Below are 70,888 nucleotides of genomic sequence, written 5' to 3'. Positions count from 1 at the left end.
GATGGAGATGTCATTCTTCGGTCGTGGCAGGCATTGGTCGAGACGCGTCTTAGTGGTTCGGTTTGTGCGAGGCCCTTATGCGTTGTGTTTGTTGTGTGAATGGTGGCCAAGTCTTAGGATTAGCAATTTTATCTATCGGCTCGGCTACTTCATCTAGGAGTATGAAACTGATACAACCTTCCCGAAAACTCAAAACTGATCCCGGGTGGCATATGCACCTGGTATGTATAAAACATATTTCAAAAAGTTTAAAAATTTAGAAAAAAAATTCGCAGGTAGAGAGACATGTTCTATGTATGCACGTAAAGTTTCACATAAAATCAATAAAGTTTTTGCTCTATGTAAAAAAGACAAAAAAAAATCTCGAGAAATAGACTATTTTAGCACCAAAAGTTTATCGTTTTACACAGCACACAAAACATGTCGATTTTTGCTGAAACAACATTATAAGCATGTAACATGTCAATTTTTTTAAATGTGTTTCAAATAAAGGGTGCATATGGACCCAAAAGCACCCTGTCCCAACCTTAGAACATTGGTCCGGAAAATTAGAACATTGAGCAAATTGCAAATGAATCTATGACCATCAATTATAGATTCGGGGAATCTTTCTTGCTATGTCAGTCTCCGACGTCCACGTGGATTTCGAATTTTTTCCAAAAGAGACCACCTGCCCCAATTCATTGATAAAAAGGACCACCTCTGAATCAAATTGGCAAAAAAGACCACCTCCTGCGTGGCGGCAGGCCCCCCAGCCGACACGTGGAGCTTGCCGCCGGGCTGTGTGGCGGTAGGGACCCGCCGCCGAGCGGCGTGGCGGCACGTTAGCTCTGGCGCTGCACCGTGAGCCGCCATTGGGCACGGTGGGCCATGCCGCCGGAGCGTGCGGCGGCAGGTCGACGTGGCGCACGCCTCCAGGGCAGGTGGCGGCAGGGCCCGGCCCAGCACCGACCGGCACTGACTTTGAGGCAGGTCTGAGCGGGAAATCAGGCTGACAGGCCCCATCCATGACACTGATTTTGATAATTCGCACTCACTTTGATGTTGCTTAAGTGCTCGGTGGAGGCAGCAGTTCCCGCGCGAGATAATCTGTCCGGACAGACCGACATCATCGCACTGATTTTGGTGAGGCACTGATTTTTAGGCTGTACTGTTGCAAATTGGTCTGCTTTCGGTGGTGCTCACCTCAAACAGTTGCAAATTAGCCTGCTTTCGGTGCTTAAACTGTTGCTAATTGTTGATTTTGTCGAGATGAGCTGAGTCTATATAAAGGCTGTCACTGTCCGCGCATTCTCACTCTCACTCTCACTCTCCGCACTCTCACTGTCTGTGCACTCTCACAGCATCTCAGCACTGTCACTGTCTATGTACTCTCACAGCTCTTCGGGTAAGTATTTCCTCACGTAGTTGATGTCGCCTGCTCGCAGCTCAAAAATTCTCGGCTGATTAAGTGTTTGCTCAATCTGTGATATCAAGGTAAGGATTCGAAGAAGCAAGCATAATCTATTTTATTTACGTAGTTAGAACATAATTAGTTGTGTAGTGTAATTAGTTTAGTTAATGCATGTTCTGTAGTTGCATGCATGCATGCATAGCATAGGTACGATGAAAATATCAGTACGACTGTGTAGTTATTATTGAGTAATATATTAGAACTTGCAACATGTAATTAGAACGTAAATAGCTAACTGGATGTGCTGTTTAGAATTTATGTTTTATGTATGCAACATGCGTAATATATAGACTATGATTTTATCTGCGTAGAAATATATCACGTACAAATGATGAACTTGTAATTAGAAATATATGACGCTGAAATGTTAATGGTCTAACTAAATATGTTGAACGTGTTTTTTAGATCGATTTGATTATAGACTGCTCTGGAAGCAATAAGGTGGAAGTATTTTAAGATATAATTAGAAGTGGAGGGCTGAAGTTGAGGTACTAAAATCCGTTCGTACTTATTTTAATATAACTTTGTAGTTGGTAATATTAAAATTTGTTGCGTATTAAAATATGGTGTCATATTATGTTTGGTGTTAAATTTAATTATAAAATGAGTGAGCGGTAGGCGACTAATAGAACTAGATGATACCCCGCGCATTGCTGCAGAATTGATAAATATTCTTTTTAGATTTATTAAAGTGAAACTGAGACAAATGTATATATGCTAGAGATTGACTCATGAAATAACGAACTGGTTGTACATAATGGAGACCTAGGGGTTATGTACATATTCCATGTACAGCTGTTATGTTCATCCACTAAACTGCACTTTTAATTTATATAATAGATAAATAACTTATGTGAGAAAATTCTCAGTCAATGCAGTCACTTAAAGAGTAAGGGAGACAAAGCCTCTCAATTTTCTTTAAGAGAAAATTCTCACTCAATACATTGAGTTAAAGAGTAAGGGGGATCGACAAAGCATCTCAATTTGCTTTAAGAGCTTCACCAACTCTTGATCTCACCTGCAAAATAATGATTGTTGTAAATACGCTTGGAAGATAGTCGAATCATACTTGCAGCTTAGTTTATCATATTTTAGCTAATGATTGAAGGTGGGTATGGGATATGAACGAAATGACATATGAAAAATGTCACTACATATATGTATGGTACCACACCAGATTTATTGGGCAATGCAAAGCCAATAATTAATCTCACATTTAATTTCTACCATCCAAACAATATAGCAACATTGTTAGAAAAACACAAAATGGTGCTTTCTTTCAGCTCCATCTTACCAATTGGTTCATTCACGCTATATCTAACCTACTGTCAGAATTAATACAAAGAAGTAAGCATGAGAGTTACATGGTATAATATCATCTTAATCAAATATTTCTAAAATCTGTTTGAAGTCATGTATGAAATGGGTGAGTTTTTCTGATGAGCTTGAAGAGACATATGAGATTAATATTTAATAAAACAACTGGAAATCAAATTCTTTCCATGGGCGTGTTAAGATGGCTAACCGAGATTATAAAAGAGGGGCACGTACATATTGACAAGATTCCTACCTTAATTCCATGTGTAGATAGATCTAGCAGTGAAATAGCTTGCCTACGCAGACTCTTGTTTAAGTTTGGGAGTATCTACTTATCAGGCAGCTGCGTGCAAAAAGCCCTGATGAAAATTTCGAGGTCTGACAGAAAGTAAGAATCCTAAAAATTCAAAACAGAAACACATGCATTTGTAAGCAATCTATCAAATGATTATGAGAGAATGAAACACAATGAAGCGGCTGCTGCTACATCTGAAGGCAAAGACAAAGGCAAATTGAATCTGCACATGACCACTTAATTGAATTTTTTTTTAGAAATGGGGGAACTCCCCGGCCTCTGCATCCAAAGGATGCACATGACCACTTAATTGAATAGAAAGGACAGCCTTTGGTTTCTGATGAAAGAAACGCTTACCTGGAGTACTGGGGTATTCCTTCACCCCAAGTGCTTTATGAGCGAAAATTTTACCTAGTGCCATGCTTGATTTTCCTTTTATCAACATCTTCCTGCTAAAAAAAAGTGTGCATAAATGAGATCTGCTGCCTATGTACAAATCAGTAAGGATTCAGATTAGTAGGTGTATGGATTAGTAACTAAACAAAACTAATGCTCAGATTTGGCTGCACGGATTCACTCAAGCCAATAGGAATCCATACGTTTTCTAGATGCAACGTGAATAGAAAATTTATCTGGCTGATTCCATAGCAGGATGACCTGTCTCACAACAAAAATAGCCAATGTAATCAATAGCATAACTCCAGGTTAGTGGCGGTAAAGTAAAGACATTAGATCCAGGAGGATGGGGTTCGGGGAATCTTACCTAAACTAACCTGATTAACCTGATTATGAAGAGGGGATTGAAATGGCGCCGGCTGGGTGACACCCAGGGCTACAGATTAGTCCAGCAGACGCAGCTAGTGGAGCCCTTATCTTGATCTGTGGAGATTATGGCTGGAGAGCACCGACACATGATCTTCCAACACTTCTTCATCAGTTGGATCCGTGAAGTCAGGGATCTGCATGAAGCCGATGTGAGAGCAAGCGGAGTCGATATGAGTGACGAGCGGAGAGTATTATAGGCAGCCGCCTGATCACCTGCTTCGTCTAGAACATACCTGATTATGTTGTTTGCTTTACTGCGGGGAGGAGAAGCGTCTCCATGATACGAAGATGAACGGTTGAAATATTAAGACCCTGAGTTAAAGAAAGATGACTTTTTTCCGATGACATGGCTAGAATAGGACATCGGTTTTGCTGAGATGGCATCCTTGCTGAGGTGGACAGCTTGTTTAAAAGTAGAGATAATAATGCTATAAACATAATTTCTTTATGATGGGTAGAAGACATGGTGAATGATGGTGTAAGTTTTGCATGACTTGGCAAGTTAGGATTGGTCAAAGATGTTTGATGAGGTGGATAGGCTGCATGTGAAGAGAAATAAAATCACCTATTAAGAATATAAAGATTATTACGGAATGGTGTTAAAATTATTATAGATGGTGTTGCGTTACGATTATTTAAAATTGTTAATCACAAGTTAGTGTTGTAATCTAACATTATTTTAAAAATATGATTGTGCGGTAGGTACGATGGAAATTGTGTTAGTGTTTTATGGAGACGTCGTACGCGACGAATTTTCTGGTGTCGATGTGTCGCGCTGCGACTCGATGAAAGTTGTAGTGACAGACATGGTCAATAGAGAATTTTTGGATGTTAGAAGATGCATCCGAGCATAGTTTAGGCATGAGATGCGTGGAAAGAAGATGACCGTTGAGGCTCTCATCGTCATAGGAGGGAATGATGGGACACCCGTCCGTTGGGGTTTGCGGGAGGCAAAGAGTGATAGAAATTGGGGTACGTACATGAGGTTTGCAAGCATACCTGGTGCTGCTATGTACGGAGAGCCCATGGTGTATGCTCAGTTTATATCAGGTGATGATGGTGCCGGAAGCAGTACCGGTGCTGGTGAAGAGGAGATGGCTATCATCACAAGACCGAGCACCGTTCAATCGGAGCATTTGGCCCTGACTGCAGCAGGCATGATAGGCCAATCAGAGCATGCGGCACTGACTGCAGGCCATAGCACCGGCCCATCCGAGCAGATGGTCGCCCAGTTTGTTGCCGAGCTAGGATACTGGTACGCGTTCGTTGACATTAGCGAGCGTGTGGAGGGACTGCCGGAGGCGTTGGACGATGACGCTCGTTCTTCTTCCTCTGAATCCTCCTCGGACGAAGAAGGCGTCGGTCCTTCCCGGAGGGCGGTTGCGGCACCAATGGACCTTGAGTTCTTAAAAACAATGACCATCAGCAATGAATTCCGCTCTATTCCAGGCCTAGGCGAGGCGGTCTGCAGGTTGGGCAAACTTTCCTAGACAAGGACTCGGCTGACCAAGCAATCAAGAGGTATGCGTTGGCCATATCTCGGCAACACAGAGTGAAGCAGTCTGATCGAAGGCAGCTGAAAGTCATATGCGTCAAATTGAATGAGGGTTGCAGGGGGGGAGTTATCGCTCGGGTGATCCCTGGGTATGTCAGCCATGGCATATCTCAAAAGTAGAACCCCATAGCTGCGAGCAATTTGGGGCTCTTGACAAACACCGCAACGTCACTGCAAAATATGTATCACATATCATGCAAGTGGTGGTGGAAGAAGATACAACCCTTGGTATAAAGAAGTTGCAAAAAACCGCGGAAGATCTGATTGGCTTCCCGATCAGCTTTAGTAAGGCAAGGTGGACGAAGGAGGAGATTTTCCAGAGATTGTATGGCACCTATGAGGAGGCATATGACCTTGTCCCGAGACTACTCCATCAAATAGCAACAACTAACCGGGGGACTACGGTGTTCAGGAGAGTTCGTCAACACCTTCTAGAGGAAAACCAAGAAATCCTTGATCGTTTTTTCTGGGCATTCCCCCAGACTATACGGGCATTCCATCACTGCCGCCCGGTGCTGTCAATAGATGGTACCTTTCTCACAGAAAAGTACAAAGGCACACTCTTTGTGGCGATAGCAGCTGACGCAAATAATCAGCTATTGCCTTAATTTTTGTATTTGTCTCTCTCTGCTTTATCATTAGCAGCAGCCTTTTTCTAACGCTCCTCCTCATGGAACCTTGTCCATGCACGCCGTTGTTTCTCCTCCACCTCGCGGCGTGCCCAATCCGGCTGCTCCTGGTCTATCCATTGAAACCACATGCAATGGGGCGGGGGAGACTGGACACAAATAATACGGTTAGTGAACAAAAATTAATGACATACAAATAATTTTTTTAATCATGTTGTTATAACATACCGCAGGCCTCGAGGACGATGAACTTGTTTGTCTAGGTGGATCATGATCATAGCTCGCGCACATGAAATATTTCATGTCGAACTTATCTGAAAAATCAACCACCTCCTTCACCTTCGCAAGGCGGCCGCACCAACACCTCTCTGCTCTCACCCCCGGTGGCAAGCTTGCATTCTTCCCCTTCATCGGCCTACAATCCTGGTCCGAGCAAGGCACACTCATACTCACTTCAATATTTTGCGCACGGAAAGAGATGCGGTGAAGGCAAACTTGATCCTGTTGTTTCGATTTCTATGCGGGAAAGACGACTTATATAGCCCTCAATTAGTGTGAGCAGTACCAAAAAAAAAAAATTGTGCAGAATTATTGATATAGGTTGTCGGTGCTCTAATTGCTGTATCAGCACAGAATTCCTACGTAAATAGGTCGCTTTCGGTGGTTAATTTTCTGTATCGAGCGGGAATCTCCGGCATCTTCACGTCTCGTCGTCGCTTCTAAATCAGTGCAGCAGGTCTTCGAAATCAGTGCAGCAGGCTTGGTCGGCCGTCCGGATTCCCGCTCGAGGCCTGCCTCCACCACGTGTGGCGGCATGTGCCACGCAGGCATGTCACCCCGTGTAGCGGCGGCATGGCCCACGGCGGTCAACGGCGGCTTGACGGCGAAGCTACGGGCTAACGTGCCGCCACCTACAGGGACGGCGTGTCCCTGCCGCCACACCGGCCGGCTGCATCCTCCACGTGTCGCTTGGGGGCTCTGCCGCCACACACAAGATGGTCTTTTTTGTCAATTTTACTCACAGGTGGTCCTTTTTTCAATGAATTAGGGCAGGTGTCTCTTTTGACAAAAATTCTGTGGATTTCTGGTAAAAGTGATGGCTGTGACTTTCTCGCTAGGCCAACGGTATGCCCATCTTGTGCAAGTCTAGCATCCCTTTGTGACGATAGATTTTGTGAGATCTTCTTTGGTTTAGGTCGGCACATACAGGCCGGAGACCATCACGGAGGTGGAGCCCGGTTCCCGTCGATTAGCGCGCGTTTTCGCCTTTGAGGTTTGATGATGATCAAAATTTGGGTCCGCGCCACGTCGCGCTCACACCGTGTTAACTCGGACCAGGTCCTATCCTATGGGTTTGATTCTTGCTGTCAGTCTCACCGGACCAGGAAGATAGCTTCTGTTTTGGTGGCTAGCACGATCGAGGGATGCACGTCTGGATCGACAGTTCCACGCAACGCAAGAGCTTAATCAGGAAAGCCCGTGACCGCGAGTCAACACAATTATGTGCATGGCTAGATTTCATCTGGAACGCGACGGGTGGCGCGCCATGGCGGGCGACCACCTTGAGGTGTGCACTGTGCGATTTGGGACCATCGTGAGTGCCGATGCCGTTTGTTAAGACAGGGTGATGCGCTATTTGCATGGGAGCATGGCATATGAGTGGATGTCATTGTCCACGCAGGGAGGGACAATACAGTACTCCAGCTGAATTCAGTGGTATGTTATGATTACGTATGACGCCAAATGATGTTCAAGAAATTGTAAACGCGAAATGTTCCAGGGTACCGCCCTGAATATCATCGTTCCCCTTCACACTTTCATGTAGCTGAAGGTGCCCGGCTGGCGATCCGTGAGTTCCGTGTGGTGGCTTGCGTGGTAATAACAATGAACAGGTGTGATGGGGTTTGGTCGCATCAAAACCTTGTTAACCGGCTTTGTGTTTCCTGGGCCGACTCTACATTTTTCGGGCACTCGGATGAGTATATATATATATATATGCATAATTAGATATATAATTAAATAAGTGGTATATTTACTTGTAAAAACTTATAATTAATTGTTAAACACTTAAGGAATATCATATTACGATAGAATGAATAAAAAGGTAGCAAAGTAAATATTGTTAAGCTTCATGCACTAGCCACTTGAACCAAAAGTCCGAACTGATGGAAAGGGCTAGGCAATCCACATATACACTTCACAACACCCCCACTCGCGTGTGACGGGAGAAGAGAAAGTCAACACGTGAAAGAAGAAGAGCACACCGAAACAGCGGTGGCTAAAGAGGGGGGCAACAACAATTTTTAGGCTTAATTGCGAAAACCATGTGAAAGCCAGGATTTGAACTCGAGACCTGGGGCTCTGATACCATGTTAAGCTCCATGCACTGCCACTTGAACCAAAAGTCCAAACTGATGATAAGGGCTAGGCAATCCACATATACACTTCACAACAAATATAACAAGTAATTTCAAATAATTTTATTACCTCATTAAAATCCAGATTACAATGATTCCATCGACAATATGCTTCATTATTGCTTCGTTAAAAAGCTTCTTTGTGCATTCCTAGATGCAAAATCGTTGAGGACAATATCACGATCAATATTGTCTAAGATATCCTTCTCAATACAACATGCAGCCAAGCCATTCAATTTATCTTGTAACATAGTTGATCTCAAACAATTTTTCAATAGGTTCAATTTAGATAAACTTCTTTCAGCTGATGCTTCAGTCACATGTATAGCCAAGAGGATATAATATGCAACTAAGACATTTGGATATCAGTCGTAGAATCTCAACCGCTGACAGCACCTTTATTTCATAATAAAGTCATCAAGATCAACATAAGACGGCCCTTTGTGAGTAAAAGTTGGTGCAAAAGTAGTGAAATATTTTAGTAGATTAGTATCATCCAAGGACTTCAGATTTTTCGAGTTGGCTAAGAAACCGAACATCTTCTCAAATGCCTTCAACTGATCAAATTGACTTTTCAATGACGCGATTGCAGCGTCAACAACAACAAGAAATTAATTCACTCTAAAAGATTCAATAGCTAAAAGTTGTAGTTCTTCCTCCCCGTCATTGGTTTCATCAGAATGTTTGTTCCTTTTACTTTGACGTTTCGTACGAAATTTTGGCTCTATGCCCACATCTGATGCAATGGTTTTAGCATTGTGCCTAGAAAGTTACCATTATTATCTTGATACAAATTCTCATTTGATACTCGAAGGGTGATACGTCCAATTTGCATCACTATTTTATATCATAATTTGCTGTTATTCATTGATATATTTCATATTGGGACACAATACTTATGTTATTTCATCTATTTTGCATGTTTCATCATTATTGGAGGATCAAGCACCGGAGCCAGGATTCTGCTGGAAAAAGCACCGTCAGAACGCAATATTTCGGAAGATCAACTGTGGGAGGAAATTATACCAAAAATCCTATTTTTCAAGATGACGAAGGAAGCCAGAAGGAGGGGCCAGGAGGACCCAGGGTGGGCCCACACCCTAGGGCGGCGCGGCCCATGCCCTGGCCGCGCCGCCATGTGGTTTGGGGGGCCCACGACCCCTTTCGCCTCCTTTTCTTCGCGAAATCCTTCGTCCCGAAAACCTAAGCCACAGAGGGTACCTCGCGAAGAGTTACAGCCGCCTCTGCGGGGCGGAGAACACCAGAGAGAAAAGAACTCTCCGGCGGGCAGGAATCCGCCGGGGAAATTCCCTCCGAGAGGGGGAAATCGACGCCATCGTCACCGTCATCGAGCTGGACATCATCGCCATCACCATCATCATCATCTCCACCATCATCACCGCCGTCATCACCGCTGGACACCGTCACCGCCATAGCAATTTGGGTTTGATCTTGATTGTTTGATAGGGGAAACTCTCCCGGTATCGATCTCTACTTGTTGTTGATGCTATTGAGTGAAACCATTGAACCAAGTTTATGTTCAGATTGTTATTCATCATCATATCACCTCTGATCATGTTCCATATGATGTCTCGTGAGTAGTTCGTTTAGTTCTTGAGGACTTGGGTGAAGTCTAAATGTTAGTAGTGAACTATGGTTGAGTAATATTCAATGGTGTGATATTTAAGTTGTGGTGTTATTTTTCTAGTGGTGTCATGTGAACGTCGACTACATGACACTTCACCATTTATGGGCCTAGGGGAATGCATCTTGTATTCGTTTGCCAATTGCGGGGTTGCCGGAGTGACAGAAACCTAAACCCCCGCTGGTATATCGATGCAGGAGGGATCGCAGGATCTCAGAGTTTAAGGCTGTGGTTAGATTTATTCTTAATTACTTTCTTGTAGTTGCGGATGCTTGCAAGGGGTATAATCACAAGTATGTATTAGTCCTAGGAAGGGCGGTACATTAGCATAGGTTCACCCACACAACACTTATCATAACAATGAAGATTATTTAGCCGTATGTAGCGAAAGCACTAGACTAAAATCCCGTGTGTCCTCGAGAACGTTTGGTCATTATAAGTAAACAAACCGGCTTGTCCTTTGTGCTAAAAAGGATTGGGCCACTCGCTGCAATTATTACTCTCGCAATTTACTTACTCGTACTTTATTCAACTGTTACATCAAAACCCCCTGAATACTTGTCTGTGAGCATTTACAGTGAATCCTTCATCGAAACTGCTTGTCAACACCTTCTGCTCCTCGTTGGGATCGACATTCTTACTTATCGAAGATACTACGATACACCCCCTATACTTGTGGGTCATCAAAGGGCTAAATTACAATTCGCAAGAAAATTATCTGCATAAACTATTCTTTGCAATACCTATCTCCAACACTCTTTTTTCCTTTGCAATCTCCCATTGCATATCATCATCAATTGTTTGATTGTTTCTCAACCTCAAAGTTAGTTCATTCCATGTATTCATGTTTGTGAAATGCCCAATGATCCTCTCATGTTCTTTGAGTCTTGAACTAAGACACTTCCAATCTCTCAATGCATCAGATGCTAACAAAAAGTACTTGCTCTAATTTGATTTGAACAACTTGCAGCAAAAAAAAACTTTGTCTAGCTCTTTAGAGTAAACCAACCACTTTCTGTCAACAACCTCACAATTAGCTAACTTTCTGGAGTAATAGGCATAAGAAAAATGCATACCACCGACATCCTTAGGGAACTCCAGACCCAATTCTCTCATAGGTCCCTTTTCAATTAAAATATTCCTCCTGCAATTGTCTAGATTATCCCATGTTCTAGGATCATACATAGATAAAAGAGAATCATCTTGTTCATCACCATTATGAGTATCAGATGAAGGCTGCAAGTTTTCTTCCTCCGCTGTCCCCATTAACACTATCATCAAGATCCGCAAATATATTCAAAAAATTATACTTAGTTACTTAAATTACCTTTGCAAAAACTGATGCTAGTTAGTTACTTACCATTATCCTAGGATTGTTTATTTGCCTCAAAATCATCTTGTCTGGGATCAGATTCTTGGCTTTGATTATTTTTGTTGACATCAACACTAGTTGTTGCTGAAAAATACTTATTTAAAGCGCATTTTTGCGATTCAATCAACCGATTTTCTCACTTTTTTTTCGCAGCACCGAAAAAGGTTTCAGCATTATAACAATTATGATGGTGAAGAAATTCACATAGAATTATAACCTTACAAATTAGAACTCTAACTGAAACTCGATGAAAGATTATATTAACTTTTGGACTTACGGAGGGCAGGGGCCAGCCATCCAGGAGCGAGCAGTGGGCATGCGTGTTGCCGGTTGCCGGAGTCAGGCTGGTGTGGTCACACGTCAAGCCGCCGATAGAGCAAAACAATAGCGCCAATTGGGCAATCGCCCAATCGTCGGTTGCAATGTTCTTTCCAGCTGCTTTCTTCGAGTGGCGATGTTGATTTGCGAGAGGCGGTCCGGTGGTGAAGATCTTTTTTGGCTCGTGTCTTGCGCATATCGTCTTTAGAGCTTGTCATCGGAATCGAAGCATCTAGTCTCCGGAGCACTGGGGGCGGGGCCATGCCCCCCCCCCCCCCCCCCCCATCCCATGCAGACAATTTTTTAACACATGTGGTTATTTTATGCAGCTAACTAGGTATTCAGACGTATGTCAATCTCTCCAACTTTATTTTAGTGCAGTGGAACACAAAGAAGTAGCCAACCTTTTTTTTTTACTTTGCTTCACCGCCCTTCACGTACGACCGTGCAGTCCATACTTCCATCTGACTTTTCTCTCGCTTGTCATCCCTCTCTGGTCTTCCTTCGGAGGGGCCCGACCAAGCCCTAAAAAACAAACCATAAACTTCTCCCTTGTACGATTTGGAACAAAATAGGAGATTAACTTAAATTTCTTGTACAACTCTCTCTTTCTTCTTAATAAAATTTGGCCTCCGACCCTTCCAGATTAACGCAAATTTCTACCTAGGAAATGCACGGGGATCGGCAAAATTGTTCGGACTTTTCTCTAGCGCCTCTAACTAAGCGCCATGTCGATGGAGTTATGCTCATGTTTGCCCCCTCCCCCCGTGTTTATTTCCTGGCTCCGTCATTGCTCCGGAGCGATGAGTCATCTATTTGGCATGGGCTAGTGTGCGCTTCACGATGTGGCTATGACAAGGTCTTTCTTGGTAGTAGTTCTTTGGTAAAGCCGGAGTCGCTGCAGAGTGACGATGATGACACTTTGAGGAACCTTGACGACAAGACTCTGATTTCAGTGGTGTTTGCATCTTGTGAGGGTAGCCAACCTGAATGTTTGTCTTCACGACGGTCGTATTTCTTGACGATCGTCCATGATGTTTGTTCTGTTCTTCGGCCAGTTTCCCACTAATTAACTGGCCAACTCCCTTCTTCTTTCTTAAGAAAAATGGCAAATCTCGTGCCTCATCTAAAAATAAATATTCACCTTTGATGGTAGTTCCATAGTTTGTTTCAACAAAAATGTAGAGTTATTTACTTTTGATATTTGATTCCAAAGTATGTGCCTGTTAAATTTGAAACTATAATACAAAGTTATGTAAGTATTCAGGCTCATAGTGCGGGATCGATGATTAAATAAAGCCCTAAGAGTCAACGCAAAAATTAATAGTAGGAGTATAAGGCGACACAACATCTTCCAATTAGGGAACGGGTTTCCACACCGACGTCCCTAATTTTTTTGTTTTCCTTTTTCAATATTTTGAAACAATATTTCAATAACATAAATTATTTATATAATAATTTAACATAGTTTAACACAAATACAAAGGAATTTATTTGTATAATAACTCAAATTAAATCATGCGTTATTGGCGGCTCCTCTCCTTACACACAAATACGCAGCCAGATCTGCCTGAAGCTGAACATGAACACCTGCATCTCGGATTTCTTGGTGCATGTGAAGAAAAGCGGAAAATTGTTGGGGTACATGCTCTACTTCAGCAAGAGACCCCTGGTAATCAAATGGTTGATCATCATGCCCAGGTTCATCGTGCTCGCTCTCAATGATCATGTTGTGCATGATCACACAGGCGTTCATCACCTCCCACATATGAGACTCAGACCAAGTGAGAGCGGGGTACCTGACAACGGTGAAACGCTACTGAATCACCCCAAAAGCACGCTCAACATCCTTGTGAGCTGCTTCCTGGCATGCCGCAAAGTAAGCGTCCATCTCTGAAGCTGGAGTCGGGATTATCTTTACAAATGTAGCATACGTTGGATAGATACCATCAGCTAGATAATATCCCTTGTTGTATGCATGGTCGTTTACCTCAAAGTTCATGGAATGAGCTTCTCCCTCAGCCAGCCTGGAAAACACCGGAGAGCGCTGCAGCACGTTGATATCATTGTTTGTTCCTACCATGCCAATAAAAGCATGTCAAATCCAGAGGTCGTAGTCTGCCACCGCCTCAAGAATACACCGCACTCACCGGTATGCACGATGTAGATCCCTTGCCAAGCAAAAAGGAAATTCTTCCAATTCCAATGCATCTTTCTAGCATTCTAGGAAACCCTTAGGCTGCATTTTTTCCAGGATTCGTGCTGTATCATCTTCCCTTGGTGCTCTCAAATAATCCCCACCAAACACCGCTATGACTGCTTGGCAAAACCTATAGATAGTCTCTGAACATGTCGACTCCGCCATACGCAGGTAGTCATTGGTTGTATCTGGAGGAGCTTTGTATGCAAGATAGCGCAGTGCAGTAGTGTGATGACCCACAAGTATAGGGGATCGCAACAGTCTTCGAGGGAAGTAAAACCCAATTTATTGATTCGACACAAGGGGAGACAAAGAACACTTGGAAGCCTTAACAGCGGAGTTGTCAATTCAGCTGCACCTGGAAACAGACTTGCTCGCAAGAGTTTATCGAGGTAACAGTTTTATAGCAGTAGCAGTAGTGAAATAACAGCAGCAGAGTAACAAAGACAGCAGTAGTGATTTTAGTAAACAGCAGGATTAAAATACTGTAGGCACGGGGACGGATGAACGGGCGTTGCATGGATGAGAGAAACTCATGTAACAATCATAGCAGGGCATTTGCAGATAATAATAAAACGGTGTCCAAGTACAAAGCAATCAATAGGCATGTGTTCCATATATAGTCGTGCGTGCTCGCAATGAGAAACTTGCACAACATCTTTTGTCCTACCAGCCGGTGGCAGCCGGGCCTCAAGGGAAACTACTGGATATTAAGGTACTCCTTTTAATAGAGTACCGGAGCAAAGCATTAACATTCCGTGAACACATGTGATCCTCACATCACTACCATTCCCTCCGGTTGTCCCGATTTCTGTCACTTCGGGGCCATCGGTTCCGGACAGCGACATGTGTATACAACTTATAGGTAAGACCATAAACAATGAATATCATGATGAAACAATAACATGTTCAGATCTGAGATCATGGCACTCGGGCCCTAGTGACAAGCATTAAGCATAACAAGTTGCAACAATATCATCAAAGTACCAATTACGGACACTAGGCACTATGCCCTAACAATCTTATGCTATTACATGACCAATCTCATCCAATCCCTACCATCCCCTTCGGCCTACAGCGGGGGAATTACTCACACATGGATGGGGGAAACATGGCTGGTTGATGTAGAGGCGTTGGCGGTGATGGCGGCGATGATCTCCTCCAATTCCCCGTCCCGGCGGAGTGCCAGAACGGAGACTTCTGGCTCCCGCGACGGAGTTTCGCGATGTGGCGGCGTTCTGGAGGGTTTCTGGCGACTTCGACTTCTCTCTGTGTGTTTTTAGGTCGAGGCCGATAAGTAGTCCGAAGGAGGGTGTCGGAGGCCGGCCGAGGGGGCCACACCACAGGGCCGCGCGGGCCCCCCCTGGGCCGCGCCGCCCTATGGTGTGGGACCCTCGGGCCTCCACCTGACTTCTCCTTCTGACTCCGTTAGTTTCCTGAGAAAATAGGGCCTTCTGCATAAATTCCGAGGATTTTCCCGAAAGTTGGATTTCTGCACAAAAACGAGACACCAGAGCAGTTCTGCTGAAAACAGCGTTAGTCCGTGTTAGTTGTATCCAAAATACACAAATTAGAGGCAAAACAATAGCAAAAGTGTTCAGGAAAGTAGATACGTTTTGGACGTATCAACTCCCCCCCAAGCTTAGCTTATTGCTTGTCCTCAAGCAATTCAGTTAACAACTGAGCGATAAAAGAACTTTCATGAACACATTTGCTCATATGATGTATATATTCTCATGCTATGGCTAATACTTAAGCAGTTCATAATGAGATACATGCAAATAAGATCATCTAACAGCTATGTCAATCATGGAGAGGTACCAACAATTAATAATAAGCATCATGAATCATGTATATAAGCAGGATTGTGATACGTCTCCGACGTATCGATAATTTCTTATGTTCCATGCCACATTATTGATGATTTCTACATGTTATATGCACACTTTATGTCATATTCGTGCATTTTCTGGAACTAACCTATTAACAAGATGCCGAAGTGCCAGTTCCTGTTTTCTGCTGTTTTTGGTTTCAGAAATCCTAGTAACGAAATATTCTCGGAATCGGACGAAATCAACGCCCAAGTTCCTATTTTCACCGGAAGCATCCAGAACACACGAGAACCGCCAGAGAAGGGGGACAGGGCCACCAAACCACACCCCGGCGCGGCCAGGGGGGGGGGCGCCCCCCTATAGTGTGGGCCCCCCAGAAGCCCTCCTGCGCCGCCTCTTCGCCTATATAAAGCCCCTGACCTAAAAACCTCGACACGATTGGCGAAAACCACAGAAACCTTCCGAGCCGCCGCCATCGCGACGCCAAGATCCGGGGGACAGAGTCTCTGTTCGGCACGCTGCCGGAGCGGGGAAGTGCCCGGAAGGCTTCTCCATCGACACCGCTGCCATCTCCACCGCCATCTTCATCACCGCTTTGCTCCCATGAGGAGGGAGTAGTTCTCCATCGAGGCTCGGGGGCTGTACCGGTAGCTATGTGGTTCATCTCTCTACTATGTACTTCAATACAATGATCTCATGAGCTGCTTTACATGATTGAGATTCATATGAGTTTGTATCACAATTTATCTATGTGCTACTCTAGCAAAGTTATTAAAGTAGTTCTATTCCTCCTGCACGTGTGTAAAGGTGACAGTGTGTGCACCGTGTTAGTACTTGGTTTATGCTATGATCATGATCTCTTGTAGATTGCGAAGTTAACTATTGCTATGATAATATTGATGTGATCTATTCCTCCTACATATGCATGAAGGTGACAGTGTGCATGCTATGTTAGTACTTGGTTTAGTCTATTGATCTATCTTACACTATAAGGTTACTTAAACATGAGCATTATTGTGGAGCTTGTTAACTCCGGCATTGAGGGTTCGTGTAATCCTACGCAATGTGTTCATCATCCAACAAAAGTGTAGAGTATGCATTTATCTATTCTGTTATGTGATCAATGTTGAGAGTGTCCACTAGTGAAAGTGTAATCCCTAGGCCTTGTTCCTAAATACTGCTGAGTTACTACTGCTTGTTTCTTGTTTCTTGCGTTACTACTGCTGCAATACTACCACCATCAACTACACGCCAGCAAGCTATTTTCTGGTACCGTTGCTACTGCTCATACTTATTTATACCACCTGTATTTCACTATCTCTTCGCCGAACTAGTGCACCTATTAGGTGTGTTGGGGACACAAGAGACTTCTTGCTTTGTGGTTGCAGGGTTGCATGAGAGGGATATCTTTGACCTCTTCCTCCCTGAGTTCGATAAACCTTGGGTGATCCACTTAAGGGAAAACTTGCTGCTGTTCTACAAACCTCTGCTCTTGGAGGCCCAACACTGTCTACAGGAAAGGAGGGGGAACGTAGACATCAAGCTATTTTCTGGCGCCGTTGCCGGGGACCAGAAAGCTACACAACAGGGATTTCCTCCCTCGTCAACCCCGCGCCAGTCCTGGACAGCATCAGATTGCAATGTTCATAAGAGAGTATGATAAAGTGGTATCTCGCTTGCCTGTATTTGGTTGGCAAAACATAAATGCCCGGGCACCTCTGGAGTTCATAGAAAGACTAGAAGTAGTGATTGTCAAAAGATAAATGCATCAAAGTTATACCACAATCAATCATATTTTGAGACAAGCATATTGTACTAAGAATGACAGTTGTGCTCTCAAGATAGTGCTCAAAGAAATAATGGAGACACAACATAAAAGTAAAAGATTGACCCTTCGCAGAGGGAAGCAGGGATTAACATGCGCTAGAGCTTTTTATTTTTATAAAGACAGGAGTAAAATTATTTTGAGAGGTGTTTGTTGTTGTCAACGAATGGTAATGGGTACACTAACTACCTCGCCAACCGGACTTTCAAGAGCGGCTCCCATGAATTATTGCATATTTATTTGGCATTCCTTCCAACCTTTCTTGCACAAACCATGGCTAACCGAATCCTCGGGTGCCTGCCAACAATCTCATACCATGAAGGAGTGCCTTTTTAGTTTAGTTTTATTATGATGATGACACTCCCCCCAACCTTTGCTTACACAAGCCATGGCTAACCGAATCCTTCGGGTGCCGTCCAACAATCACAAACCATGGAGGAGTGTCTATTCAAGTTAATTAATTCGGGACTGGGAATCCCATTGCCAGCTCTTTTTGCAAAATTATTGGATAAGCGGATGTGCCACTAGTCCATATGAGAGTCCGTCAAAAGTAAATGACAAGGTTGAAAGCTAAACACCACATACTTACTCATGAGCTATGAAACATAAACACAAATTGAGAAGCATTTTGAAGGTTTTAAAGGTAGCGCATGAGAATTTACTTGGAATGGTTTGAAATGCCATGCATAGGTATTTATGGTGGACACTTTGGAATAACTTGGTTTTCATGTGTTTGGAAGCACGAGCAGCGTTCCCGCTCAGTACAAGTGAAGGCTAGCAATAGACTAGGGAGCGACAAATCAAGAGAGCAAGAATCGTCATAATCATGCTTGCGGCAAAATAAATTAACGGAGGCATAAAAGTGATACAAGAACTCTGAAGCAATATAGATCATCGAGGCTTAATTGACCTTTTTGTTCAGTCATATGCATGCGTGAGCATGTGCCAAGTCGATATAAATGAATTATTCAGAGGAGGATACCACAATGCCATACTTACTTATGAATAAAACAATGCAAGCAAACATCCATGACATGCTACTTATATTAATAGATTGGAGCTAAACATGAGAGATCATAAACTACTAGACTTTCTCAAATAACATATACCTCACATGAACCAACTAAGCATGCTCATATGGATGAGTATATGTACAAAAATGAAAACAAATAGAGTTCATACCAGCCTCTCACCACAATCAGATTGTCGTAGATCGTCATTATTGCCTTTTCACTTGTGTAGCCTGGATAATATGAAATGAAAACCACGCTCCAGCCACCGAAGACCATTGAACTCATAAAGAACTTTACAAACCAGAGAAGAACAGCAAATATTTTTGGTGTTTTCAAATTGCAAACAAGAACAAGAGGAAACAAACAAACAAAGCAAAATCTTTTTGGGTTTTCTTATAGCAAACTAGCAATAGCAAATAAAGCGAAACAAATGCAAGAAACCAAAGCAAACAAATGGTGAAGAGAAACAACAGAAATATTTTTGGTCTTTTTGTGTTTTGGGAAGGAAACAAAGCAAGAACAAGAAATAGCAAATTAAAAGAAACACAGAAAAGCGAGATGGCAGAAATCTGCCAAAACCTGACAGCAGTACAGAAATCGATTTTTACAAAAATCTTACGTTGCTCAGATCGAAAAGTGTTCAACTAATGAAAGTTAGATAACAACCTGGGGAACCTGCACAAAAATTGGCAGCTTAAAATGACGCTCTGGCTATTTTTAAGAATTTTTACGGTAACGCTCCAGAATCTGTTTTCAGGCAGCACTTCCCCAAATATCATCTTCCTCTCATTAGAAAACCACTCAAACGAACAAAACAAGTATGTGCAAGTATCCAGCAACCATAATATGCAAAGAATGAGTGATGCCGGTATACCTCCCCCCAAGCTTAGGCTTTTGGCCTAAGTGGAGTTCAATCCCATCGATCCCATGAGGTAGTGTCTCCGTAATATGACGAAGATGGGTCGTATTCCGGGTATGTGCTAGAAGAAGCACCCGGATATGTGACGGTGTGGTCGTAGGAGGCCCCGGCGTCCTCGGAGTCATGTTGCTGGTGGAAGTCTTTTATCTTCAAATGCTCATCCACTTCCTCCTTAGTGCACGACCATGATTGCCTGTCAATACTTAACAAACCTAGTTGGGGAAGAGGAATTTCTTTCTCATCCCCGTCAGAAAACAACATTCTATACACCATATTATCTAAAGTAGAGTCAGTGGTAACAAAATGATGACTCTTCATAGCAACAATATCAAGTTTCCTAGGGGCCAATGGCACATCATTAGGATCAATAGGAAGATTAAGATATGTTAAAACACGCAGTGCGATAGTTCCTCCAAAAATAGGCCCCTGGTAGTCAGGCGGCGAGCAATAAGAGCACCAAGGTGATAAGATGTCTGACCAGTAAGTGCAATATTCAAGAAAGCAAGATGGTAACTAGAAATGTTGCTAGTGTTCTCCCTACCAAGAATGCTAGTAGCAATGTAGTATGCAAAATACTTAATGGCGGGGAGTTGAATGTTCCTTATCTTGCCCCGCTGAATGGTGCGACAATCATCATCGGTGATCCCTCGGTAGAGCTCCAACAAGTCCCGGGGGTTGTCATCAATCCTACTTGCTGTACCTACAGGGGCAATATCCAAGGCACGACAAAAATCCTTCAATGGCATAGTAACAGGATTACCATAGATCCTGAAAGCAACCGTTGGCTCATATTGTTTGTTGTTGAACTGGAAACTCTCGACGAAGATTTTGGTGAGCAAGTAGTATTGCTCCCTTTCATCTCCCATATAGGTGGTTAACCCTGCCCTGTTGACAAGGGTTAAGAAATCCTCCAATATCCCTGCATTCCTTAGAAAATCATAGCATGGAAAAGTAGAAGCATTAGGAGGCCCGTTATCCTCTTCGGGCGCGAAGCTAGGCGCGATGATGTCTTCATTGTATGATCGCCTAATCCGGGTGGCGGCCCTAGAAGGCCTCCCGGTGCTGGTTGTCCCTTTCTTGAACAACTCTCCAAAGCTGAACTTCTTCATAGCTTCTCTGAAATTTTCAACAAATGACATAAAAATTTGATTTGGTGACATATAATTGAGGGAAACTACCATAGGAACTTGCTAGAGTACTAATCATGCATCAAAACTAGTTTCTACCACTTAGAACAAGCATGCAAGCTCACTAAACATGTTACCTACAGCAGCAAAATATTCAAGATATACTCAACCAAACGAAATTCTACTTGGATGGGTAGAGGAGTCACATACCGAAGAGCAAATGTGCCAAATTTCAGACAGAAATCTGGGCTGAGCAAAGAGATCGAGAAATCTGGAGCTCTGGAGCAAAAACGCGAGAGAGAGGAACTTGGTACGAGTTTTTTCGGGAGAGAGAAGGTGCTGGGAGGAAGAGATGACAAAGTGGGGCAAAGGGGGGCCCACACCACATGGTGGCGCGGCCACCTCCTTGGCCGCGCCGGCCTGTGGTTTGGCGCCCTCTGGTGCCCCACAGGTCATCCTTTGGTGCTCCCAGGTGCCTCGTCGAAAAATAGGACCAACGGTATAATTTTTGTGAATTTTTGAAAACTTTGAAAAACGCACATTTCTGGGTATTTAGTTTATTATTACTGGCCAGGAAAAATTTCAAAATCTTCAAATAACTAAAGAACTTTGCAAATTAAAAGTGCTACAGCAACTAGAGCAAGTGGAGGAAGAAAGAGATGTTGTTTACCCTCTCTATGCATATAAAAAGTATTTGTTAACAAGGTTGATCAAGTCTTGTCACCAAATAACTTTTTCATAGCATAAGAAGAAATAAACCTCAAATCAATCATGTTACCTTGAATTGTATTGATATGGATCCAATCACGAGAGTTTGATATTCTTCTTTAGGCTCATATATAGGACAATCAATAGTTCCCACTTTGATAGTTCTCACATTAGAAATAGTATTAACTCCACACGCTTTCTCAATCCTCTTGGGAAAATAAACGGTATGCTCCCTATCATCAACATTGAAAGTAACCTTTCCTTTGTTGCAATCAATAACAGCCCCTGCGGTGTTAAGAAAAGGTCTCCCAAGAATAATAGACATATTATCATCTTCAGGCATTTCCAACACAACAAAATCAGTTAATATCAAGCAGTTAGTAGTAACTTGAACAGGAACATTCTCACATATACCAACAGGAATAGCAGTAGATTTATCAGCCATTTGCAAAGATATATCAGTAGGTATCAACTTATCTAAGTAAAGTCTCTTATAAAGAGAAAAAGGCATAACACTAACACCGGCTCCCAAGTCACATAGAGCAGTTTTAACATAATTATTCTTAATAGAACAAGGAATAGTAGGTATACCTGGGTCGCCCAACTTCTTTGGAATTTTGCCATTGAAAGAGTAATTAGCAAGCATAGTGGAAATTTCCTCATTGGGGATTTTCCTTTTGTTAGTAACAATATCTTTCATATACTTTGAATAAGGAGGCAATTTAATAGCATCAGTCAAAGGGATTTGCAAGAATAAAGGTTTCATCCAATCGCAAAATTTATTATAGTGTTCTTCTTCCTTTGATTTTAGTTTCTTAGCAGGAAAAGGCATTTGCTTTTGCACCCAAGGTTCTCTTTTATTACCATGTTTCTCAGCAATAAAGTCTTCTTTAGTGTACTTTTTATTTTTAGCATGCTTTTCAGGTTCTTCTTCAACATCTTCTTTATCAGGAGTATCATTCTTATCATTATCATGTTCATTATCATGTTCATTACCACTTTCAGTTTCAGCATCAGAAATAGAAATACTGTTAGGATCATTGACAGATTCAGAGGATTCTACAACATTTTTATGTTTCTTCTTCTTTTTCTTCCTAGAATGAGCACTAGGTTCAATGCGTTGAGAATCTTGTTCAATTCTTTTGGGATGCCCTTCAGGATATAGAGGATCCTGGGTAGAGACACCACCTCTAGTTGTTACTTCATAAGCATGTTTCTCTTTAGAATTATTCCCTAACAAGTCATTTTGCACTTTAGTGAGTTGATCAATTTGAGTTTGAATCATATGAAAATGTTTGACAAGCATCTTAACATCATTGGAGGTTCTCTCCACAATATCATGCAATTCACTAATAGCTCGAGAATTTTCCATTAAATGATCCTCTACTCTCATATTAAATTTTTCTTGCTTAACAATATAATTATCAAACTCATCTAAGCATTGTGCAGGAGGTTTCGAATACGGAATATCTTCCCTAGTAAAGCGTTGAAGGGAGTTTACCTCAATCATGGATGAAGGGGGAATTATCTCACATATATCTTCTATAGGAGGTAGATTCTTCACATCTTCAGATTTAATACCTTTCTCCTTGAGAGACTTCTTGGCTTCCCTCATATCTTCATCATTCAATTTAATTAAACCCCTCTTCTTCAATATTGGAGTTGGAGTCGGTTCAGGCGTAGTCCAATCATCATGATTCCGGCTTATTTTAGCCAATAATTCTTCAGCGTCGTCTGGAGTTCTTTTCCTGAAAACACAACCAGCACAACTATCCAAGTATGCCCTAGACTCAATGGTTAGTCCACTATAAAATATATCAAGTAAATCATGCTTTTCCAGATCATGCTCAGGTCGAGCTCTAATAAGAGAGCAAAATCTCGCCCAAGCCTCAGGCAATTTCTCTTCATCTCCCTGGTCAAAATTATAAATTCTCTGCAAGGCAATATGTTGAGCACTAGCAGGAAAGTATTTGCGGAAGAAAACATCAAGCAATTCTTTCGGACTTTTAATAGAATTCGGTGGCAAATTATTATACCAAGTTTTAGCGTCATCCTTTAATGAGAATGGAAAGATTTTAGCAACAAAGTAAGTACGCATCTTGACATCATCAGAAAACAAGCTACTTAGAGTAGATAGCTCAGTCATGTGTTCAACAGCACTTTCTTTTTCAGTACCACAAAAGGGTGTTTTCTCAACAATAGCTATATGAGATAGATCAAGAGAAAAATCATAATCTTTATCCCTAATGTTTATAGGAGATGTGGCAAACTTAGGATCAGGAGACAGTTTATATCTAACGACATGTTCTGCAAGCAACTTTTTAATTTTTCTTGCATCGGTAGTAGCATTGCATTTTTCAATAAAATCATCATTAAGCTCCACATAATCTTCCTCAGATCATCACTAAAATAATCAAGTTCAGGTGAACTAACAGGTGTAGTAGCATTAGGAGTTTCAGTATTTTCAATTTGTCTAGACCTAGCAATTGTAGCATCTAGAAAGGATCCCAATGAACCACTATCATCAAGCAAAGCAGAAACATTATCAATATTATGAGAGTGTTCAGATTCAGCAGATGTACCCGCATGCGAAGCATGTGGCGGTGAAACAAGTTTATCAATCACAGATGGTGAATCAAGAGCGGCAGAGGTATTCAGAATTGTACCTTTTCTTGTAGTGGATGGTAATATGGCGATCTTAGTATCGCGAGGTTTACCCATGATGGAGAATTTGCAGCGAACAATATTAATCCAAGTGAACTTCCAAATAAAGCTATGCTCCCCGGCAACGGCGCCAGAAAATAGTCTTGATGACCCACAAGTATAGGGGATCGCAACGATCTTCGAGGGAAGTAAAACCCAATTTATTGATTCGACACAAGGGGAGACAAAGAACACTTGGAAGCCTTAACAGCGGAGTTGTCAATTCAGCTGCACTGAAACAGACTTGCTCGCAAGGTTTATCGATAGTAATGATTTATAGCGATGGCAGTAGTGAAATAACGCAGAGTAACAAAGACAGCGGTAGTGATTTTAGTAAACAGCAGGATTAAAATACGTAGGCACGGGGACGGATGAACGGGCGTTGCATGGATGAGAGAAACTCATGTAACAATCATAGCAGGGCATTTGCGAGATAATAATAAAACGGTGTCCAAGTACAAAGCAATCAATAGGCATGTGTTCCATATATAGTCGTGCGTGCTCGCAATGAGAAACTTGCACAACATCTTTTGTCCTACCAGCCGGTGGCAGCCGGGCCTCAAGGGAAACTCCTGGATATTAAGGTACTCCTTTTAATAGAGTACCGGAGCAAAGCATTAACATTCCGTGAACACATGTGATCCTCACATCACTACCATTCCCTCCGGTTGTCCCGATTTCTGTCACTTCGGGGCCATCGGTTCCGGACAGCGACATGTGTATACAACTTATAGGTAAGACCATAAACAATGAATATCATGATGAAACAATAACATGTTCAGATCTGAGATCATGGCACTTGGGCCCTAGTGACAAGCATTAAGCATAACAAGTTGCAACAATATCATCAAAGTACCAATTACGGACACTAGGCACTATGCCCTAACAATCTTATGCTATTACATGACCAATCTCATCCAATCCCTACCATCCCCTTCGGCCTACAGCGGGGGAATTACTCACACATGGATGGGGGAAACATGGCTGGTTGATGTAGAGGCGTTGGCGGTGATGGCGGCGATGATCTCCTCCAATTCCCCGTCCCGGCGGAGTGCCAGAACGGAGACTTCTGGCTCCCGCGACGGAGTTTCGCGATGTGGCGGCGTTCTGGAGGGTTTCTGGCGACTTCGACTTCTCTCTGTGTGTTTTTAGGTCGAGGCCGATAAGTAGTCCGAAGGAGGGTGTCGGAGGCCGGCCGAGGGGGCCACACCACAGGGCCGCGCGGGCCCCCCCTGGGCCGCGCCGCCCTATGGTGTGGGACCCTCGGGCCTCCACCTGACTTCTCCTTCTGACTCCGTTAGTTTCTGAGAAAATAGGGCCTTCTGCATAAATTCCGAGGATTTTCCCGAAAGTTGGATTTCTGCACAAAAACGAGACACCAGAGCAGTTCTGCTGAAAACAGCGTTAGTCCGTGTTAGTTGTATCCAAAATACACAAATTAGAGGCAAAACAATAGCAAAAGTGTTCAGGAAAGTAGATACGTTTTGGACGTATCAACTCCCCCCCAAGCTTAGCTTATTGCTTGTCCTCAAGCAATTCAGTTAACAACTGAGCGATAAAAGAACTTTCATGAACACATTTGCTCATATGATGTATATATTCTCATGCTATGGCTAATACTTAAGCAGTTCATAATGAGATACATGCAAATAAGATCATCTAACAGCTATGTCAATCATGGAGAGGTACCAACAATTAATAATAAGCATCATGAATCATGTATATAAGCAGGATTGTGATACGTCTCCGACGTATCGATAATTTCTTATGTTCCATGCCACATTATTGATGATTTCTACATGTTATATGCACACTTTATGTCATATTCGTGCATTTTCTGGAACTAACCTATTAACAAGATGCCGAAGTGCCAGTTCCTGTTTTCTGCTGTTTTTGGTTTCAGAAATCCTAGTAACGAAATATTCTCGGAATCGGACGAAATCAACGCCCAAGTTCCTATTTTCACCGGAAGCATCCAGAACACACGAGAACCGCCAGAGAAGGGGGACAGGGCCACCAAACCACACCCCGGCGCGGCCAGGGGGGGGGGGGCGCGCCCCCCTATAGTGTGGGCCCCCCAGAAGCCCTCCTGCGCCGCCTCTTCGCCTATATAAAGCCCCTGACCTAAAAACCTCGACACGATTGGCGAAAACCACAGAAACCTTCCAGAGCCGCCGCCATCGCGACGCCAAGATCTGGGGGACAGGAGTCTCTGTTCCGGCACGCTGCCGGAGCGGGGAAGTGCCCCCGGAAGGCTTCTCCATCGACACCGCTGCCATCTCCACCGCCATCTTCATCACCGCTGCTGCTCCCATGAGGAGGGAGTAGTTCTCCATCGAGGCTCGGGGCTGTACCGGTAGCTATGTGGTTCATCTCTCTACTATGTACTTCAATACAATGATCTCATGAGCTGCTTTACATGATTGAGATTCATATGAGTTTGTATCACAATTTATCTATGTGCTACTCTAGCAAAGTTATTAAAGTAGTTCTATTCCTCCTGCACGTGTGTAAAGGTGACAGTGTGTGCACCGTGTTAGTACTTGGTTTATGCTATGATCATGATCTCTTGTAGATTGCGAAGTTAACTATTGCTATGATAATATTGATGTGATCTATTCCTCCTACATATGCATGAAGGTGACAGTGTGCATGCTATGTTAGTACTTGGTTTAGTCTATTGATCTATCTTACACTATAAGGTTACTTAAACATGAGCATTATTGTGGAGCTTGTTAACTCCGGCATTGAGGGTTCGTGTAATCCTACGCAATGTGTTCATCATCCAACAAAAGTGTAGAGTATGCATTTATCTATTCTGTTATGTGATCAATGTTGAGAGTGTCCACTAGTGAAAGTGTAATCCCTAGGCCTTGTTCCTAAATACTGCTGAGTTACTACTGCTTGTTTCTTGTTTCTTGCGTTACTACTGCTGCAATACTACCACCATCAACTACACGCCAGCAAGCTATTTTCTGGCACCGTTGCTACTGCTCATACTTATTTATACCACCTGTATTTCACTATCTCTTCGCCGAACTAGTGCACCTATTAGGTGTGTTGGGGACACAAGAGACTTCTTGCTTTGTGGTTGCAGGGTTGCATGAGAGGGATATCTTTGACCTCTTCCTCCCTGAGTTCGATAAACCTTGGGTGATCCACTTAAGGGAAAACTTGCTGCTGTTCTACAAACCTCTGCTCTTGGAGGCCCAACACTGTCTCTGAGAAAGGAGGGGGAACGTAGACATCAAGCTATTTTCTGGCGCCGTTGCCGGGGACCAGAAAGCTACACAACAGGGATTTCCTCCCTCGTCAACCCCGCGCCAGTCCTGGACAGCATCAGATTGCAATGTTCATAAGAGAGTATGATAAAGTGGTATCTCGCTTGCCTGTATTTGGTTGGCAAAACATAAATGCCCGGGCACCTCTGGAGTTCATAGAAAGACTAGAAGTAGTGATTGTCAAAAGATAAATGCATCAAAGTTATACCACAATCAATTATATTTTGAATTCATTTGTGTACAAGATTCCTCTGCATAGGAAGCATGTTAGGCTTAAATGTGTTTTGAATTTGCCTTTTGAAGCTCTCTTTTGCTTCAAATACTATTTCTTGCGAGTGCATCATTAAAACTGCTGAGCCCATCTTAATGGCTATAAAGAAAGAACTTCTTGGGAGATAACCCATGTGTTATTTTGCTACAGTACTTTGTTCAATATTTGTGTCTTGGAAGTTGTTTACTACTGTAGCAACCTCTCCTTATCTTAGTTTTGTGTTTTGTTGTGCCAAGTAAAGTCGTTGATAGTAAGGTTCGTACTAGATTTGGATTACTGCGCAGAAACAGATTTCCTTGCTGTCACGAATCTGGGCAAAATTCTCTGTAGGTAGCTCAGAAAATTATGCCAATTTACGTGAGTGATCCTCAGATATGTACGCAACTTTCATTCAATTTGAGCATTTTCATTTGAGCAAGTCTGGTGCCTCAATAAAATTCTTCTTTACGGACTGTTCTGTTTTGACAGATTCTGCCTTTTATTTCGCATTGCCTCTTTCGCTGTGTTGGATGGATTTCTTTGTTCCATTACCTTCCGGTAGCTTTGGGCAATGTCCAGAAGTGTTAAGAATGGTTGTGTCACCTCTGAACATGTGAGTTTTTGATTATGCACTAACCCTCTAATGAGTTTGTTTCGAATTTGGTGTGGAGGAAGTTTTCAAGGGTCAAGAGAGGAGGATGATACAATGTGATCAAGAAGAGTGAAAAGTCTAAGCTTGGGGATGCCCCGGTGGTTCATCCCTGCATATTTCAAGAAGACTCGAGCGTCTAAGCTTGGGGATGCCCAAGGCATCCCCTTCTTCATCGACAAATTATCAGGTTCCTTCTCTTGAAACTATATTTTTATTCGGTCACATCTTATGTACTTTACTTGGAGCGTCTGTTTGTTTGTTTCTATTTTTGTTTTTGTTTGAATAAATGCTTGTGTGGGAGAGAGACACGCTCCGCTGGTTCATAGGAACACATGTGTTCTTAGCCTTTAATTTTCATGGCGAAGGTTGAAACTGCTTCGTTAATTATTATATGGTTGGAATTGGAAAATGCTACATGTAGTAATTGGTATGATGTCTTGAATAACTTGATACTTGGCAATTGTTGTGCTCTTGTTTAAGCTCTTGCATCATATACTTTGCACCTATTAGTGAAGAAATACATAGAGCTTGTTAAAATTTGGTTTGCATGAGTGGTTTCTCTAGAGTCTAGATATTTTCTAGTGAGGTGTTTGAACAACAAGGAAGACGATGTATAGTCTTATAATGCTTGTAATATGTCTTTTATGTAAGTTTTGATGTACTATTTCATGCTTGTGTTTGCTTCAAACAACCTTGCTAGCCTAAGCCTTGTATCGAGAGGGAATACTTCTCATGCATCCAAAATACTTGAGCCAACCACTATGCCATTTGTGTCCACCATACCTACCTACTACATGGTATTTCTCCGCCATTCCAAAGTAAATTGCTTGAGTGCTACCTTTAAACAATTCAAAATTTATCACCTCTGATTTGTGTCAATGTTTTATAGCTCATGAGGAAGTATGTGGTGTTTATCTTTCAATCTTGTTGGGCAACTTTCACCAATGGACTAGTGGCTTCATCCGCTTATCCAATAATTTTGCAAAAAGAGCTGGCAATGGGATTCCCAGTCCCAAATTAATTAACAAAAATAGACACTCCTCCATGGTATGTGATTGTTGGACGGCACCCGAAGGATTCGGTTAGCCATGGCTTGTGTAAGCAAAGGTTGGGAGGAGTGTCATCATAATAAAACTAAAATAAAAAGGCACTCCTTCATGGTATGAGATTGTTGGCAGGCACCCGAGGATTCGGTTAGCCATGGTTTGTGAAAGAAAGGTTGGAAGGAGTGCCACCCAAAAATAAAATAAAATGGGAGCCGCTCTTTGAAGGTTTGTCTGGCAAGGGGGTTAGAGTACCCGCTACCATTCGTTGACAACAACATACACCTCTCAAAACTTTATTTTTATGCTCTCTTTATGTTTTCAAAATCAAAGCTCTAGCACAAATATAGCAATCGATGCTTTTCCTCTATGGAGGACCATTCTTTTACTTTCATTGTTGAGTCAGTTCACCTATCTCTCTCTACCTCAAGAAGCAAACATTTGTGTGAACTGTGCATTGATTCTTACATACTTGCTTATTGAATTTGTTATATTGCTTTGCATTGACAACTATCCATGAGATATACATGTTACAAGTTGAAAGCAACCGCTGAAACTTAATCTTCCATTGTGTTGCTTCAATGTCTCTACTATGAATTTATTGCTTTATGAGTTAACCCTTATGCAAGACTTATTGATGCTTGTCTTGAAAGTACTATTCATGAAAAGTCTTTGCTATATGATTCAATTGTTTACTCATTGCATTTACGTTGTTTCTAATCGCTGCATTCATCTCATATGCTTTACAATAGTATGATTAAGATTATGTTGGTAGCATGTCACCTCAGAAATTATCTTTTATCGTTTACCTACTCGAGGACGAGTAGGAACTAAGCTTGGGGATGCTGATACGTCTCCAACGTATCTATAATTTCTGATGTTCCATGCTTGTTTTATGACAATACCGACATGTTTTGTTCACATTTTATGTCATATTTATGCGTTTTCCGGAACTAACCTATTGACGAGATGCCGAAAGGCCAGTTGCTGTTTTCTGCTGTTTTTGGTTTCAGAAATCCTAGTAAGGAAATATTTTCGGAATCGGACGAAATCAACACCGAAAGTCTTAGAATTCCCGGAAGCTTCCGGAACACCGAAGGAGAGTCGGAGGCGGGCAGCAGGGGGCCCACACCATAAGGCGGCGCGGGTGGCCCCCTGGCCGCGCCAGCCTATGGTGTGGGGGCCCCAGCCGCCTCCTTGCGCCGCCTCTCCGCCTATATATTCGTCCCTGACCTAAAAACATCGACCAGTTCGACGGAAACAGAGAAAACCATCCAGAGCCGCCGCCATCGCGAAAGTCCAATTCGGGGGACAGAAGTCGCTGTTCCGGCACCCTGCCGGGACGGGGAATTGCCCCCGGAGTCATCTCTACCGCCGTCTTCACCGCCATCTTCACCGCCATCGCTGCCTCCATGATGAGGAGGGAGTAATCCACCCCCGAGGCTGAGGGCTCCGCTGTAGCTATGTGGTTCATCTCTCTCCCATGTACCTCAATACAATAAACTCATGAGCTGCTTTACATGATTGAGATTCATATGAGTTTTGTATCACTATTCATCTATGTGCTACTCTAGTGATGTTATTAAAGTAGTTTTATTCCTCCTGCACGGTGTAATGGTGACAGTGTGTGCATCCGTGTTAGTACTTGGTTTATGCTATGATTGTGATCTCCTGTAGATTACAAAGTTAACTATTGCTATGATAGTATTGATGTGATCTATTCCTCCTTTCTTAGCATGAAGGTGACAGTGTGCATGCTATGTTAGTACTTGGTTTAGTTGTTGATCTATCGTACACTCTAAGGTTATTTAAATATGAACATTGAATTGTGGAGCTTGTTAACTCCGGCATTGAGGGTTCGTGTAATCCTACGCAATGTGTTCATCATCCAACAAGAGTGTAGAGTATGCATTTATCTATTCTGTTATGTGATCAATGTTGAGAGTGTCCACTAGTGAAAGTATGATCTCTAGGCCTTGTTCCTAAATACTGCTATCGCTGCTTGTTTACTGTTTTACTGCGTTACTACTGCTGCGTTACTACTGCTTGTTTACTGTCCTGGGCAAAGCACTTTTCCGGTGCCGTTGCTACTGCTCATACTTATTCATACCACCTGTATTTCACTATCTCTTCGCCGAACTAGTGCACCTATTAGGTGTGTTGGGGACACAAGAGACTTCTTGCTTTGTGGTTGCAGGGTTGCATGAGAGGGATATCTTTGACCTCTTCCTCCCTGAGTTCGATAAACCTTGGGTGATCCACTTAAGGGAAAACTTGCTGCTGTTCTACAAACCTCTGCTCTTGGAGGCCCAACACTGTCTACAGGAAAAGGAGGGGGCGTAGACATCAGCGTCGAAATTTCTTCGGTAGAATCGGTCAAGTAGTTGCACTCAAGCAGCATGGCGCCGGCTTGATGATGCCATTCGACATTCCTCCTCTTGCCTGGCCTTGAACTGCCGCGTCGAGACACGACCACTAACGGTTAGCGAACGCGGAGGAAGCTTGTCAAAATCAGCTGTTGTTGATGTCGCCGGACAGCGCAATGCTCTCCTCCTCCATGAACAGCTGCACGAACATCTCGTCGTCGCTGTCCATTGTGGCAATCCGACGAACACCTTGCGGGCGGGGCGCTTGGGCGGAGGTGGTGGCGGCCTCTATTCCGGCCGAAACAGCGGCGGACGGTCGAAGGACTGGCGGCGGTGTCGATGGCGGGCAACTATGGCCAGGTGGGGTGGAAGGCTAGCACGGGGACGCGACGGCGGTGACGGGTGGCAGTCGACTTGGGCGGGGATGGAGGGGTGGGGGAAACCGGCACGTCTGGTTGGCAGAAGGGCCCCGCGGGTGATTTCTTACGTGGATGAGCGTGCCGGCGCGCTCGATTCGCGCCCTTTGCGAAGGAGCTGGAATGGGGTTGCCGACGCTTCTATTGCTCAAAACCGTGCCGACGCTTGGTGTGAGCCCAAAAACCACGCCGACCCCCAAATAGCTATCGGGACCGCTATCAAGGGCGCCGATGGAGATTCTCTAAGAAATGTTTCTTAGTTTTTTTCCCACGCACACTGATTTTTGCCTATTTTACTTTTGCCATTCTGATTATGATATTTTACTTTTGCCTCATTTCCCCTTATATTGATCAATGGGTAAAAGCAAAACAAAATTTCAGCATTCTCATTTTGGTTTTGCCCCACGCAGCGCAAAGATGATTTACTACCGATGCGGCAAAAGAGAAATGCAAGATTTTGGCGTGAAAAAGAAAAATGGGAACATACGAGTTTGGCAAAAACAAAATGTTACGCACACGAGCTTCGCCACCTCCCAAATTTCTTTCACATCTTCATGCACGAATATAGTATGCAGGAGTTCTTCATCACATTGCTCCGTGACTGGGTCTAGAAGATCGCTAACAGTCCACATTTCTTCTCTGATAGACGACCCAATAAGCCCACAAGGCCCAAAGCGTGGCCTTATCGTGCCCAGACCAGCCCAGGGAACTCGACCTCTTCTCTCTTCTTGCCCATCTCTCCCGCCGCCCCATTGCCACCATAGGCGGAGCAAGAAAAATAAACAGAATACGAATAAAGCGAGGTCAATGCAGGTCGCGATCACCGCCACCGTCCCGGCGCAGCACCCGCATCTGAAGCCTTCGGTCTCGTTCCTGCGGCCGTCGCCTCCGCACCGGGTCCGAATCCACCCTTCCTCCCACCGCCTGTGCACCAGGGCGAGCGCCATGGCCTCCTCGGCGCCGCAGCAGCTTACCATCACGCGACCCGACGACTGGCACCTCCACCTCCGCGACGGCCAAGTGCTGGCCGCCGTGCTCCCCCACAGGTTCGTTTGAACCTTTTCGCTTGCTGGTTTCAGTAATGCGTGCCAGGTGTTTGTCACAATGCCTGAACTGTGTTTGGTACTTCTGATGGTGGCAGCGCGATGCATTTTCAGAGAGCCATCATCATGCCCAACCTGAAGCCACCGGTTACGACGACGGCACGCGCGGTGGAGTACAGGGAGGAGATCCTGAGGGCGCTGCCGCCCGGGAGTAGCTTCACGCCGCTCATGACGCTCTACCTCACGGACACCACTAGCCCGGAAGAAATCAAGATCGCAAGTACGGACCTCTCCCTACCACAATTCGTGGTTCTTTAGCTGCTTGTTACTGTGTGTTCTTAACAGTTGCATGCCATGTGTACTTCGTAGTTGTGTGTGTCGTAGTTATTAAAGGTCTGCATCTATCGGCTCCCAACTAGCAAAACAGTTTTTTTTTTAGTTGGCACTATTATTGGTTTGTGCTGATGAGCATTTGCGCAGTGAGCCAGTCACCGAGTTGTTTAGTATATATTAGAAGCTAGAATAGACTTGTTGATTTTCTTAGATTACCTCTGTTGGCGATTTTGTGTCATCTTGTAAATGTTATCGTCCTCTTTCAGTCATGAATTATGAAGTGCTGGATCGTAATCTTTATGTTGCATGCCATGTTTGTTGTGCTGGTTTGCAGGAAAGAGTGGTGTGGTTTTTGCCGTCAAGTTGTATCCTGCTGGAGCAACTACCAACTCCCAAGACGGTGTAACTGATATACTGGGGAAATGCTTGCCTGTACTTGAAGAGATGGTCAGGCAGGAAATGCCTTTACTTGTAAGCAGCTCTTGCTCTTATTCCTACATGCAGCTCAAAGTTTCGGTCCATCTGTCCAGTTGATCTCTACCTTTAGTTCAGATGTTAAATGAGGTTGTAATTTGTTGCCTTGACAATACCTAAATTATCAAAAAGATGATGTGCCAAAGTTAGTAATATTGGTTCTTGCACTGTCAATGTCAATATGGCCACCTTTATGGCTGTTTTTCATTTCCTTCAGGTTCATGGAGAAGTCACAGATCCTCATGTTGACACATTTGACCGCGAGAAGGTTTTCATCGAGAGAATATTAGCACCACTTGTTCAAAAACTTCCACAACTTAAAATTGTTATGGAACATATCACTACAATGGATGCCGTGAACTTTGTAGAATCGTGCAAAGAAGGTCTGTGCCACTACAGTGACCTTAATATTTCTGTTTGCCCTTATATATGGTCACTGGATCTTTTCTTTTGGTCCCAGGTAATGTTGCTGCAACGGTTACTCCGCAGCACCTCCTTCTCAATAGGAATGCCTTGTTTCAGGGTGGTTTACAGCCCCACAATTATTGCTTGCCAGTACTAAAGAGAGAAACTCACAGTATGTTCTGCTCACTCTTGTGTCTCTAATTCTGCTCAACATCCTACCCATTGTGTACTGTTCATACTGAGATATCTGTGGTGAAAAACTATTGACTTGGATACTCCTTTAGAAGTACAAAAATTAGATTTGTAACATTGCTCTTTTTGCATAAAATTATATTTTTCCTTGCGATATATATTAACATGGTGATGGACGACCTTGCGCTTTTTACTATAAAAAATCACCTATTTCATTTGTAGGATAGCACAATGTGCATGGTAGAAACTATGCTCCATTTCCTTTTTCTTCTTTCTACAGTATTCTGCTCGTTAACTGTTTCTGAATCTTCTTGCTCAGGACAAGCTATTGTTTCTGCTGTAACAAGTGGGAGCAGACAATACTTTCTTGGTACTGACAGTGCCCCCCATGATAAACGGATGAAGGAGTGCTCCTGTGGTTGTGCAGGAATATATAGCGCTCCTGTTGCTCTTTCCCTCTATGCGAAGGTATTTGAACAGGTAATATCTTATTTTCTCTGCCGCTCTCTCGTTGTAGTTCAATATTGTGTGTTTGGAGTGCTACCGTCTTTGTCAAAATCTTAGACGCAAAGAAGTACATACACCAAAATGGTAGAATTTCATAACAAACTTTGTCATGTTTCAGGCTGGTGCTCTCGATAAGCTAGAGGCGTTTACAAGCTTCAATGGGCCAGATTTTTATGGCCTCCCAAGGAACAACTCGAAGATTGTTCTGAGAAGGAGCGCATGGAAAGTACCTGCAACTTATACATACGGTGGAGGGGTGATTGTGCCCATGTCTAGTGGCAACACTCTAGAATGGCTTCCATCCGATCAGCCTGAAGAATAAACAGAAAAATACATTCACTGATCCATTTGGGGGATGAGCAATAAGTGGAGTGGTTCCATTATTTCCCCTTTCTGTAGAATCAGCAGGGAAAACATGTCCTTCGTAGCCTTGCCCCATGTGGGGTTCTTAAGATCAACTCTGTAAGAGAAACTTAATCGAATCAACAGCAAATTGCCCTCAATAAAAGAAGAGGGTTTTGTCGAGCTATCTGCGTTTCATCGGATCACGTTTCCATCTCAGTAGATGAAAGGGCAGAAGGTATAGGCAGCTAATCGCTACTAAGAAACTCCAACGTTGCAATTAATTATGTCCTTCCTACATTAAGCTGATAGCTCGTCTTACAAAAAAATAAACCTGACACGACTCTGACTGTATTTACGATTGCAAATTGCCCTATTTTTGTGCGAGGGGTAAGCATCAATGTTTGAGTCGTGTCATAAATGGGAAGCAATCACTAGTAGAAAACAGGCATTTTGTCCAGCCCCTCCTGAAAGCATTAGTCCCGGTTTTGAAGCAAACCGGGACTAGTGGGGCATTGATCCCAGTTTGTTCAGCACGGGCGACCCCACCCTTTAGTCCTGGTTCATTTGGGGTCTTTCGTCCTATTTGTAATACAAACTGGGACTAAAAGGAACCCTTTAGTCCCGGTTTGTATTATAAATCAGGACCAAAGGGTAGCCCTTTGGTCCCGGTTTGCCTTACCAACCGGGATAAAGTGTCCATCGCCTACATATACATTACCCCTGTCCAAGTGTGAGCCGCACTTAGAGAATCTCCACTCGTTTGGCCTCCCCACGCCGAAATCCGGACGAAACAATTGCCGGATTGGATGAAATTAATTCGTGGGGAGAACCATATTTCCAGTCATCCACCCGGAGTTCGGCGGATAAAGTCGAAATTCAAACAAAACGAAGTCCCGCTACAAATACGTCCAGGTCGGCAAAAGGATCAGCCACAGATCGGCGATCGGAGGGGAATTACACTGAAACAGGGGCGTCGGCAGTCCCGTCTGGCACGACGGTGTCTGACGACCCAGTTTCCTCACCGCAGTGGTCGAAGCGGCGGCCGATGTCGTTGCGGGCGCAGTCGACATCGAAGCGGCGGCAGTCGACGTCGTAGACGGTGAGGGCGAAGCACTGGCCGGAGTGGGTCGGAGGATGTTGGTGCGATGGAACTCGTACCAATTCCTCGTCTCCTCGTCCATCAGTGTTGTGTTGCCGCCCATCAGAAACGCCAAGTCTGTGTTCTTCTTCTTCGCTGCATCCGTCGTCTTCAGCAGGGCGATCCGGGTGCCTTGGTTGGCGAGCATCTCCCTCCACCTGCAGTCGAACTTGTCGTCCCTCCCGGCGGCGTGTGTCCTCGCGTCGGCCCAACACTTGTCGAACGACGCCTGCATCCTCTCGGCGGGATGGCCCATCTTTTTGAGATCTTTGAGCTTTTTCTGGCCGAGTTTCGGGCGCCATCCGACGAGCCTGGCGCCGGAGCGTCAGGGTTGTACTGTTCGGTTTTGCTCTTCGAGAGGCTCGTGCGGGTTTCCGTCTACTTCTCGCACTTCTCGATGTGGAAGAAGACGTTCAGAAACTTGAATGTCAAGCCGGTGTCATCGTGGTACATGTCGAAAGCATGGCGCACCTGCGAAAAAATAGGGCGGCGATATGGGTCAGCTCACGGCGATCGGTACATGCAGGGTCGACGGAGGAGCCACGGCGTATACCTTGGCTTCGAAGTCTTCGCCGCTCACCGGCAGTTTTTTGAGCTCCTCCTGTATGCAGTGCCATTTGCTGCACGTTGTCTGTATGATCCCCCAATGGGTCGCCATGGCCTTGTCTCCCCGGTTCATGATCGTCTTGTTGAAGTAGGGATCGACGAGCTTGCGCTCGTCGAACGCCTGCTTCACTCGAAGCCAATACATCTCGTAGTTCTGATTCGCCCCAGTTATGTCGTTCATGGGCACGGTCATCCAAGCTTCGGCGAGGCACTCCTCTTCCCTCGGCGTCCATTTGATGCGCGGTTCGGCCGGCGGCGAGTCCTTCTTCCTCTTCTTCTTTGCCTTCGGCAGGTTGGCGTCGGCGACCTGCTCTTGAGTTGGTTTTTCCTCTTCTTCTTCTTCGACGGCTTGGCTTCCGTCGGCCACATCCTCCACCCCCTCGTTGCGCGCCGCGATAGTTGCCGTCGCCCTCGCCTCCTCTTGCATGAAGAACCCCGGACTCGCAGCGGCGGCCATGGAGCCGGAGTTGATCATCTCGTTCATCACCTCGTCGTTCGGCGCCGTCGTCGCACCGAACGGGAGTGGCCCTCGTCGCAGGGCCGGCGAGAAGCCCTCGTTCAGGCTGCCGCCGGCGAGATCGGGCGGCGACGGCGTGAACCTGGACGTTTGGCCGTAGGTCGCCTCTTGGAACATGGCAGGCAACGACGACGAGAAACTCGAAGGGGAGAAAGCCGACGGGGAACTGCTTGTACCTTGGATCGGCCACTGGCCGGGGAACATGGTGGTGCCGGCGCCGCCGCCGCGAGGATGGCCCATGCTCATGGCCATGGAGACCTTCCTCGCTTGTTCGTCCTCCGCCGCCAACGCCGCCCTCTTCGCGTTGAGTTTCTTCTCCCTCTCTGCCCTGCCGCTTGTTTCGATCTGTCGCCGGAGCTCGTCCGCCGCCCACTGTGCGTTGGACACACCCGGCGGCCGCTCCTTCTTCGGCCGCGACTTCCTTGGCTTCGGCGGCATGGTGGTGGACGAGAAAGAGGAGGAGAATGGAGACGGCTACACAAATTCGGCGGGAGAGAATGGGGATATGCAAGCAAATTGGAGGGAAACACTACTAGGGAATAGCTTATAGCCGCACTCCTTACCGCCGGCAAATACAAGTTGAAGATGCCAGCGGTAATAGCTTCCAGGGGGGCCTAACAATACCGCCGGCGCAGGAGGTAGGATGGCGCCGGGGGTGCCACCAATACCGCCGGTGAAATAGGCACGCAGGCGCCGGCGATACAATGGGCCGCGGTATCACAATTGGGCCTGGCGTTACCGCCGGCGAATTGGACCCGAAGGCGCCGGGGGTAATGGGCTCCACCGCCGGCGACGTGGGCTGTTGACGCCGGGGGTAATGGGGCCTGCCGCCGCGCCAGGGTGGGCCACACAGCCTTCACTTACCGCCGGAGAATTGGCCCCGAAGGCGCCGGGGGTAATTGGCTCTACCGCCGGCGACGTGGGCTGTTGACGCCGGGGGTAATGGGCCCTGCCGCCGCGCCAGGGTGGGCCACGCAGCCTTCACTTACCACCGGCGTTTCGGGCCCATAGATGCCGGCAGTAATGGCCTGTACCGCTGGCATTTTGATATGTAAGCGCCGGCGGTAACCTGGGGCTGGCCATTAAGACGACCAGCCACCTACTACCACCCACAGACACTCATATGTGATGGCAAATCAACCCAAGCACTAGTTAGCTCATTCCCCCACCTATTTTAGCTATTTCAACCAACAAAATATGGTGTATTTGAGCAAATCATGCACTACCTAGCCCCTCTAGCATGATTTGCATGATCTAGATCTAGATCCCACCACCTTTTCCACTAGATCTAGCTAGATCTCTCTATTTCTAGATCTCTAGATCTCTCGAGCATAAAAGTCGACGTGTGGCGTCTCTCCGGTGCTTTTGGACGTCGCGTCAACTAATAGGTATATAACTAATGAGTGGAATGTTCATGAGTTGGTGAAAAGTCACGGTTATGTCACTAGTGATGGCAAAAGACGCGGTTCCATATATGTAAATGCATTGTTTTGCATTTGTTGACGTGTGCAGGAACATTGAGTTGCCAATGTTTTGTCGGAATGTTGATTAACTTCCATTCCGGCGAATTTTTGGAACTCCAGCATGACAATATTTAGCAAAGGTCATGCCGAATTTTTTCGTGAAAACCGAGGCGGCGGTTGTAATCAATTATCTTGTCCTGTAGGCGACGATGGTCATCAAGATAAGGGAAAGCGTCGTTGATAGATACGTGGAACGCGCGACGGCCGACATGTATCATGGCAGGGGTGAGCTACTTCAATATTAAACGAAGCGGGAAAACCTTATCCGGTAATTCCAAAATACTCCGCATTTAATTATTAGGTGTGATGCAAACTAACGCAACGCTACATGATGCAAGCATGTATATGAATGACATAATATTAATCCTCACATTTTCTGATCAACTTTTATATATAAAACATTTTATTATGAGTTACCGTTTGAGAAATATAGAGTTTGCAAGATTAAAACATTTGCAGCAATTGGAAAGATAGATGAAGGCATGAAGGGTGGATTTAATCCTCCAATGTGTATCTGACCCCGAGTCTGGGGTTGGTTCTGGCTTCAAAAGATACAGAAACATAGACATATTTGTACAGGAATTGTTTTTTTTTTTTTGAAACGGGCAAAAAAGCCTTTGCCTTATATTAATATAGGAGAAGCAAACAGGGGGTGGCAGAGCCAAAAGAAAAAGAGGGAAGGCGGGAAAAGAAGAACCCTCCCCCTAAAGGTACAAGCACGATCAGCCTATAAGCTCCGCCAGATTCTTAGCGCCGGCAAGGACCCAGTCCTTCCCTTCATCCTTGATCTTTTGCATGACAACCAAGGGCAAGGAAGATTTGTTGTTGAAGACCCGCTCATTCCTCTCTTTCCAAATCTCCCAACTGATAAGCAAGATTGCAGTTCGTAAACCTTTAGGAGAGGAAGTGGGAGTTTTTGCGATAGCATGCCAGTAGTCCAACACTCTAGACCTCCCCGCCCCGAGGCAGCGGATAAGGTCTGGGCAGTCCAGCCAGGAAGCTGCAGCGATCCAAATTCTCTTAGAGAAGCGGCATTCGAAGAGAAGGTGCCGAGCCGTTTCCGGGGAGCATCTGCATAGCTGACAAGAAGGATGATGCGGCCAACCTCGTTTGGCAAGACGGTCAGCAGTCCAGAGGCGGTTTTGCACCGCAAGCCATGCAAAGAAATGGCATTTTGGTGGAGCCCAAGGTTTCCAAACGATGTTACCAAAAGAGCAAGGCAAAGCGGGCAAGAACTGAGCTTTGTAGGCGGAACTGGCCGTATAACACCCATTGGGAGTCAGCGTCCAAACTATGGAGTCCTCCGTGCCTGGCGAAAGTTGAACAGCCGAAAGGAGATCCCAAAGGCGAACGTATTGCTCCATATGATCGATGGTGAAAGCCTCGACCGAAATGTCAGCCACCCAGTTGTGACCTTCAAGGGCGTCTCGGACAGTCCGGTTTTTCCTTTTAGACGCCACATATATAAGAGGAGCCAGGTCTTTAGGTGGGGTGCCATTTAACCAAGAAGAAGACCAGAAGGAGGCTTTAGCGCCATCGCCGATGGTGACTGAAGTAGCGGCGTTGAAGAGGTCCAAATCCGAGGCATCAATTGGTGTTTCTGAACCCACCCATGGCTTTTCTGGGGCTGTCCATTCGTACCAAAGCCATCTGAGTCTCAAGGCACGAGAGAATTTTTCCAAGTCCAGAATCCCAAGTCCGCCAAGCTCCTTGGGTCGGCAAACCTTTTGCCAGTTTACCTTGCATTTCCCTCCGCTGACCGTCTCTTGACAAGCCCAAAGCATGCCACGACTGATCTTTGCAAAGGCCTTGAGAATGCCCTTGTCAGCTTTCAAGGCCGTCAACAGGAAGATCGGCATAGAGGAGAGCACCGACTTAACAAGAGCGGTGCAACCCGCACGATTTAGAAATCTGCCTTTCCAAGGGTTTAGGCGTGCAACCGCTTTGTCGATGTAGGGTTGGAGATCTGCCCGCTTGAGTCGTCCAAGAGAGATAGGTAGCCCCAAATACTTTATGGGGAAGGGGACTGTGACCGCCGGGAAGTTGGCCAGAATTCCATCTAGGTCGACGTTAGAGCATTGGATGGGGGCGATGGAGCTCTTAGCCACATTGGTCACCAGACCAGTAACCTCCCCGAACTGTTGAAGGATGTTTGCAAGTCCGTCGAGGTCGTGCACTGTTGGGGTTAAGAAGATGGCCGCATCATCGGCATATAAAGAGATTCGGGGGCCCGTCAAATCTCCCGGCATAGCGTGAAGAAACCCGGATGCCGTAGCCTCCTCTAAGATCCTCTGAAGCGGGTCTATGGCGATGTCGAACAGAAGAGGCGATAAGGGGTCTCCTTGCCTGAGGCCGCGCCCATGAGGGATTTTCTTCCCAGGAACCCCGTTAAGTAAGACCCGTGAAGAAGCCGTTGAGAAGAGGGTCGTCAAAAGAGCACGCCATCTCTGGGGAAATCCGAGACGTTGTAAGAGATCCAACATGTAGTCCCAACGTACCGAGTCAAAAGCCTTGGCGATGTCCAACTTGACGAGAAGGGATGGGACTTTGCTGCGGTGTAGCTTGCGGGCGGTGTTTCTAACGTACATGAAGTTGTCGTGAATAGTTCTGGACTTTATAAAAGCGCTCTGGCTGCGTGACACAATCTCGTTCATCTTAGGGCTGAGACGACGAGCCATAGCTTTCGCAATGATCTTCGGGACCGCATGGATAAGACTAATAGGTCGAAAATCCGCAATGGTATCCGCGCCATCCTTCTTAGGTAGAAGAACCAGATTGGCGGTATTGATGATGTGAAAATTGCGCGCCGATACCTCAGAAAAGGCGTTGATGATCCCCATAAGATCGTCTTTGATAATGTCCCAACATGTGCGGAAGAAAGCCATAGAGAAGCCGTCAGGTCCCGGGGCCTTATCCGAAGGCATTTCAAGAATGGTCTCCTTGATCACATTCTCGGAGAAAGGGAGATCCAGGTCTTCTAAGGAATGAGAGGTGAGGTTCAGGGCCTCCCAGTTGAAGTCCAGCTGGCGAGGAGGGGGTCGACCTAGGGCTTGGCAGAAATGATCGAAGATCAGCTTGTCCTTTTCTTCATGTGTCGCAGCCCAACCATCATTATGTTTGAGCCTTAGGATGTGGTTTTTGCGCTTCCTAGCATTAACCCGAAGATGGAAGAAATTTGTGTTGGCATCGCCCTCCCGAAGGTAACGGATTATGGAAGCTTGGCGCTTACGGGACCGTTCCAGGGCAGCAAGACCTTTAACCCGCCTTTTAAGGTCAGCGCGAAGGTTTCTTTCTTCAAGAGAGAGGTCTCGAGATTCCTGCGCAATGTCGAGTTGCAGAATGACATCCAAAGCCATAAGGAGCTGAAGTTTGCAATCGGAGAAGAGGCTTTTACTCCAAGATTTCAGCCCAAGCGCCGTGGCCTTTAGCTTGTGATTTATATTGTGAGCCTGCTGAGTGTGTGTAGAAGGTGCCGACCAAGCAAGTTGAACCGTCTCCTTAAAACCAGGCATTTTGGTCCAGAAGGACTCAAAACGGAAGATCGGTGTTTTCCTCGGGCCGCTTTGGTTGGAGAGGAGTAGGGGGCAATGGTCCGAAAGAGAAGACGACAGGGTGTGAAGGACATGATTTTCGAAAACCAAATCCCATCCCGCGTTACAAAAAGCCCGGTCTAAGCGCACAAGAGTTGGGGTCTCTCTTTCGTTGCTCCATGTGAATTTTCTGTTCTGCAGTTTCAACTCTTTTAAATGGCAAGTGGCGAGTGCCTTTCTGAAAAGGCCCATCAAACGGAAGTTTAGGTTGCCATTGTTCTTATCTTCCGCTTGATAGATAAGATTGAAGTCTCCTATAATGAGCCACTTGGAGTCATCAGAAGGTTTTGCGGCAATTGCTTCTTCTAGGAAAGCTTCCTTTTCGGCGTGGTCAGTAGGTCCATAGACCGTTGTCAGCTTAAAAGAGGTGCCGCAAAGGCGAATTGAGACGTTTGCCGAGATAAGGTGAGTGCCGATATGAATATTTGATATATCCACATGATCGTCATTCCAGAGCAAGAGAATGCCTCCCCGGGTGCCGGTTGCTGGGCGGTGCGCGAAGGAGCGAAGTCTAAAACCTCCAATGTAAGACGCAGTCTGTTGATCAATGTGGTCGAGTTTGGTCTCTTGGATGCAAGCAATATGGCAAAGGGTACCCGCAAAGAAAGCGTGAACGGTGTCCTTACGGCATTGATCATTTAGTCCGCGAGTGTTCCAATCGGCGATAGATAAATTTGGTCCAATCATATTGCAAAAAAGGGTAATAGTGCAGCGGCAAACTCAGACAACCAATGACGGCACAGCAGAAGAAGAGCAACACAGACACGGCGACCGTCCACAAACGACAAAAAGGAAGACAGAAAAGCAGCCTTCAACTAGACGATCAGGCCCTGCTCGGCAGTCTCGCAGCCCCCTGGGCCTGCCATGGCGATGAGTGACTCGTCCGCTTCAGTCATGCTGCAGATATTGAGCTTGAAGAGCTTGACAAAGGCATCAATTGTCTTGTTCGGAAGCTGAGACTTGTATTTGTCCAAGTACGCCTTCCTAGCTTCCAGCAGAGTCATTCCCTCAGCAGCAACTCCCATTTTGGAGTTCAAAACGTGAATGGCCTTGTCCATTGCATGCATTTTTGGCTTGCCAACGAGACGAGCGCTGCGCCTAGCTTCTGTAGGTGGCTTCTCCTTGCCAAGGCGGGGCAGCGGAGACCTCGGGGCGGGCAGCGGAAGTAGAGGCGGCCGTGGGCGAACAAAAAGCTCGACCATCGCAGCCATTGGGGAGTCCTGTGCCATGGACATGTTGGCGTTCTGCGAGCCGGAGTCGTCGTTCGGAGCTGGGTTAACATCGAGCATGTCTCCGCGAGAGACGACGCCGGCGTCCGTAACTGGAGCTTCAACTTGCACCGTGCTGATGTTGTCCTCCCATGAATCTGGCACCTCCGACAGTGCAGAGAGGGGCTGCAAGGCAGCATCATGCCGCGGCGATGGCAGTAACATCCCTGGGGCGCGATTCTCGCCGTCTTCATCCCACGAGCTGGGTAAACTGAAGCTAGCTTCCACTACAGGAGGAGGTGAGGCCAGGCGTGAAGCTCCTGTAGTGAGACCTTCAGGCACGTCTTTGATGGCCACAACCCAGTCCCTGCAAGTATCTTTGGCAACATGGTGCGTAACAGCAGAGCCGTCCATGGGCTGAAGAGGAGCAGCGTCCAGCTCCCCCTCAGCGATAGAGGGGAGCGACAGCTCGGAGGGAACCTTGCCCGTCCCGCTGCCTTGGGACGTTACCCGCCGCGTAGTGGAGTGGCGGCTGCGGCCCTCGTAGCGACCAGAGGAGCGGCCCGAAGAACGGTCGGGACCTCCGACTCCGCGACGACCATCCGCCGACGAGGAAAACTTGGCGCGCATGGAGTGTGAGGAGGCGCGCCTTGGTTGTTCACGACGAGGTCCACGTCTATCCTCTTCGTCATCGTCATTCCGGCGATGGCGCTTGCGAGAGTCGCGGTCGTCGCAGCGCGAGGCATGGCGGGAGCAGTGGCGGCGTCGATCTTCTTGCGCAGCAGAGCGCGAACGGTGTCGGTCGGCACCCCTTGAAGGAGAGCGATGGGAAACCCGGCGGTCCTCCTCCCGCGGGCGGGAGCGAGCCCTATCTTCACGTTCTTCGCGGGTGAGAGAGCGCTCCCGCTCGTGCCAGTCCTCGTAGTCGCGGACGCGGTTGTAGGCAGGGCCAAGCTCACCCAAGGCCGGGATGGGGGCCGGCATAATGGAGCCCGATCCCGCGCTGACCGGCATGCCATCAATGGTACCGAGATGGCACCGAGGGAGAGAGTGCGACGCTGGCCTGAAGTCGGTGACGGGCTCGCCACCATCCAACACCGGTGCCCCGGTGAAATCCTCGATGCGGTCAATGTGCAGCAAGATCCTGAAGGAGACGCCCCTCTTCCATTGGTCGGGTCTGTCCTCTTCGATGCGCACCTTGGAGGAGAGGCCCCCCGCCCCTTTGTTGATGAAGGTGCACCAAAGAACCTTGGGGATGCGGTGCGGAGAAGCCGTCCAAACCCACAAGCCGAAGGAGGAAGTGTCCTCCATGGTGGTGAAGCCATCATCAAGTCGCTGCACCGCGCACTTCCGGCCGACCAGCTGATCGACCACCTCCGGTCTCCAAGCGAAAGGACGGAGGCCGTCGATGACCAAGTGGACGCGGAAATGCAAATCCGCATTGTAGGCGTGAGAGACAGCACGCCACGGCCGAAAATGGACTTCGAGGCCGTCGAGCTTGAAATTGCAGCGTTCCGTGCGCATCACCTCATTGCGCAGCTCGGCGGAGGAGAACTTGACAAGATATTGCTCCGGAAAGTGCGAGCTCACCAGCAGCTCCGACGGGCGGAGCCGGTACTTGCGGCGAAAAACGTCTTCAACGTCGGTGCGGTCCGTCCCCGAAGGCGCCGCGATCACCCAGGCCACGATGGCCGTGTTCTCCCAATCGAGGCGCTCCCGGTCGAGGTCGTAAGAGGTGGCGATGAAGCAGGAGTCCTCCTCCTCGCGCGTGGAGGGGTGGCCGAGGTACGACATGGTCGCCGAAGACGGAGTGAGAGCGTGCGGCCTCTGCGGAGGGCTTGGGCGAGGTGTTGGTGAAGAGCGTCTGCGGCCACGCTGTCTTGGGCAGGAGGCGACCAGATGTTCTAGGGAGCTGCAGCGGAAGCAGGGACGAAGTTTTCCTCTTGTAGGGAGCGGAGACGAAGGGGAAACGCCCGGAGTGGAGGAGATGCATCGTCGGCGGCCGCAGTTACTGGGCGCAGCCGTGGCCCTTCGAGCCTCGCGTCGTGCACGACGCGTCATTACTGCGGTCCAGCCGTCTTCCAATGGCCCGGCAGCTGGGCCCGGTAGCGCCGCGGCGGGCAAAGGAGGTTGGTGGTTGGTTGTGGCAATATGGGCTGCTTGAGGTAACAAGTGGAAAGGACACGTGACAAGAACGCAACTTAAGGATAGCATGAGGGAGAAGGCAAAATAAAATAGGTGAGCGACTTCTGCAGGGGCAGGAGTATAGGGGAAATGCTTGCCTGTTAAAGCTTACCGAGGAACATCCGGAGAACTTGTCGTATCTCACCACACCACTTCGCGATCCTATCCAGGAAGAAGCAAATGCTGGAACACACAACGCATGCAAGTCTTACTATTACGGATAAAGGAAGATCCAGCATGATCAGGATGATATGCATGACATGGCAATTATGATGCTATGCAACTTATCCAATTTAATCGGAGTCAGCACCCCGGACAAGCAAATTAGGTTTGGAGTTGCATGTTCTACCGACAAAGTTAAGTGTTAATTAGCATGGCATATCATGGCAGGGGTGAGCTACTTCAATATTAAACGAAGCGGGAAAACCTTATCCGGTAATTCCAAAATACTCCGCATTTAATTATTAGGTGTGATGCAAACTAACGCAACGCTACATGATGCAAGCATGTATATGAATGACATAATATTAATCCTCACATTTTCTGATCAACTTTTATATATAAAACATTTTATTATGAGTTACCGTTTGAGAAATATAGAGTTTGCAAGATTAAAACATTTGCAGCAATTGGAAAGATAGATGAAGGCATGAAGGGTGGATTTAATCCTCCAATGTGTATCTGACCCCGAGTCTGGGGTTGGTTCTGGCTTCAAAAGATACAGAAACATAGACATATTTGTACAGGAATTGTTAACTGAATTTTAATAGAGGTGTTATCTGAACTGAAGACCAACGACGGAAGAGGGGCATTTTGCTGTCCCTGAGATTTGATCTGGTTCTGCTGGGAAGTGGATCATGCAACTTGATACTGGAGCTGACCAAAGATTGTTATTAAACTGAGGGTGTCATACAAATTTGACTAGACAGGATGTGCGATAGCTAGCTAGCAAGCAGGCTAGCAGGTGGATGGTAGACGCTAGCTAGCAGGCTGGTTTCTGATATTGATTAGGAAGGCTCACGAGACATTTTGATGCATCTCTAGGCACAAGATCTGAACAGAAACAGAGAACAAAAAGGTGGATTTATTTGGTGGCTGCAGCGATGGAACATGGTTCTGCTGTGCCGACTAAATCGGAGCAAGGCGTGCATGTTTAACATCCAGGAACGGCAGCGACTTTGGCCTGCTCAGAAGGCCGACTAAACTGACGAAACTGAACTGCAAGGGGACGCGCACGACGGCGGGAAAACCCGGCGACGTCGACCACGATTGGGCGGCGCACGGTGATGGAAACGAGCAGGGGAAGGCTGGGACGGAGATGGTGCTCACCCTGGAAGTTCGACGGTGAAGCGAACGGCTCGGGGGCGCTCAACGACGCGTGGAGAGGACGACGAACTTGACCGCAAGTCCTGTGGCGGATGCGGTGGTCGGGGACAGGGACGATGAAGGAGAGCTCGAGCGGCTTGGGGACGAGAAGCGCTCGATGTGGAAGTCCATGGGGAGCCAGAAACGGGCGGAGGTTTGGCCGGATGGCAGACGGAGCGGGCCGGCGACGAGGACCTGCGGAGGTGAGCGACCGCGAAAGTCGGTAATCCGAAAGGGAGCACGAAGGAGAAGAAGGGGAGGTCCGGGAGAACGAGTAGACTACCAGGATCATGGAGCCGTGCTCAGAAGCGTCGAAGGAGTCGCGGAACCGCCGGAGTCGATGAAGTACGCCGCCAGTAGGAGGGGATGTCGAGGACGAGTTCGTCGCATACGTGTGCTCTCGGATCAATTCCTCGCGCAGAGATGGAGAGGACGATGACGCGGACCGCCGGGTTGCAGCAGCTTGGCGGCGGGTGCTGAGGAACGGCAGCGCGAGGCGGACCTTGTGGCGATGGTTCTCCCTTGTTTCTGAACTTTTTCTGAAACCCTTGTCCGTGTCTGTGTTGGCTTGGAAGAAGGGAAAGAAATACAAAGTGGAAAAGGATGGAGAGGAGGGCGTGATGCGTGTGGCTGTGCTTAAAGCAGATCAAGGGAAGTGGTTGGCATGTAAGAGTTCACGCATCCTGCATGACTCATCCAGGAATACAAGAAAGATGTTGAGATATTGGACTGTAGGAAGTTGAGCTGCTTTAGGCTTCTTGGTGATGTCCTTTCTTCAGATTTGCTTCTCGACCAAAGAAGAAAAAGAGAAAGAGTTTGAAAAAGATTTGAAAGATTTATTTTATTCTAACAATTTTGCAAATATTTATAAATAATTTGTATATGGTTTTCTTTGAAAATAAGAAGAGAGTTGGAGGTTTTATTAAACCATATGAGAGAGAAAATAAAATAATTAGGGTTTATAAAAATAAATTTTATTTTGTTAAAATCATGGATGATATGATGCATATGCCATGATGATGCATAAAATAAAAAGAACAAGCAATTCTAATATGGGGATTTTCCTGGGCCGCTACAATCGACACCACTAAGAAGGGATCGCGTCCCGAGATCCCACGTCAACCTAAGGGGAAGTTGGTTAAACTATCGGATCTTCTTGTACCATGTTGACAAACACCCGACCACGGCGTGGAACCTTCTTCTGGCGAAGTGTTGACCTTCTCGACACCACTAACAAGAGTTCTTGCTCCACGTAGATCGGCGACACCACTAACAAGAAATCGTTGTTTCGCTGTCGATCAAGATGCGCTTCTGTTGGGATCCTCCGAAGATCGGACCTAATAGGTGAGGGGCAAAGATCGTCCAACCCGCGTCGGAACCTAGAACTCGGAGAAGCAGATAAGGGAGAAGACTCAAAACTCGCATAGATAAGAGGAGAAAGAATAGAGGTAAGGAGAAAATTCAGAGCTAATCAGAACTATCAAATGAATTTTCAGGAAATAGTTTGGACACTCTAAACTCAACGACCGTTGGCAAGGTTATCCTAAAGGCTGGACTAGTGGGGTATCGTCAACCCGATGCTCTGATACCAACTTGTGACGCCCCAAAACCGGTACCATGAGGATCCCAGCGAATCCGCCGAAATCCGCACGATATCGATTTTAGGAGACGCACCACCAAGCGCACCACCAAGCGCCTCGTACACGCCGAAGCATGCACGCGATGCGGGTGGAATCAATCACGAGAGGTAATATTACAACAGGATTAAAATAGAGCCCACAAGATACATATATATTACAACAACGACTCCAACGAGTCAAGATACAAATATACAATACAAAGATCCAAATCATACAGAAGATCAAATACATCCGAGTACGGACAAGATACAAATTGGACTAAGAGTCCTGAAGATAAACGATGGCGTCCATAACCCTGCCCAGGCCAAGCCGGAAGGGTAACCTCGCTAACGTCGTCTTCATCGAACATATCTTCATACCTGCCCGGTTATATCCCGTAGAAGCAGCAATAAGTACGGGTTCGTACTTAACAAGACTTCAAGACGTATAAGCATTCATCAACCAGTCATCCTTTGTACTTGAGGCACGCAGGAGACTTAGAGGACGCAAGAGGAACGTCATAGGCAATATGGTGGGGTTAAGCGGCAGCGCGCTAGCACTAAAAACCTATAGAGACACTCTACAACATTCGTCTATCAGAGAAGGTGAGAGAGCGCATAAACTATCAGTTCTATACTCCGCAAACATAACACAGCCGATGCGTTCCCCCCTCGCAAGGAAGTACTTACAAAGGCACTCACACGGTTGTCAAGTTTTAACCATTTATTGTTGAAGTTGTTCTATCTTACTATGCAAGTTATTGGTATTGGAACAACAGGTGTAAGTTGTCTATGGTCGAGTCATACAGCTCCAAGTCGTCCATAACCGCAGACGCGGCTTATCGATAAGATTTTACCCTGCAGGGGTGCCCAAATGTGCCCACACGCACGATCAACCCACTTGCGACAGGTGGATATCACGACTCGCACTCTCCTTCACGACAACAATGTCCAGGAAGCCACCTAACCAAGTTGAACCCGTATCGAAGTCCGGCCGTATCTCCGAAGCGGACTTAGCTATGTGTGTCAACGTGCTAGGTGGTTTAAACACACACTGGGGCGATAAACCACTTCGCAGAGGCTCCACGACCTATACGTGCATACCAGAAACAAGGGATACAAGGCACCCAGGGGCTTCCCAAAGTAAATAAGTAACAGGCTGGCATGCACGCAAACAACAAATGGTAAAACATTGCAAACTAGTTGTGGCCACTGGACAAGGCTGTAGATTCCGGCAGTGGTCGAGGGGAGACCCAGAAACATACCCACGTGTGGTTAGAGCGCTCAGTCTCGGAACAGATAACAAGAACTCGGGGTCCTAGGTTATTTAGGAAACACAAGTGAGCCGTCACAAAACGATCAGCTGACCCACCAATGCCTCCGCTAACAACTATTATCAAGTAACCATGATACTCTCAACAGATATAAACATGTAACACGTGTCATGATCCCCAACAGATAACCCGATAAGATAGTTGTAACGGTAACGAGATATAAACAGCACTAGCATGCACTACAACTCGCAAGGCAGACCCGATAACCAAACAACAGCTGTAGGAGGTTGGTGGTTGGTTGTGGCAATATGGGCTGCTTGAGGTAACAAGTGGAAAGGACACGTGACAAGAACGCAACTTAAGGATAGCATGAGGGAGAAGGCAAAATAAAATAGGTGAGCGACTTCTGCAGGGGCAGGAGTATAGGGGAAATGCTTGCCTGTTAAAGCTTACCGAGGAACATCCGGAGAACTTGTCGTATCTCACCACACCACTTCGCGATCCTATCCAGGAAGAAGCAAATGCTGGAACACACAACGCATGCAAGTCTTACTATTACGGATAAAGGAAGATCCAGCATGATCAGGATGATATGCATGACATGGCAATTATGATGCTATGCAACTTATCCAATTTAATCGGAGTCAGCACCCCGGACAAGCAAATTAGGTTTGGAGTTGCATGTTCTACCGACAAAGTTAAGTGTTAATTAGCATGGCATATCATGGCAGGGGTGAGCTACTTCAATATTAAACGAAGCGGGAAAACCTTATCCGGTAATTCCAAAATACTCCGCATTTAATTATTAGGTGTGATGCAAACTAACGCAACGCTACATGATGCAAGCATGTATATGAATGACATAATATTAATCCTCACATTTTCTGATCAACTTTTATATATAAAACATTTTATTATGAGTTACCGTTTGAGAAATATAGAGTTTGCAAGATTAAAACATTTGCAGCAATTGGAAAGATAGATGAAGGCATGAAGGGTGGATTTAATCCTCCAATGTGTATCTGACCCCGAGTCTGGGGTTGGTTCTGGCTTCAAAAGATACAGAAACATAGACATATTTGTACAGGAATTGTTAACTGAATTTTAATAGAGGTGTTATCTGAACTGAAGACCAACGACGGAAGAGGGGCATTTTGCTGTCCCTGAGATTTGATCTGGTTCTGCTGGGAAGTGGATCATGCAACTTGATACTGGAGCTGACCAAAGATTGTTATTAAACTGAGGGTGTCATACAAATTTGACTAGACAGGATGTGCGATAGCTAGCTAGCAAGCAGGCTAGCAGGTGGATGGTAGACGCTAGCTAGCAGGCTGGTTTCTGATATTGATTAGGAAGGCTCACGAGACATTTTGATGCATCTCTAGGCACAAGATCTGAACAGAAACAGAGAACAAAAAGGTGGATTTATTTGGTGGCTGCAGCGATGGAACATGGTTCTGCTGTGCCGACTAAATCGGAGCAAGGCGTGCATGTTTAACATCCAGGAACGGCAGCGACTTTGGCCTGCTCAGAAGGCCGACTAAACTGACGAAACTGAACTGCAAGGGGACGCGCACGACGGCGGGAAAACCCGGCGACGTCGACCACGATTGGGCGGCGCACGGTGATGGAAACGAGCAGGGGAAGGCTGGGACGGAGATGGTGCTCACCCTGGAAGTTCGACGGTGAAGCGAACGGCTCGGGGGCGCTCAACGACGCGTGGAGAGGACGACGAACTTGACCGCAAGTCCTGTGGCGGATGCGGTGGTCGGGGACAGGGACGATGAAGGAGAGCTCGAGCGGCTTGGGGACGAGAAGCGCTCGATGTGGAAGTCCATGGGGAGCCAGAAACGGGCGGAGGTTTGGCCGGATGGCAGACGGAGCGGGCCGGCGACGAGGACCTGCGGAGGTGAGCGACCGCGAAAGTCGGTAATCCGAAAGGGAGCACGAAGGAGAAGAAGGGGAGGTCCGGGAGAACGAGTAGACTACCAGGATCATGGAGCCGTGCTCAGAAGCGTCGAAGGAGTCGCGGAACCGCCGGAGTCGATGAAGTACGCCGCCAGTAGGAGGGGATGTCGAGGACGAGTTCGTCGCATACGTGTGCTCTCGGATCAATTCCTCGCGCAGAGATGGAGAGGACGATGACGCGGACCGCCGGGTTGCAGCAGCTTGGCGGCGGGTGCTGAGGAACGGCAGCGCGAGGCGGACCTTGTGGCGATGGTTCTCCCTTGTTTCTGAACTTTTTCTGAAACCCTTGTCCGTGTCTGTGTTGGCTTGGAAGAAGGGAAAGAAATACAAAGTGGAAAAGGATGGAGAGGAGGGCGTGATGCGTGTGGCTGTGCTTAAAGCAGATCAAGGGAAGTGGTTGGCATGTAAGAGTTCACGCATCCTGCATGACTCATCCAGGAATACAAGAAAGATGTTGAGATATTGGACTGTAGGAAGTTGAGCTGCTTTAGGCTTCTTGGTGATGTCCTTTCTTCAGATTTGCTTCTCGACCAAAGAAGAAAAAGAGAAAGAGTTTGAAAAAGATTTGAAAGATTTATTTTATTCTAACAATTTTGCAAATATTTATAAATAATTTGTATATGGTTTTCTTTGAAAATAAGAAGAGAGTTGGAGGTTTTATTAAACCATATGAGAGAGAAAATAAAATAATTAGGGTTTATAAAAATAAATTTTATTTTGTTAAAATCATGGATGATATGATGCATATGCCATGATGATGCATAAAATAAAAAGAACAAGCAATTCTAATATGGGGATTTTCCTGGGCCGCTACATCTTCCAGCACACATGACCATCTTTTAGAGCTTGGAGGAGAGATTTTATTCATGAAGTCTCTAAGCATAAGCATAGGGCCAAAGAGAAACATGTTTCTCAGTTGCAGGCCTGGATTGATTCTTTACCTTAGTTTCATGGTCTTTTTTGCTTTTTCTTTCTGTATTTTTGTATATACGTAACCTGTGGACTCTGTGTTCTTTTGTTTAAATAAATTGCTGTGAGGCTTTGCCTCACAGTTTCTCTAAAAAAAAAACCAACACGCAACTACCACAATTTGTCGATGTCCTCGAGGCCGTGCCCAGAAGATCTTGGAAGAATATTCTATCACCCGAAGAGAAACCAACAGCCGACAAATTATTTGAGAGAGTTCTTCGAATCAAAGAATCCGATGGTCAAACCATGATAGGTACCGAGATAGCCGCCGTTTTCCTGAGACGTCGAGTCCAGCCAATTATGTCCAGGGCCCACCCGATGTGGCTGTATTCAGGCCCCAAGGACGAGACCAGAGTGAATGTTGCCGAACTATCCGAGAAAGAACTGCTTGATGAAGTTAGGCGCTTGACTCATTTTAGTCAGGAAGACTCGATTCCGCTTGTATCTCTCCAATTGCCTTTTGATGCTGACCATCCGCCGAACAAGGTAATTCCCCCGTTGCATTTGTGTTAACTTATTGCTTCCAAACTTTATGTTTTTCATTATTCTTACTTAATTCTTTCGGCAGATCCCAACAGCTCCCGAACATTTTCAAGATATGTCGGATGACAATCTTGAAGAAAGAAATTCTCTAGATCTCTCTCACGATGGTGAAGAATATGAAGACAATGATCCGATGAATCCCGAAGCTTTTTCCATAGATCCTAAATCCCTTGCTGATGATACAAGTGATACGGCGGAGTCGATCCATGACGAGATGTTGATCGTGTTGCCTTTGTTGATGCAGCTGCGGAGAAGGTGAATGTGCTGCCTTCAAACAGGTCGTCTGGCAGGTTCGCTGATGAAGATGATCTGCTTGATCTGTGAGTGTTTCCCACTGCTCCAATCTTCAAGGTTTTCTCTTGTATTAATGTCCTCATTTTGCCTGGTTCATATGCTTACAGTGATGAAGGCTTCATAGAACCTCCTCCCAAGAAGGCCAAGTCAAGTTCTAGCAAGCCAGCTTTGGCAGCTTCTGAAGCTTCAGCTCCAACGTATGAAGTCTCAAATTGCCCAGATGGAAAAGGATATGCGTGGTCTTCATGCTATGTCCGCCATTATAAAGAAGAAGGGTGAACTAGCCACCGATGCAGAACGACATGATCTTACTGAGTTGCAGAAAGCAACAGAAAGTTTAAACTGTAAGCATCTTCTTATTCCCTAAATTCTCGAGCATCACTAAGTATTTTCTTCTCATGCCACCTCTTTCATTATTTCTTGAAGTCATAGCCTTGAACTTGTCAGAGGAAAACCAACGTGTGCATGAGTGCGTAAATGCCTTGACTCATCTGTCATCTTTTGATGAAGTTTTTTAGAGAAACCAATCAAAGGCCGCCACTGTCGCAAAGTTTCAAGATCGGGTGCAACAAGTGCACCGATTTTTTTGACAAGTGCTATATTGGGTTGAGGGTAATCTGGAAGACAATGTTTCCTTTGAACGAGGTCCCTCCTACTTTGTTGGCTTCGATGTCAAAGTTCGGTAACACCAAGAAGATCCAAGGCTTGATTCGTGCACAGCTTATTGCTGGAGCTAAAGCTGCCTTTGCCCTTGTTCTTTTGAGACACCCTTCCGCAAACTTGATGGTCATTGCCAACACCGATGGTGATGTAGGACCTTTGTTTCCTAAGGTAGAGATTCCTGCCACCATCGTAATTGAAAGACTTGAAGACAGTTCAAAGACAGTCGAAGAAGCGGAGGCTCCAAAAGAGTAGTCCTGAGAAAAGTTTATGCTCCTGCTGTAAAGTAAATACTTCAGTGCTTGCTTCATCCGATTGTTCAGATGCTTAGATTTTAAACTGATTCGTCGGAAGGTGTATATATGTACTTCCCTTTTGTAATTATGTCTAATGCCATTGGCAAGGGTTAGTATGAATAGAGTAAATCTTAATTACTCATTTTACATTTGTATTATGATGTACATGTATGTTTGTTGACAACAAATTTCTTGAGTAATCAGCTCATGTTGTGAGTTTGCGAAACCCGATGTAAGTGCAACTTTGCTTTCAACCGACGATGTATGTTTTGGCGGCAGCCCCCGAGCGAGTCGATGGAACTAAGCCTGCCAATGACTCCGTCGCTCTTAAGTACTTCTGTAGTTTAAAGTACCAGTCATGGGTCTTTTTTTGTAAGTATATATGTGTTTACCCTTGCTATCTGCAGCACTCGTGTATTTTTGAGGCTTTTCTAGCGGAGGGTGAAAGTTCCGTTGATCTTGTCTCGTAGCACTCGTAATTTCAGAGGCTTTAGATGACAATCCTGGGTAAAATTTCGAGGAAACCAATATTCGTTGTAGTATACGAAAAAGGTTCTCGATAAACTTTGTTCGGGTGCCCCGAATTACTGCAATACTTCAGATAAATGAAACTTGAGTCTTTAGTAATATCATAATAAAAAAAGTGGCTTGAAAAGCCTTACTGAAAGAAAGAAAAATAAATCTGCATAATGCTGCCCATCTTCTTTAACCAAGAGGAGGGTTTTTCTTATCTTTGATCTTGTCTAGAGAGCCGGTGGCTTTGGTGGCGTCGATGATTCCATCAGAAGTGCTTGCAGGAAGTGCTAGAGCTTTACTGTCGTCGACATAGGCCTTGCTATCAACTGCCGAAGGCCCAACTGCCGAAGCTTTCGGAGCAGGATCATCCGGTCTTTTTAATTTCTTGGCGCGCTCGTCTCCTTATCTTCGAGTGCTAACGATTTGGAGGGGAAGTCGATAGGTTCTTGTTTTATTTCAAACTTGGCAGCAATCCTCTAAAACTCGCGATCACAGTTATCTGAGCGTGAAAAAATTCCATAGACTGTGATGTTTGTTCCATTGTTCCTTGGCATCTAGAGCTTGAGATACGCATAATGTGGCACATCCATGAACTTGACATAAACTGGTCTCCCGAGTATAACATGGTACTGTGATTCCCAATTTACTACCTCGAATTCGATCTCTTCCTTCCTGAAATTATCAGGTTTCCCGAAAACAACATTCAGATAAACTTTGCCAAGAGAGTTCGCTGGTAAGGTGGGGAGGATTCCATGGAAACATGTATCTGTTTCTTCCAACATCCTCATTGTAATTCCCATATTTTTGACTATGTTCAGGAATGTCAGATTTAATCCACTTCCACCATCCATAAAGACCTTGCTCATATAAAATCCTCCAATTTGTGCTTCAACTACTAAAGCAGCATGACCTGGCTTTGGGATTGTCATCGGGTGGTCCGCTCTGCTGAACAAAATGCTCTGAGATGACCAGTCGATGTATTCTGGAATATTGGCCATGATACTTTCTGCCAGATTGATTTCTTGAGTGAGCTTCTTCATCTCCCTTATCGAAACACCAGTTCCGTGAATCATGCTCATCTATCCCCGTGGTGGAGGGAAGGACTCGTTAGAGTTGCGAGGCTGCACTTGTTGAACTGGATGCTGAGGTGGTGGCGGTGGTGGTGGTGGATTCGGCTGCTGTTGCTGGATAAACTTCTGCATCTCAATGAACTGTCGACAATCTCTGAGTGGATGACTCGACTTTTTCTTATCATCCTTTGAATAATATATGCGTGCAGGTAACAGAGAGCGTTCAACTGCTCAGCAAAAGGGAGTTCTGGGATCCTTGAGGGCCGTGATTTGTAGTTGCCACGGTTTTCGCGGTTGCCGTCCTGCCGATCATCCCGCCTATCATCGTATCGATCATCTCGGCGATCAGAATATCCTGCCGCTACCATGTTGGTATCATCGTATCCGTGCTCTTTTCTTCTTTTCTGGTGGTCTCTTCGACTTCCTAAGTCATGTCTCGGTTGGTCGTCGTCTTCGTCGTCACTGCGTGGACGAGGCTTTCGTACGTTATCCTCGCCATCAGCCCAACTATTGGCGATTTCCATTAGCTTGGTTATGGTCTTCGACTTCTTACGCACAAGTTCCTCTATGTAAGATTCGCGTCGAATACAATCGCTGAATGCGTCGATTGCTCTGTCGTCAGAGACGTCTTCGGCAGCGTTCAGGAGTTTGGTAAACCTCCCGATGTACGTACGCATCGACTCCTTCGGCTTCTGCTGATAATGACGTAATTCATCGATTCCAACTGGCCTTTTATATGTTGCCTGGATTTTTTTTGACAAAAGCGTCTACCAGATCGTCCCATGATTTGATGGATCCCTTCGGCAGACCTCTTAACCAGGATCGTGCCGAGTCCTTCAAGTAGAGCTGCAAGCACTGCATCGCCGCTATTTGGTTTCCTTTATGTAAGATTATAGTCTGCAGATAATCGTCTATCCAAGACCTCAGCTAATGCCCATCATATTCGACTCCAAACTTCCACTTCTGCATTACATGCTTGAATCAATTCAAGAGAATCCGATCCTATTATGACTGATTGGATGTCCAACTGTTCCAAGAATTCTAGACCTTTTAGCAGAGCCGAAGCTTCTGTTAAATGACTTATCTAAAAATTGGGTCTCCCTTGCCATGACAACAGGAATTACATTTTACAAGTTCACGGTTTAGTTTTTTTTCTTCGATGCAAAGCACGGGCATATTTGCTATACGGAGTAGCATGCAGGAGTCCCTCATCCCATTGCTCCGTGACTCCGTGACTCCGTGTAGAAGATCGCTAACGGTCGGCATTTCTTCTCTGATGGACGACCCAATAAGCCCACAAGGCCCAAACCGTGGCCTTATCGTGCCCAGGCAACAAGAGATCTTCTCTGTTCTTGCCCATCACATCACTCCCGCCGCCCCTCTGCTCCACGCTCATGCCACCAGTAGGCGGAGCAAGAAAAATAAACAGAATACGAATAAAGCGAGGTCAATGCAGGTCGCGATCACAGCCACCGTCTCGGCGCAGCACCCGCATCTGAAGCCTTCGGTGTCGTTCCTGCGGCCGTCGCCTCCGCACCGGGTCCGAATCCACCCTTCCTCCCACCGCCTGTGCACCAGGGCGAGCGCCATGGCCCCCTCGGCGCCGCAGCAGCTTACCATCACGCGACCCGACGACTGGCACCTCCACCTCCGCGACGGCCAAGTGCTGGCAGCCGTGCTCCCCCACAGGTTGTTCGCCGAGCAATCTTCCACTTGTTCGTTTCAGTAATAATGCATGCCAACTGTTTGACGCAATGCCTGAACTGTGTTTTGTACTTCTGATGGTGGCAGCGAGATGCATTTTCAGAGAGCCATCGTGATGCCCAATCTGAAGCCACCGGTTACGACGACGGCGCGCGCGGTGGAGTACAGGGAGGAGATCCTGAGGGCGCTGCCGCCCGGGAGTAGCTTCACGCCGCTCATGACGCTCTACCTCACGGACACCACTAGCCCGGAAGAAATCAAGATCGCAAGTACAGACTCTCCCTACCACAATACGTGGTTCTTTAGCTGCTTGTTACTGTGTGTTCTTAATAGTTGCATGCCATGTGTACTTCTTGGTTGCGTGTCGTAGATATTTAATATATCTGCACCTGTTGGCTTTTAACTAGCAAAAGCTATTTCTTTTAGTTGGCACTATTATTGGTTAATGCTCATGGCGCAATGAGTCAATCATCACATCGTTTACTATATGTTAGAAGCTAGGATAAACTTGGTTGATGTGCTTAGAGTACTTCCATTAGCGATTTTGTGTCATCTTGTAAATGCCATCGTCCTCTTTCAGTCGTGAATTATGAAGTGCTGGATCATAATCTTTATGTTGCATGCCATGTTCGCTGTGCTGGTTTGTAGGAAAGAGTGGTGTGGTTTTTGCCGTCAAGTTGTATCCTGCTGGAGCAACTACCAACTCCCAAGACGGTGTAACTGATATACTGGGGAAATGCTTGCCTGTCCTTGAAGAGATGGTCAGGCAGGAAATGCCTTTACTTGTAAGCAGCTCTTGCTCTTCTTCCTACACGCATCTCAAAGTTTCGGTCCATCTGCCCGGTTGATCTCTACTTTTAGTTCAGATGTTAAATGAGGTTGTAATTTGTTGCCTTGAAAATACCTAAATTACCAAAAAGATTTTGTGTCAAAGTTAGTAATATTGGTTCTTGCACTGTCAACGTCAATATGGCCACCTTTATGGCTGTTTTTCATTTCCTTCAGGTTCATGGAGAAGTCACGGATCCTCATGTCGACACCTTTGACCGCGAGAAGGTCTTCATCGAGAGAATATTAGCACCACTTGTTCAAAGACTTCCACAACTTAAAATTGTTATGGAACATATCACTACAATGGATGCCGTGAACTTTGTAGAATCGTGCAAAGAAGGTCTGTGCCACTACAGTGACCTTAATATTTCTGTTTGCCCTTATATATGGTCACTGCATCTTTTCTTTTGGTCCTAGGTAATGTTGCTGCAACGGTTACTCCGCAGCATCTCCTTCTCAATAGGAATGCCTTGTTTCAGGGTGGTTTACAGCCCCACAATTATTGCTTGCCAGTACTAAAGAGAGAAACTCACAGTATGTTCTGCTCACTCTCGTGTCCTAACCCTCGTGTCTCTAATTCTGCCCAACATCCTACCTGTTGCGTATTGTCTGATACTGAGATATCTGTGGTGGAAACATATTGACTTGGATAATCTTTCTGAAGTAATTTTTTAAAATTTGTAAAACTGCTCCTTTTGCATAAAATTATATTTTTCCTTGCTTTTTTAGATTTGTAAAATTGCTCCTTTTGCATAAAATTATATACGAATATAGTGACAGATGACCTTGCTTTTTTGTTTACTAAAAAAATCGCCCACTTCATTTGTAGGATAACACTAGCGATGTGCATGGTAGAAACTATGCTCCGTTTCCTTTTTCTTCTTTCTATAAGTATCCAGTGCGTGTTAAATGTTTCTGAATCTTCTTGCTCAGGACAAGCTATTGTCTCTGCTGTAACAAGTGGGAGCAGACAATACTTTCTTGGTACTGACAGTGCCCCCCATGATAAACGGATGAAGGAGTGCTCCTGTGGCTGTGCAGGAATATATAGCGCTCCCGTTGCACTTTCCCTGTATGCGAAGGTATTTGAACAGGTAATATCTTATTTTCTCTGTCGGTCTCTCGTTGTAGTTCAATTTTGTGTGTTTGGAGTGCTACTGTCTTTGTCAAAATCTTAGAGGCAAAGAAGTACATACACCAAAATGGTAGAATTTCATAACAAACTTTGTCATGTTTCAGGCTGGTGCTCTTGATAAGCTAGAGGCGTTTACAAGCTTCAATGGGCCAGATTTTTATGGCCTCCCAAGGAACAACTCGAAGATTGTTCTCAGAAGGAGCGCATGGAAAGTACCTGCAACTTATACATACGGTGGAGGGGTGATTGTGCCCATGTCTAGTGGCAACACTCTAGAATGGCTTCCATCCGATCAGCCTGAAGAATAAACAGAAAAATACATTCACTGATCAATTTGGGGGATGAGCAATAAGTGGAGTGGCTCCATTATTTCCCCTTTCTGTAGAATCAGCATGAAAAATATGTCCTTCGTAACCTTGCCCCATGTGGGGTTCTTAAGATCAACTCTGTAAGAGAAACTTAATCGAATCAACAGCAAATTGTCCTCATTAAAATAAGAGGGTTTTGTTGAGCTATCTGCGTTTCATTGGATCACGTTTCCATCTCAGTAGATGAATGGGCAGAAGGTATAGGCAGCTAATCGCTACTAAGGGTGTGTTTGGTAGCCCGGCTCATCTCAGATTCTCTATCTCCCCTCATACATGTTGACCTCATACATGCTCAACTCAGATTTGTTGCTTGTTTGGTAGCCTGTATCAGTTGAGAGATGGCGAGTTCAGATGGTGTTTGGCAAAGGTTGTATAGGGTGAGACCTGCTGGGTGGAAAAAATTACACAAAGGTCCTTAAGAAAAAAAATCAAAAAGCAATCGGGTCCTTTGTACTGGTGGCGGCGTCCTGGCGGAGCACTGGTGGCGTCGCGGCGGCTTCCTGCGGCGCGTCCTCGCGGCGGATTCCTGGCGGCGCGTCCTCGCGGTGGCGTCCTGGCCGGTGCGGCGTTTTCCTGGCGGCGGAGTTTTCGAGACGGCATGGTTCTGTGCTCCTGCTCCTGCTCGCGACGGGAGAGGAGGAAGTTGGGGCGCGGGTGGCGCGTCGTCGAGACGGCGGGAGGGAGGCGGCGGCATGGTTCCGTGGCCCAGCGGAGCTCGCCCCTGGCTGGGCTCGCCGGTGGCCCCTGGCGGAGCTTGCCGTCGTTCGTGGCGTGGCGGAGCTCGCCCCTGGCTTGGCTCATCCGTGGCGCAGCGGAGCTCTCCCCTGGCTGGGCTCGCCGGCGGCCCCTGGTGATGCATCTCGAGTTGCATCTCGAGGAGGCTGTGGCTGGCGTCGACGAGTAGACGCGAGAGACGAGGAGACGCGAGGAGCCAGGAGCGGCGTGGGGAGGGGCGGGGGAGGCCATGCCTGGAGAGAGAGATGAAACGGGGGGAAATGAGGGAGAAGAGAGGTGGGGGTCGGGGTCTGGGGGGGGGGGTGCAGCGGGCTGCTACAGTCTTTTGCGGGGATGAGGAGAACCTGGGCGAGGAGCGAAGCCCGATTTGAGCTTCCCTCCTCAGCCTGGCTCTGAGCCCTTTTTCGTATGAGTTGGGCAGTGCTGCTAAGACCTGACCCGGGCTAACAAACGCCTTCTTTGCTCCATATCTCGGTTGGGATGAGATTTTCTGAGTAGCCCCGGGCTACCAAACACACCCTAAGAAACTCCAACGTTGCAATTAATTATGTCCTTCCTACACCAAGCTGATGGCTCGTCTTACAAAAAAAGAAACCTGATACGACTCTGACCGTATTTAGGATTGCAAATTGCCCTTTGTGCGAGGGGTAAGAGCATCTCCAGCCGCGTCCCCCAAAACATCCCCTAAAGGGATTTGGGGCGCGCTGGACCAAAAAACCTTTCCAGCCGCGTCCCCCAAAGCCCATTTTTGTCCGGCGCGGTCCGATACGGTGTCCGGCGCCCCGAGCCCGTCCCCGTCCCACAGGGGACGCACCGGGGACGCCGGACACACCGAAAAACGAGGCGGGCTCCCACATGTCAGCGACTATTTGCATAAACCGTTGGTTTGCGCCTCTTTTCTCGTCGCTCCTTCGTTCCCGCGCCTCCCACCCCACCGCCGCCGCTGGATTTCCCGGCCGGTTGAGCGTCTGATCTCTGCTGAGAGTCGGCACCGTTGTCACGGCTGGGGCTCCCGCGGGTCGTGCCGCCGCCGCCGCTTCGCCAGCGCGTCCCAGAACGCGCCGTCAAATCCGCCCCACCTCCGCGCACATAAGGTGCTCGACGACTTGCCAGGTAGGCGCGATTGGCCGTTGTTTGTTGCGTCGTCTGCCTCGGCACAATTTTAACCATTGATTTTGCTTTAGCCATGGACAACGACGATGAGATGCTTGCCCTGCTGCTGGAGGACGAGCAAGCCTTCGATGACGACCTGCGGGAGCATTTGCTGATCATCGCGCCCCTCCAGGACATGGTTGACGTTGAGGCGGAGAAGAGGAAGAGGCCGCGCCGCGGAGGATCAAGGCCGGGAAGAAGGTCGAAGCCCCGACAGAGGATGGAGGGGCATGCCATACTGCACAACGACTACTTCGCCGATGATGCAACACATGCCGAAAATTTTCGGCGCCGGTACAGGATGAGCAAGGGGCTGTTCATGAATATCCTCCACGGCGTTCGAGAGTTCGACCCCTACTTCAAGCTCAAGCTCGACGCTGTAGGCGTTGTCGGGTTCTCGTCCATTCAGAAGTGCACCGCCGCCATGAGGATGCTTGCATACGGAGCACCTGCCGATACACAGGACGACTACCTTCGCATGAGTGAGTCTACTGCCATTGAGTGCATGTACAAGTTTTGCCGAGCTGTGGTGGGAAAGTTTGACAAATACTATTTGAGAGGGCCAACGGAGGAAGAGACTGCAAGGATCATGGCACAAAATGCTGCCAGAAGATTCCCTGGAATGCTTGGAAGCATCGATTGCATGCACTGGGCATGGAAGAACTGCCCGTTTGCTTGGCAAGGTATATACAAAGAGCGTCATGGATATTGCAGTGTGGTGCTTGAAGCTGTGGCAGATTATGACCTGTGGATTTGGCATTCTTTCTTTGGCATGGCGGGATCACACAATGACATCAACGTGTTGCAGCAGTCTCCGGTGTTCAGCAGACTAGTGGAAGGGCATGCTCCACCATGCAACTATGAGATCAATGGCCACGAATATACCAAAGGCTATTATCTAGCCGATGGTATATATCCAAAATGGGATACTTTTGTCAAAACAATCTCGAATCCATCAGGTCTGAAGAATTCCCACTTTGCTACGCGATAGGAGGCTTGCAGGAAGGATATCGAGCGGGCATTTGGTGTGCTTCAAGCACAATTTGCCATTGTCCGGTACCCTGCTCTAAGCTGGTCTCACGACCAAATGTGGGAAGTGATGCAGGCTTGTGTGATCATGCACAACATGATCATCGAGGATGACCGCAAGAATCATGCTAGGTCACATGTTGGTCCCTATGAGTGTGAAGGCCCTCTTGCGGAGGTTGATCATGAGTTGCCTGCAGATTTTGCTGATTTTCTCGCCATGCACGCAGAGATCCGTGACAGCAATGTTCATGAACAACTTCAAGCTGATCTCGTTGAGCATTTGTGGAGGATCAAAGGAAATACCGTGGCACCTTGATCTAGCATCTAGCCATATTTATTATATTTGTTTACTTGTTTGTTGTAATTTAATTTGAAAACATTCCTCGCAAACATTTTTATTCATATGCTATATTTGATAAATGGTTCTATGTCAAAAAAAAGTATTTTAAATGTTTGGGGGAGGCGTTTGGGGGACGCAGCTGGGGAGCGACGTCCCCCAAAGGCGGCACGAACAAAACACGTCCCCCAAACACTCAATCCGGCGCGGTTTGGGGACGCTTTGGGGGACGCGGCTGGAGATGCTCTAAGCATCAATGTTTGAGGTCTGATACTGAAAATTATCAGTCGGCAAAAACTGGAACCAGTATGATTTCGTTTCATAAATGGGAAGCAATACGAGCAGCTCGGATTTGGATCCCAAACCAGACTGGAACAAATCTTTTGAACGTCTTCTCGGCTTACGATACATACTGCAACCTCACCTTGTACCACTGGCACGCAGCTGCACTCTCGGTCGTGGCTCGATAAAATGATCATGCACAGTGAATATTACATGATCTTCCGTATGTAACACACAGAGTCTTAAGTTGAGTTGCAGACCAACAAAAGTACTCTATCCGATCCATATAGATTAACTCAATTTTGTCTAGATACGGATGTTTGTAATCAACAAACGAGTCTAGATATTCCATATCTAGATAAAGTTAAGTCAATTAATTTGAATCGGAGAGAGTAGTAAAACATGATTTTAATATGAACAAAAGGACATCTAATGCTGGCTTTCACAGGAACTACTCTTGATACATATTGCCATGTTTGTGCTGATTGCTTTTCATTGCCAAAGACCGTCCGCCTCATCCTCCCTTCTGTGCTCACATTCTTACACTTCTTCAAAACCATCTTTTGCATTCCATAAAACATGAAATATAGTTGATCTCTTGATGTTTAACTTAAACTTCTCGAAAATATTTGGACATTTCGTACCACTCTAGCCGTGTGACTTTGTCCTGTTTTACTGAATCCTGAGTGACTTTTTCCCTGATAATTTCCATCTGCGAGATAATTGGATAGAATCTTGATCTCATGATGGCATTGTTTTAAGAACCAAACCAGAATAAAGCTATACTCCAATATTCAGGAGCTGTCTTCATCATGTCTTTGGAACCTTGTTCGGTCTGTTGAGCTAACTTGGCTGCCTTCTAGTTGAAATATGTTTGTCAGAAGAATTTACAGTCCTAGAACATCTACTGGAAATTCTTGCATCTTCTCTACCTTCTAGCTAGGATATATCTCTTATATGTCTGACATGTTTTCATCAGTGACCACACTTGTCACTAGTTTACTGTCCCTTGTAGGTATACAAGTCTGCACATTATTATATCTAGCAACCAATGACCATGTAGACCTACTGATGATTGAGCCATATATGCTCCATGGACATCTAGGCCAATTATACTTAACACCGACTCTAGCCCTCTCATCCTTGAGAAAAAGCAAATGATGAGTATTTTTCAATGCATAATTAATTAGAGCTTGTTTGAACTATCTGCTGCCAGTGAAAGCCTGCCCAAGTTCAGTTCTTGTGTTTCAGCACTTTCATCATATACTCTATGCTTTGTCCTCCTAGTTTTCACATCACCATCACTGTTTTCTGAATATGAAGATTCATCTTCACTGTCATAACATGGTGAGTCTTCTCCATCATCGTGCATCACACATGCTTCTGGCACAATGAAATCATCAGATACATTGCAAGCTTCGAATTCTTCATCACCAAGCATTTTATTCTTTACTTTCCTATTCAGTTCATTAGCTTGCTCACTGTAGTTAATGGCCTCATCATCTTCAACAGAGATATTGTTGTCATCGGCTTCAAGCACATAGAATAAATCAATGTCCTCACTACCATCTTCGTCTGAATCTTTAAAGCATAACAATTTCATTGAATCCACTTACCACCGCTGAAAATAAATCCATGCTTTCAGTTAAAAGAACTTGGAATGCAGTGGGAAGGTAACCTCCCTACTAATTCCATCATCAAGTTATTTCTTACTGTCTATTGCAAAATAAACTATGCATCACTATATGCAATTGAAAGTATTGTTTCTTCAGACTTCTCATTGTTGCCAACCATTTAAGCCTTTGCAATTTCACTTTTACGCCATACGTTTTTCTGGTACATAATTACTATCCATCTATTCATGTGTGGCTGTAATGTAGTTGAATTGTAAGGTTCTGCATCTAGACTGTTTTCAAATAACAACAGGTAGTTTAGTTCATATACGTTCTGTAAGGAATCAATTTCAGCTCAGAAATTCTAAAAAAAATGTTACGGAGTAGTATTTTTATGTAGACTCGCTGGAATAAACGTCCAGATTATTTTTTGGGTAGAACTATCTGAAGTTACAAAGGACTTAAGAGTGAGGGCAGCTTTGCGTCATGATCGCTCTGTGAACCTCTGTGAATCAAGCTGTCCCAAGATTCTTTGTTCTACTATTCCTTGAGTTATTTGTTTAAATGGAATCTCTATACTGATAAGTCACAATTTCTTTTCCATATAAATTCAGCGTAAGCCATGGAGTGTTTGGTATCTTTTGTGGCCCGATCGCTGAACAATAGAGGTTGTTGTATCAGCCAAGTTCATAGGTCTTGAAATTTGGCAATATTTAAAATATAGAAGGTCTTGAAACGCCATTAACGAAAAAAGGGCTGGAGCGAGCTGTTCCGCGGCAGGCGCGAGTCGGCCGTGGATTCGTCGGTGCAGGAGCCTACGGCGTCGAATTCGCCGCTGGACCCGACGTTCCTCAGACGCCACTACGCGTACGGCTGCTTCTACTGGGAGTCCACCATGGCCAAAAGGAAAGACTTGCTCGTCCTCGACACCCGGAGGATGGAGTTCTCCATCGCCGACCTCCCATCCAAGGGATGGGGTACGCTTGGAGTGGCCATCCTGGAGGCGAGGGAAGGCAATCTTGGGTTGTTTGGCATTCGCGATCAACCTGCAGGTGGCAAACCTGATCTCTGCTACACCGTTAGACAGAACAAGGGCGAGCGTTCCGGTCAGTGGCAGATGCTGAGGACAATTGCGCTAGGTTCTGGGTGCCTGCATTATATCAAGACTTCAACAGAGAGCTACTTTCTCCTCCTAAGCGCTGATGCCGCACGGTGGGTAGGCTCGTCTTTCAAGATGCCAGACCTGGAATATTTCTCCATGGATGTCAAGGAATTGCAGGTTCAGAGGGTTTCCGTGAAACCTTTCGGGGCAGCCTTGTCCAGGACGCGCATATATACCAACTTCCGGCCATCGTTGCTGTCCTCACCAACAGTATGAAATGGTAAACTTTCTGCTACATCCTAGTTATGTCCTGATGCTTCATAGTTATGACGCAACTTTTTGTCTAATGCTTGGTAGTTCATTTTTGCAATTGATCGTTCTTGTATACACAGTTTACTAGTGGTTATTGTTCTTCTGGCTGCGGGAAAGCTAACCAAGCTGAGGAGCATAATTGTGATTCTTTCTCATGTTTGGTTTAAACGCTCTATTAAGAGAACCAGACAAAGAGAGGAGATTTAGCTAGAAGTTTGTTACACCAATTTAGCAAGACTTGAAGATTTCCAGGGCTCATTCCAACTCCCTTTTAAAGAGTCATAGAAGAGAAATGACCTTTCACATAGCACATGCGTCGACAACTATTGTAGGCTTCATAAAATGACAAAAATACTAGGTCACAGTAATTATTTTCAGGGAATAGTTCTATGGTCACGGTAATGGAGAAGGAATGTAAGTATAATCCAGTTTACCTCTGGAGTGTCTTACTTGAAGAACAAAGCATTACGGTCAAGCACGACTCATCTTTTCCAATTGCACTTTACAAATGTAAGGATGCACAAAAGTTTTACTTATCTTCACATATATCATTTTTTTCTCATGATGTTGTTTTGAATTAAATCAGCCTAACTAGTATGATCTTTTTCCCTTCCGTGACCCAAGTTCAAAGTTTTTTGTCCTTGAAACTAATATAATATACGGAGTAGAAGTTACTTACTACTTGGTAATATATGAAGCTTTCTTAAATAGGAAATATATCAAGTCCTCAACAGGAAACTACTAACTTAGCACTACCTAATAATTTCCAGTAGTTTATTTTTGTTTATTACTTTATTACATGCCTCTGTCTGGCTATGTGATCCAACTTACATTGCAAATTACGATAATAGACACAGAAAAGTGTGACTTTCACTGCATATTTCAGCTCCAGTTGAGATCAATGTCACTTATGGAACAATTTCTGTTCTGGTAATGCTTTAGGGTTATATTATATCTAGCCAAACATAAGATATATAACCTTACTTTTAGCTCTTAAGTTCTTGAAAATGTGTTCAAATTGGACCAAAAATTCTTCACACCATTATTGTTGTTGTCTTCACCGACAATATGATGTGGTAAACTTTCTGACGCAACCTGGTTATGTCCTTCGTAGTTATAACACTCGTCTAATCCTTGATAGTTCATTATTTCCTTGGTCATTCTTGTTACATGACCTAGTATGGGTTATTTTCTTGTACTTGTGGGAAAATTAACCAAGCTTAGGAACATAATTGTGATTCGCTGTCTTGTTTTTTCGAACTTCCGTTTGAAATCATGCAAGAGAAACAATCTTCCACATAGCTCATGCATCCACTATTATTGTAGGTAGGCCCTGTGAAATCACAAAAATAATAGGTCAGAGCAATTATTTTTGTGTAGTTCCATGGTCAAGGTAATGGAGGATGAATACACATATAAAGCGAATTTACCTTTGGAGTATTTACCTCAGGAACAACAGTCATTACAGTCAAGCATGACTCATCTTGTCCACTTCCATTTTATAAATATAAGGAGGCAGAGTCATCTTCACATATATCAATTTTTTCTCATGATTTTATTTTGAATAAGTCTGCCAAACTGGTAGGGTAAAAATAACAGCATGAGAGAGTCACTGCTCAAGATGTTAGAAGTTTCTTTATCTTGATAATTCAGTTGAGATTAATATTACCATTTCGACAGATGCTATTCTACTTCTGTCTGTAATTATGTATACTATGTAGCCCCAGATAATCTGTTCCATTTTGATTGTGAACTCTTGAATATGTACTATCTGAGCTGACAATTGTTACTGAATATGCCTTCTCTGCCTGAAGATTTTTCTTCTAGACTTTCAGCCATCTTCAGTTCTTCATCTCTATATTTTTTGAGAAAACGCAGTAGACTATTGCGTTTCATTGCATTGAAAAGATAGAGTTCAGATTTACAATCCTCCTAAGAGGTCATAGGTGAACCGAAAAAAACCACACACATCAGTGGACATCCAAGGTTGTTGGCCACACATCCCTTAGGCCCTTGGCCCCCGCAGTTACCCACAGCCTGGCCTCATCCTTGATCTTGGCAAGCAAGCTTTGCACGAGGGTTTCGCTCCTGTGCTTCCAGATCATCCAGGGGTCAACAAGGTGATGGTGGCAAGTCCCTTGCGCATCGGCTTCCGCAGGTCTCTGTGCGCATCGATCCACCAGTCGGTGAGGCTAACCTCGCCGCTCGGTGGTTGGCATGGCAGTCTAAGCCAGGACAGGACCTCATGCCAAACCTGCCGGGAGGAGGGGCAAGACATGGTGAGGTTGTGCATCGTCTCAGGCAGCTGGTCACAGAGCACGCACTTAGCGTGGCGCTGCAATCTCATAGGTCGGCGGTCTAGCACCGGTCCTGTGCTGCAAGCCAATGGTGAAACTTGCGCGCGGCGGCGCCCAAGTCTTCCAAATTAGTTTGCAGCTCTGGGAGAGGAGCGAGCCATGGAACAGGTCTGTAGCATGACTGCGCGGAGTAGACGCCGTCCGGAGACCACTTCACGGCTATATTTTTATCTTGGTTGTTGCTTCGGAATGAATTTGTACGTTACCAATGCATGCCACTAATCTCTATACGATAGCAGAGAGCACACACAGGCAAGCAGAGCCCGTTTACTTTGTGTCCTGGCTATGTCGTGCCTTTCCAGGAGCTTCCCTGGGACATCTGTTTTTGGTTAGTGTCCTGGACGATAAATTCTAGCTTGGCCTAGACAACCCCAGTAAAATCTGTTACTGCAAACAGAAATAGGGATTGCAAAAGGCAATACCATTCAAGTGAGCAAAACCAACCTATGAACAGTTCAAACGAAAATAGAAATTTGGAGTGTAATATCTTGCAAAATACTACCATGTACTACACAGCCTCTATAGTGTGTTCCATTTTGCTTGTAAACGTGAACTCTTGAATGAGCTGAAAATTCTCCTGTATTGTCTGAATATTAATCCCTTGTCCTGTTTGCACAGATTCGATGGAGCCATATCCAGATCAGCACCTCCCATCCTTGTAGCTCCAAGTTTTTTGTGTCATTCCGGCAGCGTGGACTTGGCGCGGATGCCATTGTGTCGCCTACAAGGCCACAAGGCGTCATAGCTACAATTGGCGACTCACATGTCGGTGCCCATGAATTGTGTCTGAATTGTTCTTGCTTCCATGAGCTATACTCGTGTCTTCGGTTGGTGTAGTGTAACCGACATGAGTCATGTGGCTGTTGTGCCAGCCTGATCAATCTAGAACAGGAACACTGAAACTCGGCAGTTCTGAACAACATTTTTGGAGAGGCTTGGCACTTGTGTGTGACAGGCTTGTAGTGATGAATTGAAGCCTTGAAGGGTCTGGGTAGCCGGACGTATCTGAGATATGTTGTGTTGTGCCTAGATGAGGTTGTACTTCATCAGTGCATGGTGCGACGTTGAGTTGTTCATGGGGGCAGAAAGAAAGAAAGGTATATGCTGATTGCCATTTCTATGCCGTAATGGC

At 45.8% G+C, this 70,888-nt stretch overlaps 4 protein-coding genes and 1 long non-coding RNA gene across 8 annotated transcripts; 2 read left to right on the top strand and 3 right to left on the bottom strand.

Annotated features, from left to right (window-relative positions):
* Positions 1-25,084: 25,084 nt before the first annotated feature.
* On the bottom strand, positions 25,085-48,431 carry LOC139829696 (uncharacterized). Of its 3 annotated transcripts, none has more exons than XR_011755846.1 (4): positions 47,875-48,301; positions 47,556-47,786; positions 46,339-46,409; positions 25,085-25,545 (listed from the first exon to the last, which is right to left on the bottom strand). XR_011755846.1 is itself a non-coding variant. In XM_051370026.2 (3 exons), exon 3 carries the CDS (start codon positions 46,254-46,256, stop codon positions 43,650-43,652), a length of 2,607 nt encoding a protein of 868 aa, XP_051225986.1. In that variant the 5' UTR covers positions 46,257-46,409; positions 47,556-47,786; positions 47,875-48,431; the 3' UTR covers positions 43,555-43,649. The 3 variants fall into 3 exon arrangements, 1 of the variants encoding a protein (XP_051225986.1); XR_011755847.1 differs by having other exon boundaries at positions 25,085-25,542; XM_051370026.2 differs by lacking the exon at positions 25,085-25,545 and having other exon boundaries at positions 43,555-46,409; positions 47,875-48,431.
* On the top strand, positions 32,908-35,644 carry LOC127343838 (dihydroorotase, mitochondrial). The gene is made up of 7 exons (XM_051370029.2): positions 32,908-33,207; positions 33,303-33,484; positions 33,872-34,008; positions 34,229-34,394; positions 34,472-34,588; positions 34,928-35,088; positions 35,234-35,644. The coding sequence occupies exons 1-7, from the start codon at positions 32,969-32,971 to the stop codon at positions 35,435-35,437; spliced, it is 1,206 nt and encodes a 401-aa protein (XP_051225989.1). The 5' UTR covers positions 32,908-32,968; the 3' UTR covers positions 35,438-35,644.
* Positions 48,432-49,361: 930 nt separating the features above from the next.
* Positions 49,362-52,891, bottom strand: LOC127343837 (uncharacterized). 2 transcript variants are annotated; one of them, XR_011755844.1, is made up of 4 exons: positions 52,473-52,891; positions 52,154-52,384; positions 50,923-51,007; positions 49,362-49,590 (listed from the first exon to the last, which is right to left on the bottom strand). It is a non-coding gene; the product is annotated as an uncharacterized lncRNA (long non-coding RNA). The 2 variants fall into 2 exon arrangements; XR_007877539.2 differs by having other exon boundaries at positions 50,937-51,007.
* A 3,392-nt stretch (positions 52,892-56,283) lies between these two features.
* LOC139838123 (uncharacterized) lies at positions 56,284-56,727 on the bottom strand. Its single transcript, XM_071827479.1, has one exon. The coding sequence runs from the start codon at positions 56,725-56,727 to the stop codon at positions 56,284-56,286; it is 444 nt and encodes a 147-aa protein (XP_071683580.1).
* A 1,253-nt stretch (positions 56,728-57,980) lies between these two features.
* LOC127343839 (dihydroorotase, mitochondrial) lies at positions 57,981-60,984 on the top strand. Its single transcript, XM_051370030.2, has 7 exons — positions 57,981-58,488; positions 58,591-58,772; positions 59,152-59,288; positions 59,509-59,674; positions 59,752-59,868; positions 60,268-60,428; positions 60,574-60,984. Exons 1-7 carry the CDS (start codon positions 57,995-57,997, stop codon positions 60,775-60,777), a joined length of 1,461 nt encoding a protein of 486 aa, XP_051225990.1. The 5' UTR covers positions 57,981-57,994; the 3' UTR covers positions 60,778-60,984.
* The last annotated feature ends 9,904 nt before the right edge of the window (positions 60,985-70,888 follow it).

Source organism: Lolium perenne, chromosome 3 (genome assembly GCF_019359855.2).
Source record: "Lolium perenne isolate Kyuss_39 chromosome 3, Kyuss_2.0, whole genome shotgun sequence".
In the NCBI taxonomy this organism is placed as follows: domain Eukaryota; kingdom Viridiplantae; phylum Streptophyta; class Magnoliopsida; order Poales; family Poaceae; genus Lolium; species Lolium perenne.
Note: the sequence above shows the minus strand (reverse complement) of the source record. Positions and strands in the feature narration are given on the sequence as shown.

Excerpts from the sequence above, each read along its gene's own strand:
- LOC127343838 (XM_051370029.2), top strand. The coding sequence starts at position 32,969 with ATGCAGGTCGCGATCACCGCCACCGTCCCGGCGCAGCACCCGCATCTG. Across the intron at positions 33,208-33,302 it reads GCCGCCGTGCTCCCCCACAG|CGCGATGCATTTTCAGAGAG; the intron begins GTTCGTTTGAAC and ends TGATGGTGGCAG. Across the intron at positions 33,485-33,871 it reads GGAAGAAATCAAGATCGCAA|GAAAGAGTGGTGTGGTTTTT; the intron begins GTACGGACCTCT and ends GCTGGTTTGCAG.
- LOC139829696 (XM_051370026.2), bottom strand. The coding sequence starts at position 46,256 with ATGCTATCCTTAAGTTGCGTTCTTGTCACGTGTCCTTTCCACTTGTTA.
- LOC139838123 (XM_071827479.1), bottom strand. The coding sequence starts at position 56,727 with ATGGCCAATATTCCAGAATACATCGACTGGTCATCTCAGAGCATTTTG.
- LOC127343839 (XM_051370030.2), top strand. The coding sequence starts at position 57,995 with ATGCAGGAGTCCCTCATCCCATTGCTCCGTGACTCCGTGACTCCGTGT. Across the intron at positions 58,773-59,151 it reads GGAAGAAATCAAGATCGCAA|GAAAGAGTGGTGTGGTTTTT; the intron begins GTACAGACTCTC and ends GCTGGTTTGTAG. Across the intron at positions 59,289-59,508 it reads GGCAGGAAATGCCTTTACTT|GTTCATGGAGAAGTCACGGA; the intron begins GTAAGCAGCTCT and ends CATTTCCTTCAG.